Consider the following 72,089-nt stretch of genomic DNA (forward strand, 5'->3'; position numbering starts at 1 on the left):
TTGCCTTAGTCACGATATTTATAATGCATGATTATAATGAAAAAGTATTATTCTTGTTTGAATATTATGATTATGTACATTATTATTTGAATATCTTATGTAAAAGATTATGTGTCATGCTACATATGTAATATGAATCTCGTACTCGTGAGAACCATCTAGTTTGGAGAAATGCTATAAGGTTGTTAAACTGCACCTGCCAAAACTCAATAAAGTTTCTGTTAAAAAAAAAAAGTATCTGGTATAAACCAAAATAGAGCGTCTTTGTGATTAACTTTAATCTTTTTAAGTTGCAATGTGATAACTGTATAATTGTATTGTGGTTATGTAGTAACACGTTTTATTTTTAACTGCCTCACTATGGAGAACTTACAGAATCTGGCATGGGTCTGGCCCTCCGTGACCTACACTGGACACTCCTGTATAACCTCACGCTAACATTTACGTTCCAGTATCGTTGGATGGATTGAGTATGCAGTGAACCTCAGACACCAAAATAAATACATAATTTGAACCCATTTTGACCTATGTTGGACATGTGAGACCTTCGGGTATAAGAGCACCTAATGAAACCCTAAACATTACATTACATAGGACTCTAGCTTTAGTCGTCCATCGAATAAAACTCCCCCAAATGGAGGTTGGTGAAGGTGGAAAAGAAGTAAGGCAAGTTCTGCCACTCACCGCTGCCTGCCCCAGAGACCCTTCCCCTTTGGATGGAAAGCCTCCTCTGGAGTTTGTGACATCTGGCTAGTTGTGTGAAATGTGCCATTTTGGCGCAGATGCTCGCGGCAGGCCTCGTCGTGCTCCTGTTTGTAAAGGGTTGCTTAGCACCGCAGGCCCGAGGGCGGGAGGTGGTAGGAGAGCAAGACAGGAATAGTCCACCATTGTTAGGGCACATTACTTGAGTTTGAGAGGCTAAATTACTGTCGGCTTTGACATTTTAATGGCCAAATTAAATTGCAGCCGCCATAGAGATGAAATGTCAGTCACCTCATTAGAAACCAACAGGTTCAAATAAACACAAATGTAAAATGGAAATTAGCCGCAGCTATTAACGAATGCTGAGTGCAGTGGGGATTCGCTCAGTGGAGTCCGGGATGAATTGTGTCTCACCCTATAAAGTGACAAATTTAGCATGAGCAAAAGTTGTCTCAGCCACGTGACCCAGATCACTCACTATAGTCAGTCAATTGACGGTTGCCTATCCTTACAGGAGGGAGTCGCGCCGCTTTCTGCTGTGAATGAGAGTGAAGGACCCTGGAGTCCTCTACTGAACAAGAGGAAGCAATGAGAGCAGGAGAGATCGGCTGTGTCACACCGAGTCCGATCAAGTGAGGGGTCAAGCGAGTGACTAACATCACTTTCCATGAAAGGAGAGGGTAGTGGCTTAGTGAGTCAGGTCAACCATGTGACAAAGAGCATTGTTCCTTGAAGGAGTTCATAATGTGAAATAGTTAACTTTGAGGGAGGTGTCAATCATGTGCCAAAGATCACTTTTCATGAGAAAGGTCTGTACTGTGATTTAGTGGGGACCAGCAGCTTCCCCAACAATAAAGTTAAACAAAAATCAGGATTAAACAAAGCAGGCTTTGACAAAGCAAAAGGGCTGGGCGCCAACAACAGACCTATTAACGTTGTCAAAGTTTGTAAGAGGAGGGATGCGCGACGATGAGATGGCTTAGCCTCGCAGCACAGGCCAGAATCTGCAGAGAGAGCAACAGCTCTAATATGCAGTGGTACACCACAGCTCATCAGTTACTGTGTACACAGGGATCCATCATTGGTAAATTTAGAAACACTTATTCATCACTTGCAGAGATGCCAATTATGTAACCTCTATAGGAACCATGGACAGGACGAGATACATGGTGTACGTCCATGGACTCCCAAGTGAGGTCATATTGTGCTATAAGGGCACTGTGACTAGGGTGCATAGATATACATTGTGTGGTTGAAAACACAGGTCTAATTTTTGGGTAAATACAATTATATAATGTAATATTTTATGTCAGAAAGATCTCCACATATAGCCTATGAAAGAGCAACTAGCTTTGACAATGTCTTTTCGCCGTGTTGTACAGCAGCGTGGCTGTTGTGCCGCAATGGCTAACAGTAAAAGAAAAAGCTCTATAATGCCGGAACTGGACACTAAAAAAAAAGTGCTCTGACATGGCCAGCGCTGGCTGCGTCATAGTGCTTTCTTTTTTTTTCTTATGGCAGGTGGGGGGCAACACAGACAACGGGAGAGTGAGGTGGCAGAGAAGAGGTAACAATGACAATGGGAGGGTGGGAGGTTACAGGGAAAAGGCAACACAGACAGCAGGAGGGTGAGGGACAGGAAGGAATAAGCAACACAGCCAATTGGAGGGTGCGAGGGAAGAAGCAACACAGTCAACTGGTGGATGGGAGTGTGTCACCGGGAAGAAGCAACACAGACAATGAAGAGGGTGTGTGGTGGGAGGGAAGAAGCAACACCAACAGTAGGTGGTGGAGAATCGGAGGGTAGAAGCAACAAGGATGACTGCGCTAGCTAGAAATGAAAATAGTACCTCAATCACTGTGCCAGCAGCAGAAGGACTCTAATCAAGATGACGCAATCAGTACTTGGTCAATGCTCCAGATGAAAGAAAAGAAAGTGAAGGTGGTATGTGCTGCCCAATTAGGAGACAACAAATGAAAGTGACAATCAAACCCACAAATGGTAAGCAATGAGTGAGCTCCAAGCCCCTTTCAGAAAACAATATCCCTTGCATGCGAGAGCACGCACTGTCACAGGAGAGACCAATGAAGGCATCAACAAAGTCCATAGGCCTTGCCTTCACAAGCTGGTGTGATGGTTTGTATTTTTTATTGCACGCATGTGATGCAAAAAGAAAAAGAAAAAAAGAAAATATGTTGTCACCTAAACGTGGCCTAATTATGCTTGCAATACAAATTTTAGATTAGAAAAACATTCATTGAGCCATGTGTTTTACTAGTGATGTTTTTTTCCAAAATGATAAACCTTTTAGCTGTGCCATGTATTTTATTATTATTATTCGTGAGAGACAAGAATATTTCTCCAATCACCTAGTCAATTACACAAACTGGTGCAGCTAAAATGTTACACTTGTTACAATGTCACCTAAACACTTTAGAACATACACTTTAAAATGGAATAAAAATTGTACTTAAAGTCAATAATAAAACATCAGTGAGAACACACTTTACCTTGAAGAGAAAGGAACTATTTTTAAGTGGAGGTGAACTGTGTGCACAGGCTTTGTCACTCCAATAGAAAGAAACCAATGGGTAAAGTCGGCTGATCTACTGCCCCATGCTTTATGTTCTGGTAGGGAAGCATAATGTGAGTTACAATTTAATAGACCAATTTAGGAATCTCGTTGATCAAAGGCTCCTCTGTGTATGTGATTTATATATGATGTTGCGGGAAAATCAGAGGTCTGGTAAGACAGCTAAAGCTCTCTCAAAGGCCAGACCTACAAAAGGTAGTGAACATCTGCCGACACCCTGGTGTATTAGGAGGGAAACAGGAGTCAATCATGTTGCACATAATATCACTATGCGGAAGAGTCTTTCCTTTAACCCCTTCGATGCTCATGACGGAACGGTTCCGTCATGAGCATCGGTTGGGCTGTGCTCATGACGGAACCGTTCCGTCATGAGGACAGCCCCCGGGGGAAGCGCTGGCGCTCCCCCCCTTGTGCCTCGATCTTGCCCCCCTTTACGGGGGTGGCAGCGGAAGAGCTTCCGCTGCCACCCCCGACCCCCCCCGAGCCCCCCCACGCTTTCTGATGACGTCAGCGCGCACAGCGCGCGCCGGCGTCATCAGGAAGCGTTGGACGCGCTGGAATCCATTTCTTCCAGCGCGTCCGAGGGGAGCAGAGGTAGGTGTTTGGCGTCTGGTGGGGGCCGCGGCGGTGAAATCTCTAGTATTGAGGCATCGGGGGAGAGGAAAGAGTATTTCCTCTCCCCCGATGTCTCAATACAGGGCATTCCTGCTCCACGATCGCGCACAGCGTCGCGATCGTGGAGTAGGGATGCCCCACTAGACACCAGGGATTTTGTATTTGGAGTTTGGGAAGCGACCCCTTAGGCAAGGGTCGCTTCCTTGGGCACGAAACTTTGGCAAAGTCTTTTCTGCCCCCCCTGGGGGCAGATCGGCCCGCTTTCTGCGCGTTTCTGCCCCCAGGGGGGGCAGAAAAGCCCACTAGTCACCAGGGATGTTGTTTTTACTATGTAGGAAGCGACCCCTTGGGCAAGGGTCGCTTCCTTGGGGGCAAATTTTGTGGAAGTCTTTTCTGCCCCCCCTGGGGGCAGATCGGTCCGCTTTCTGCGCGTTTCTGCCCCCAGGGGGGGCAGAAAAGCCCACTAGACACCAGGGATATTGTTTATGCTATGTAGGAAGCGACCCCTTAGGCAAGGGTCGCTTCCTTGGGGGGCCAAATAATTTGAAGACTTTTCTGCCCCCCCTGGGGGCAGATCGGTCTTCTTTCTGCCCGTTTCTCCCCCTAGGGGGGGCAGAAAAGCCCACTAGACACCAGGGATGTCTATTTCGTTATGTAGGAAGCGACCCCTTGGGCAAGGGTCGCTTCCTAGGGTGGTAAAGTGATTAGGAGACTTTTCTGCCCCCCCTGGGGGCAGATCGGTCGTCTTTCTGCCCGTTTCTGCCCCCAGGGGGGGCAGAAAAGCCCACTAGACACCAGGGATGTCTTTTTCTTTATGTAGGAAGCGACCCCTTGGGCAAGGGTCGCTTCCTTTGCGGCCTAATTTTTTAGAATACTTTTCTGCCCCCCCCTGGGGGCAGATTGGTCGTCTTTCTGTCCGTTTCTGCTCTTTGGGGGGGGGCAGAAAAGCCCACTAGACACCAGGGATATAAATATTATTGTAGGAAGCGACCCCTTGGGCAAGGGTCGCTTCCTTGGGCCCCTAAATGTTTTGAAGACTTTTCTGCCCCCTCTGTGGGCAGATCGGTTTTATTTTTTTGCCGTTTCTGCTCCCATTGGAGGCAGAAAAGCCCACTAGACACCAGGGAATTAGTTCAATTAGAAATAGAAGTGACCCCTCGCTTCCAGGGTGCAATTTGTTATATGTATTTGGCTCACCTGCCCCGGGACTGAATAGCCTTTTTTTTCCTGCTGTTTTCTGCCTGACCTGGCACACAAACCGATTGACCATTTGGGTAGTGACATGGCATGTTATAATGTTTATTGTTATATGTTTTGTGATTTCCAATTGTAATGTTTTTTTTGTTTACTTTTTTGTTCTAGGTGAAGGCTTTTCTTCTGTTCACGGTGACGTTTTGGTTCTGGTGGTTTTGCTGTTTGTGTAGTTTGGTAAGAGACTGTTTTTTTGTACAATGCAAATGTGTTTGATTTCTCTGCCTGTTTTTTTTTGCAAATGGTGTAATAATAGCAGTATGTTTGGTTTTTGAGTTTCAAAAACTTTTTGCATTGGTGCATGATGTGTATTTTGTTGTCTTGTGAGTAATTTGTTTTTTTTTCTTCTTTCTAGTTTGATATCGTTGGTCTTTGCTGTGTCACTGCAGAGTTTGTTTCTGGTGAGTGTAGCTGTCTCTTTTGATTTTGGATTGTATAGTTTTTGAGTACATTGATCTTATTGATATAAGGTACACATTTCTTTACTTACTTGGTTTGCACATTGTTGGTTGTTGTTGACTTGTTTGTGCAGTCTTCCATCTTAGTAGGTATAATGGCTAGCCGCAGGATGACTGCTCAGCAGGTTGTTGGTTTGCTGTTTGAGTCTTCCTCTGATATTGGGTCAGAGACTGACTCTGCTTCTGAGGGAGAGGGGGCAGGGGACGATTCTGGCAGTGAGTTTTCTCTCCGTATGGGGTCATCGGATGATGAAGATACTCTTAGCGCGGATGAAGTGCCTGTGTTAGAGGAGGAGACTGATGTGCCGATAGTGCGGCAAGAGGCATCTGGGCTGCAGCCTGCGGCTGCAAGGCTTCCCGTTGGTGTAGTGCGGCAAGAGACATCTGGGCTGCAGGCTGGGACTGCAAGGCTTCCCGTTGGTGTAGTGCGGCAAGAGGCATCTGGGCTGCAGGCTGGGGCTGCAAGCCTTTCCGTTGGTGTAGTGCGGCAAGAGACATCTGGGCTGCAGGCTGGGGCTGCAAGTCTTCCCGTTGAAAGTGATGACCTCTGGGTTGCCCCTGGCATGGTGCAGCCGGAATTTCCTGAGTTTACTGGTGTTCCAGGGTCTAGAGTGAATACCGAGAACTTTTTGCCTGTAAATTTTTTTCAGTTGTTTATGGACGATGTGTTTTTGGCAGAGATTGTTGAGCAGACTAATTTGTATGCCGAACAGTTTTTGAGGGACAACAGTGCCAGTCTTAAGCCACACTCTAGAGCTACCCGGTGGACTCCCACAAATGTTGAAGAGATGAAGAAGTTCTTGGGTTTAACTTTTTTGATGGGCTTGCTAAGGAAGCCATCATTGGCTTCATATTGGTCTAGCAGTCCCTTGATGGCAACGTCTATTTTTCCGGCAGTCATGAGTCGTGACAGGTATTTGCTTCTGCTTCGGATGATGCACTTTGTAGATAATGGTTTAGCGTTGCCACGAGATCACCCTGATTGTGACCGTCTTTTTAAGATTAGGCCTGTCCTTGATCACTTTGTTGATCGATTTTCTGAGATTTATGCCCCTGGTAGAGAAATTGCAGTGGATGAGTCTTTGGTGTTGTTCAAGGGCCGCTTGGTTTTTAGGCAATACATTCCTAGTAAGAGGGCACGCTATGGAATAAAGCTGTATATGCTGTGTGACAGTAGGACTGGATATGTCTCTAATTTCAGGGTGTACACCGGTAAGGAATCTAGGTTTAACCTCCCTGGTTGTCCGTCCACTTTTGGAGTGACTGAGAAAATTGTTTGGGAACTTGGAAGAGGATTTTTTAACAAAGGCCACCATTTATATGTAGATAACTTCTACACTGGTGTACGGTTGTTCAGGGAATTGGCCAAAGTTGACACTTTTGCTTGTGGCACAGTCCGCTGTAACCGTAAAGGTTTTCCGAAAGAACTTGTTTGTCAAAAGCTTGTGCGGGGACAGTGCAGTGCGTTGCGTTGCCAGGAGCTTCTTGCTGTGAAGTTTACAGACAGGAGAGATGTCTACATGCTGACTTCCATCCATGATGAAAGCACTGCACCTGTGACTGTTTGGGGTCAGGTCGCTGAAGCGCGCAAACCTGTATGTGTTTTAGACTATAATAGGTTCATGGGTGGTGTTGACAGAGTAGATCAGAGGTTGGAACCTTACACTGCTCTTCGTAAGGCTTACATTTGGTACAAGAAGTTGGCTATCAATCTTTTCCACTTGGCAATGTTTAATGCTTTTGTTGTGTTCCAGGATTCTTGCCCTGAGTCAAAGATGACTTTTGTTAAGTTTCAGGAGTCTGTAATAGGCAGCCTTGTTGTAGTGGAACAGGCAAGTGTTCCTAGAGTTGGACTGGTGGAGGATGTTGCTAGATTGAAAGAACGCCACTTTCCAGATCACATTCCTCCCACACCCGCAAAAGATTTTCCCAGTAGGAGATGTAGAGTCTGTTGGCGAAGAGGTTTGCGGAAGGAGAGTCGTATGTACTGCCCCGATTGTCCCTCTCATCCTGCACTGTGTCTCTCTGCTTGTTTTAGAGCGTACCACACGCGAAAAAATTTTTGGGAGGATTCTTGAGTGGTAAAGTGAACTGGCTGGTCTGTATTCTTTGGATAATTTGATTCTGTTTCAATGTTGGTGTTAGTGCAATGTATTTAGTTGCTGATTTTCTGTTAGAAGATTTGTATCTATTTGCAATTTGTTTGTGTTTTTATTTTTTTCTAAAAAAATCCAAAATGTGATGGCGGTGTGTGTAGGCTTGCGCTTGGCTGTTGGTGTGTGTGGACTGGCACTTGGTTGGTGGTGTGCGTGGAATGGTGCTTGGCTGACGGTGTGCGTGGACTGGCGGTGTGCATGGACTGGCGGTGTGCGTGGACTGGTGCGTGGCTGGTGGTGTGCGTGGAATGGTGCTTGGCTGGCGGTGTGCGTGGCTGGTGGTGTGCGTGGAATGGTGCTTGGCTGGCGGTGTGCGTGGAATGGTGCTTGGCTGGTGGTGTGCGTGGAATGGTGCTTGGCTGGCGCTGTGCGTGGACTGGTACTTGGCTGGCAGTGTGTGTGGACTGGTGGTGTGTGCGGACTGGTGTTTGGCTGGTGGTGTCCGTGGACTGGAGCTTGGCTGGTGGTGTCCGTGGACTGGAGCTTGTCTGGTGGTGTGTGTGGACTGGAGCTTGGCTGGCGGTGTGCGTGGAATGGTGCTTGTCTGGTGGTGTCCGTGGACTGGAGCTTGGCTGGCGGTGTAGGTGGATTGGCGATTGGCTGCCGGTGTGCCTGGACTGGCGATTGGATGGCGGTGTGCCTGGACTGGCGCTTGGCTAGCGGTGTGCGTGGACTGGCGTTTGGCTAGCGGTGTGTGTCGACCGGTGCTTGGCTGGCTGTGTGTGAGTAGTGACTTTCTGCTGGTCACTACACACACTGCTAGCTGAGTGCCACTCCACGCAATCCTTCAGCCTGTGTAGTTGCTGTGTCTGGATTGTGGGCGTGTGAAAGTGATGGGCCCTTGAATGGCGCTGTGTGCCGGTGTGAGTTTTGTTATGTGATGGGCCCGCGGCTGGCGGTGTGAATGGTTTTGTATGTCTCACACGTATGAAAGGTGTATGAATGGCCTGTAAAGAGGTTGGTGCCTTGTCGTGGCTTTACAGCTCACGAGCTGTGAGTCAATGGTTCAGTTTCTTGCCCTTTCAATTATTACCAGTGCATTTCATTTTTTGTGAAATCACTTGGTAATACAATTTTATCTACTGAACCATCAGTCACCCTCGTGCCAAATCCAACCAGTATGTGCGTGTGCTTGCGGGTTAGATGACTGTGCAGTAATATTTGTCTTTCTGAAGCAGGGTGTACCTTGTCCCTTTTTGGTGATTTTTGTACTGTGTTGCTTTTGTACCTGGTGGTGCGAATGGTCTTGTTTGTATCACGTATGAAAGGTGTGTGAATGGCCTGTAAAGCGGTTGGTGCCTTGACGTGGCTTTACAGCTCACGAGCTGCAAGTCATTGGTTTGGTTTTTTGTGAATTTAATTATTGACAGTGCATTTCATTTTTGTGAAATCTCTTGTTAATAAAATTTAATACACTGAACCATGACTTGCCCTCGTGCCAAATCCAACCAGTATGTGTGTGTGTTTGAGGAATAGATGGTTGTGCAGGAATCTTTGTTTTTTGTTTCTCTGCCAAGGTACACTTTCCATGTAAGAATAACCCACCAACTGTAGATATTGTCGAAAACCTTTGGGAGTTCATGGTGATGTCTCTCTAGTGATTTGAAAAATATTTTTTATCCCCATTGTCCTGTAAACCTCAAATTGTCTGCCACATTTTCTTTGCAGTATTATTCCTAAATTCTCACGCTGTAGTAACAATTGGTAATCTGGTTATGCAAGGGGGGTTACTTTTGTTTTTTGCCCAGGGCTCGGCGGCCATCTAGGGAAACCTTTCCAACCCACGCATTTCTGAAAAGTAGACACTCGGCGGCTTCCAGGGAGGTATGGCTTGCGTGGATCCCCCAACGTTTCCTTACCTAGAATCCCCTGCAAACCTCAATTTTTGCCCAAAAAATCACTTTTTTCACACATTTTGGGGTGGGAAAGTAGTGGCATCACCGGGCTCACACAAATTTACCACCACCCAGCGTTCCCCCAGGTCTCCCGGTAAAAATGGTGCCTCAGTTGTGTGGGAGGCCCAAGTACCCGCGGCAGGCAAGGGCCCCAAAGGTAGTGAGGCCACCTCAAGATGGCCTATCGCCAAACCACCTGGTTTTGCAAGGGGGGTCACTTTGGTTTTTGGCCCGGTGCGCGGCGGCCATCTAGGGAAACCTACCAAACCCAGGCATTTTTGAAAACTAGACACCCGGCGGCTTCCAGGGAGGTATGGCTTGCGTGGATCCCCCAACGTTTCCTTACCCAGAATCCCCTGCAAACCTCAATTTTTGCTCAAAAAATCACTTTTTTCACACATTTTGGGGTGGGAAAGTAGTGGCATCACCGGGCTCACACAAATTTACCACCACCCAGCGTTCCCCCAGGTCTCCCGGTAAAAATGGTGCCTCACTTGTGTGGGAGGCCCAAGTACCCGCGGCAGGCAAGGGCCCCAAAGGTAGTGAGGTCACCTCAAGATGGCCTATCGCCAAACCACCTGGTTTTGCAAGGGGGGTCACTTTGGTTTTTGGCCCGGTGCGCGGCGGCCATCTAGGGAAACCTACCAAACCCAGGCATTTTTGAAAACTAGACACCCGGCGGCTTCCAGGGAGGTATGGCTTGCGTGGATCCCCCAACGTTTCCTTACCCAGAATCCCCTGCAAACCTCAATTTTTGCTCAAAAAATCACTTTTTTCACACATTTTGGGGTGGGAAAGTAGTGGCATCACCGGGCTCACACAAATTTACCACCACCCAGCGTTCCCCCAGGTCTCCCGGTAAAAATGGTGCCTCACTTGTGTGGGAGGCCCAAGTACCCGCGGCAGGCAAGGGCCCCAAAGGTAGTGAGGCCACCTCAAGATGGCCTATCGCCAAACCACCTGGTTTTGCAAGGGGGGTCACTTTGGTTTTTGGCCCGGTGCGCGGCGGCCATCTAGGGAAACCTACCAAACCCAGGCATTTTTGAAAACTAGACACCCGGCGGCTTCCAGGGAGGTATGGCTTGCGTGGATCCCCCAACGTTTCCTTACCCAGAATCCCCTGCAAACCTCAATTTTTGCTCAAAAAATCACTTTTTTCACACATTTTGGGGTGGGAAAGTAGTGGCATCACCGGGCTCACACAAATTTACCACCACCCAGCGTTCCCCCAGGTCTCCCGGTAAAAATGGTGCCTCACTTGTGTGGGAGGCCCAAGTACCCGCGGCAGGCAAGGGCCCCAAAGGTAGTGAGGCCACCTCAAGATGGCCTATCGCCAAACCACCTGGTTTTGCAAGGGGGGTCACTTTGGTTTTTGGCCCGGTGCGCGGCGGCCATCTAGGGAAACCTACCAAACCCAGGCATTTTTGAAAACTAGACACCCGGCGGCTTCCAGGGAGGTATGGCTTGCGTGGATCCCCCAACGTTTCCCTACCCAGAATCCCCTGCAAACCTCAATTTTTGCTCAAAAAATCACTTTTTTCACACATTTTGGGGTGGGAAAGTAGTGGCATCACCGGGCTCACACAAATTTACCACCACCCAGCGTTCCCCCATGTCTCCCGGTAAAAATGGTGCCTCACTTGTGTGGGAGGCCCAAGTACCCGCGGCAGGCAAGGGCCCCAAAGGTAGTGAGGCCACCTCAAGATGGCCTATCGCCAAACCACCTGGTTTTGCAAGGGGGGTCACTTTGGTTTTTGGCCCGGTGCGCGGCGGCCATCTAGGGAAACCTACCAAACCCAGGCATTTTTGAAAACTAGACACCCGGCGGCTTCCAGGGAGGTATGGCTTGCGTGGATCCCCCAACGTTTCCTTACCCAGAACCCCCTGCAAACCTCAATTTTTGCTCAAAAAATCACTTTTTTCACACATTTTGGGGTGGGAAAGTAGTGGCATCACCGGGCTCACACAAATTTACCACCACCCAGCGTTCCCCCAGGTCTCCCGGTAAAAATGGTGCCTCACTTGTGTGGGAGGCCCAAGTACCCGCGGCAGGCAAGGGCCCCAAAGGTAGTGAGGCCACCTCAAGATGGCCTATCGCCAAACCACCTGGTTTTGCAAGGGGGGTCACTTTGGTTTTTGGCCCGGTGCGCGGCGGCCATCTAGGGAAACCTACCAAACCCAGGCATTTTTGAAAACTAGACACCCGGCGGCTTCCAGGGAGGTATGGCTTGCGTGGATCCCCCAACGTTTCCTTACCCAGAATCCCCTGCAAACCTCAATTTTTGCTCAAAAAATCACTTTTTTCACACATTTTGGGGTGGGAAAGTAGTGGCATCACCGGGCTCACACAAATTTACCACCACCCAGCGTTCCCCCAGGTCTCCCGGTAAAAATGGTGCCTCACTTGTGTGGGAAGCCCAAGTACCCGCGGCAGGCAAGGGCCCCAAAGGTAGTGAGGCCACCTCAAGATGGCCTATCGCCAAACCACCTGGTTTTGCAAGGGGGGTCACTTTGGTTTTTGGCCCGGTGCGCGGCGGCCATCTAGGGAAACCTACCAAACCCAGGCATTTTTGAAAACTAGACACCCGGCGGCTTCCAGGGAGGTATGGCTTGCGTGGATCCCCCAACGTTTCCCTACCCAGAATCCCCTGCAAACCTCAATTTTTGCTCAAAAAATCACTTTTTTCACACATTTTGGGGTGGGAAAGTAGTGGCATCACCGGGCTCACACAAATTTACCACCACCCAGCGTTCCCCCAGGTCTCCCGGTAAAAATGGTGCCTCACTTGTGTGGGAGGCCCAAGTACCCGCGGCAGGCAAGGGCCCCAAAGGTAGTGAGGCCACCTCAAGATGGCCTATCGCCAAACCACCTGGTTTTGCAAGGGGGGTCACTTTGGTTTTTGGCCCGGTGCGCGGCGGCCATCTAGGGAAACCTACCAAACCCAGGCATTTTTGAAAACTAGACACCCGGCGGCTTCCAGGGAGGTATGGCTTGCGTGGATCCCCCAACGTTTCCTTACCCAGAATCCCCTGCAAACCTCAATTTTTGCTCAAAAAATCACTTTTTTCACACATTTTGGGGTGGGAAAGTAGTGGCATCACCGGGCTCACACAAATTTACCACCACCCAGCGTTCCCCCAGGTCTCCCGGTAAAAATGGTGCCTCACTTGTGTGGGAGGCCCAAGTACCCGCGGCAGGCAAGGGCCCCAAAGGTAGTGAGGCCACCTCAAGATGGCCTATCGCCAAACCACCTGGTTTTGCAAGGGGGGTCACTTTGGTTTTTGGCCCGGTGCGCGGCGGCCATCTAGGGAAACCTACCAAACCCAGGCATTTTTGAAAACTAGACACCCGGCGGCTTCCAGGGAGGTATGGCTTGCGTGGATCCCCCAACGTTTCCCTACCCAGAATCCCCTGCAAACCTCAATTTTTGCTCAAAAAATCACTTTTTTCACACATTTTGGGGTGGGAAAGTAGTGGCATCACCGGGCTCACACAAATTTACCACCACCCAGCGTTCCCCCAGGTCTCCCGGTAAAAATGGTGCCTCACTTGTGTGGGAGGCCCAAGTACCCGCGGCAGGCAAGGGCCCCAAAGGTAGTGAGGCCACCTCAAGATGGCCTATCGCCAAACCACCTGGTTTTGCAAGGGGGGTCACTTTGGTTTTTGGCCCGGTGCGCGGCGGCCATCTAGGGAAACCTACCAAACCCAGGCATTTTTGAAAACTAGACACCCGGCGGCTTCCAGGGAGGTATGGCTTGCGTGGATCCCCCAACGTTTCCCTACCCAGAATCCCCTGCAAACCTCAATTTTTGCTCAAAAAATCACTTTTTTCACACATTTTGGGGTGGGAAAGTAGTGGCATCACCGGGCTCACACAAATTTACCACCACCCAGCGTTCCCCCAGGTCTCCCGGTAAAAATGGTGCCTCACTTGTGTGGGAGGCCCAAGTACCCGCGGCAGGCAAGGGCCCCAAAGGTAGTGAGGCCACCTCAAGATGGCCTATCGCCAAACCACCTGGTTTTGCAAGGGGGGTCACTTTGGTTTTTGGCCCGGTGCGCGGCGGCCATCTAGGGAAACCTACCAAACCCAGGCATTTTTGAAAACTAGACACCCGGCGGCTTCCAGGGAGGTATGGCTTGCGTGGATCCCCCAACGTTTCCTTACCCAGAATCCCCTGCAAACCTCAATTTTTGCTCAAAAAATCACTTTTTTCACACATTTTGGGGTGGGAAAGTAGTGGCATCACCGGGCTCACACAAATTTACCACCACCCAGCGTTCCCCCAGGTCTCCCGGTAAAAATGGTGCCTCACTTGTGTGGGAGGCCCAAGTACCCGCGGCAGGCAAGGGCCCCAAACGTAGTGAGGCAACATCAACATTGCCTATCCCAAATGTCGCCTCACTACGTTTGTTGTCCTTGCCTGCCGCGGGTACTTGGGCCTCCCATACAAGTGAGGCACCATTTTTACCGGGAGACCTGGGGGAACGCTGGGTGGTGGTAAATTTGTGTGAGCCCGGTGATGCCACTACTTTCCCACCCCAAAATGTGTGAAAAAAGTGAGTTTTTGAGCAAAAATTGAGGTTTGCAGGGGATTCTGGGTAAGGAAACGTTGGGGGATCCACGCAAGCCATACCTCCCTGGAAGCCGCCGGGTGTCTAGTTTTCAAAAATGCCTGGGTTTGGTAGGTTTCCCTAGATGGCCGCCGCGCACCGGGCAAAAAACCAAAGTGACCCCCCTTGCAAAACCAGGTGGTTTGGCGATAGGCCATCTTGAGGTGGCCTCACTACCTTTGGGGCCCTTGCCTGCCGCGGGTACTTGGGCCTCCCACACAAGTGAGGCACCATTTTTACCGGGAGACCTGGGGGAACGCTGGGTGGTGGTAAATTTGTGTGAGCCCGGTGATGCCACTACTTTCCCACCCCAAAATGTGTGAAAAAAGTGATTTTTTGAGCAAAAATTGAGGTTTGCAGGGGATTCTGGGTAAGGAAACGTTGGGGGATCCACGCAAGCCATACCTCCCTGGAAGCCGCCGGGTGTCTAGTTTTCAAAAATGCCTGGGTTTGGTAGGTTTCCCTAGATGGCCGCCGCGCACCGGGCCAAAAACCAAAGTGACCCCCCTTGCAAAACCAGGTGGTTTGGCGATAGGCGATCTTGAGGTGACCTCACTACCTTTGGGGCCCTTGCCTGCCGCGGGTACTTGGGCCTCCCACACAAGTGAGGCACCATTTTTACCGGGAGACCTGGGGGAACGCTGGGTGGTGGTAAATTTGTGTGAGCCCGGTGATGCCACTACTTTCCCACCCCAAAATGTGTGAAAAAAGTGATTTTTTGGGCAAAAATTGAGGTTTGCAGGGGATTCTGGGTAAGGAAACGTTGGGGGATCCACGCAAGCCATACCTCCCTGGAAACCGCCGGGTGTCTAGTTTTCAGAAATGTATAGGTTTGCTAGGTTTCCCTAGGTGCCGGCAGGGCTAGGGTACAAAATCTACAGCTAGTCACTTTGCCAAAAAAAGGGTCATTTTTCACTCCAAAACCACGTTGCGTTTTGCGCTGTTTCCTGTCGCGGGCACTAGGCCGACCCGCACAAGTGAGGTACCATTTTTCTCGTAGGACTTTGGGGAACGCGGGGTGGGTGGAAATTTGTGGATCCACGCAGATTCCAGAACTTTCCATCACAGAAATGTGGGGAAAATGTGTTTTTTTTGTCAATTTTTTACGTTTGCAAGGGATTCTGGGTAACAGACCATGGTGGGAGGCAGTCAAGTCACCCCATCCTGGATTCCCCTGGGTGTCTAGTTTTCAGAAATGTATAGGTTTGCTAGGTTTCCCTAGGTGCCGGCAGGGCTAGGGTACAAAATCTACAGCTAGTCACTTTGCCAAAAAAAGGGTCATTTTTCACTCCAAAACCACGTTGCGTTTTGCGCCGTTGCGTTTTGCGCCGTTTCCTGTCGCGGGCACTAGGCCGACCCGCACAAGTGAGGTACCATTTTTCTCGTAGGACTTTGGGGAACGCGGGGTGGGTGGAAATTTGTGGATCCACGCAGATTCCAGAACTTTCCATCACAGAAATGTGGGGAAAATGTGTTTTTTTTGTCAATTTTTTACGTTTGCAAGGGATTCTGGGTAACAGACCATGGTGGGAGGCAGTCAAGTCACCCCATCCTGGATTCCCCTGGGTGTCTAGTTTTCAAAAATGTATAGGTTTGCTAGGTTTCCCTAGGTGCCGGCAGGGCTAGGGTACAAAATCTACAGCTAGTCACTTTGCCAAAAAAAGGGTCATTTTTCACTCCAAAACCACGTTGCGTTTTGCGCCGTTTCCTGTCGCGGGCACTAGGCCGACCCGCACAAGTGAGGTACCATTTTTCTCGTAGGACTTTGGGGAACGCGGGGTGGGTGGAAATTTGTGGATCCACGCAGATTCCAGAACTTTCCATCACAGAAATGTGGGGAAAATGTGGTTTTTTTTTCAATTTTTTACGTTTGCAAGGGATTCTGGGTAACAGACCATGGTGGGAGGCAGTCAAGTCACCCCATCCTGGATTCCCCTGGGTGTCTAGTTTTCAGAAATGTATAGGTTTGCTAGGTTTCCCTAGGTGCCGGCAGGGCTAGGGTACAAAATCTACAGCTAGTCACTTTGCCAAAAAAAGGGTCATTTTTCACTCCAAAACCACGTTGCGTTTTGCGCCGTTTCCTGTCGCGGGCACTAGGCCAACCCGCACAAGTGAGGTACCATTTTTCTCGTAGGACTTTGGGGAACGCGGGGTGGGTGGAAATTTGTGGATCCACGCAGATTCCAGAACTTTCCATCACAGAAATGTGGGGAAAATGTGTTTTTTTTTTCAATTTTTTACTTTTGCAAGGGATTCTGGGTAACAGACCATGGTGGGAGGCAGTCAAGTCACCCCATCCTGGATTCCCCTGGGTGTCTAGTTTTCAGAAATGTATAGGTTTGCTAGGTTTCCCTAGGTGCCGGCAGGGCTAGGGTACAAAATCTACAGCTAGTCACTTTGCCAAAAAAAGGGTCATTTTTCACTCCAAAACCACGTTGCGTTTTGCGCCGTTTCCTGTCGCGGGCACTAGGCCGACCCGCACAAGTGAGGTACCATTTTTCTCGTAGGACTTTGGGGAACGCGGGGTGGGTGGAAATTTGTGGATCCACGCAGATTCCAGAACTTTCCATCACAGAAATGTGGGGAAAATGTGGGTTTTTTTTCAATTTTTTACGTTTGCAAGGGATTCTGGGTAACAGACCATGGTGGGAGGCAGTCAAGTCACCCCATCCTGGATTCCCCTGGGTGTCTAGTTTTCAGAAATGTATAGGTTTGCTAGGTTTCCCTAGGTGCCGGCAGGGCTAGGGTACAAAATCTACAGCTAGTCACTTTGCCAAAAAAAGGGTCATTTTTCACTCCAAAACCACGTTGCGTTTTGCGCCGTTTCCTGTCGCGGGCACTAGGCCGACCCGCACAAGTGAGGTACCATTTTTCTCGTAGGACTTTGGGGAACGCGGGGTGGGTGGAAATTTGTGGATCCACGCAGATTCCAGAACTTTCCATCACAGAAATGTGGGGAAAATGTGTTTTTTTTGTCAATTTTTTACGTTTGCAAGGGATTCTGGGTAACAGACCATGGTGGGAGGCAGTCAAGTCACCCCATCCTGGATTCCCCTGGGTGTCTAGTTTTCAGAAATGTATAGGTTTGCTAGGTTTCCCTAGGTGCCGGCAGGGCTAGGGTACAAAATCTACAGCTAGTCACTTTGCCAAAAAAAGGGTCATTTTTCACTCCAAAACCACGTTGCGTTTTGCGCCGTTTCCTGTCGCGGGCACTAGGCCAACCCGCACAAGTGAGGTACCATTTTTCTCGTAGGACTTTGGGGAACGCGGGGTGGGTGGAAATTTGTGGATCCACGCAGATTCCAGAACTTTCCATCACAGAAATGTGGGGAAAATGTGGTTTTTTTTTCAATTTTTTACGTTTGCAAGGGATTCTGGGTAACAGACCATGGTGGGAGGCAGTCAAGTCACCCCATCCTGGATTCCCCTGGGTGTCTAGTTTTCAGAAATGTATAGGTTTGCTAGGTTTCCCTAGGTGCCGGCAGGGCTAGGGTACAAAATCTACAGCTAGTCACTTTGCCAAAAAAAGGGTCATTTTTCACTCCAAAACCACGTTGCGTTTTGCGCCGTTTCCTGTCGCGGGCACTAGGCCGACCCGCACAAGTCAGGTACCATTTTTCTCGTAGGACTTTGGGGAACGCGGGGTGGGTGGAAATTTGTGGATCCACGCAGATTCCAGAACTTTCCATCACAGAAATGTGGGGAAAATGTGGTTTTTTTTTCAATATTTTACTTTTGCAAGGGATTCTGGGTAACAGACCATGGTGGGAGGCAGTCAAGTCACCCCATCCTGGATTCCCCTGGGTGTCTAGTTTTCAGAAATGTATAGGTTTGCTAGGTTTCCCTAGGTGCCGGCAGGGCTAGGGTACAAAATCTACAGCTAGTCACTTTGCCAAAAAAAGGGTCATTTTTCACTCCAAAACCACGTTGCGTTTTGCGCCGTTTCCTGTCGCGGGCACTAGGCCGACCCGCACAAGTGAGGTACCATTTTTCTCGTAGGACTTTGGGGAACGCGGGGTGGGTGGAAATTTGTGGATCCACGCAGATTCCAGAACTTTCCATCACAGAAATGTGGGGAAAATGTGGGTTTTTTTTCAATTTTTTACGTTTGCAAGGGATTCTGGGTAACAGACCATGGTGGGAGGCAGTCAAGTCACCCCATCCTGGATTCCCCTGGGTGTCTAGTTTTCAGAAATGTATAGGTTTGCTAGGTTTCCCTAGGTGCCGGCAGGGCTAGGGTACAAAATCTACAGCTAGTCACTTTGCCAAAAAAAGGGTCATTTTTCACTCCAAAACCACGTTGCGTTTTGCGCCGTTTCCTGTCGCGGGCACTAGGCCGACCCGCACAAGTGAGGTACCATTTTTCTCGTAGGACTTTGGGGAACGCGGGGTGGGTGGAAATTTGTGGATCCACGCAGATTCCAGAACTTTCCATCACAGAAATGTGGGGAAAATGTGTTTTTTTTGTCAATTTTTTACGTTTGCAAGGGATTCTGGGTAACAGACCATGGTGGGAGGCAGTCAAGTCACCCCATCCTGGATTCCCCTGGGTGTCTAGTTTTCAGAAATGTATAGGTTTGCTAGGTTTCCCTAGGTGCCGGCAGGGCTAGGGTACAAAATCTACAGCTAGTCACTTTGCCAAAAAAAGGGTCATTTTTCACTCCAAAACCACGTTGCGTTTTGCGCCGTTTCCTGTCGCGGGCACTAGGCCGACCCGCACAAGTGAGGTACCATTTTTTTCGTAGGACTTTGGGGAACGCGGGGTGGGTGGAAATTTGTGGATCCACGCAGATTCCAGAACTTTCCATCACAGAAATGTGGGGAAAATGTGGGTTTTTTTTCAATTTTTTACGTTTGCAAGGGATTCTGGGTAACAGACCATGGTGGGAGGCAGTCAAGTCACCCCATCCTGGATTCCCCTGGGTGTCTAGTTTTCAGAAATGTATAGGTTTGCTAGGTTTCCCTAGGTGCCGGCAGGGCTAGGGTACAAAATCTACAGCTAGTCACTTTGCCAAAAAAAGGGTCATTTTTCACTCCAAAACCACGTTGCGTTTTGCGCCGTTTCCTGTCGCGGGCACTAGGCCGACCCGCACAAGTTAGGTACCATTTTTCTCGTAGGACTTTGGGGAACGCGGGGTGGGTGGAAATTTGTGGATCCACGCAGATTCCAGAACTTTCCATCACAGAAATGTGGGGAAAATGTGTTTTTTTTGTCAATTGTTTACGTTTGCTAGGGATTCTGGGTAACAGACCATGGTGGGAGGCAGTCAAGTCACCCCATCCTGGATTCCCCTGGGTGTCTAGTTTTCAGAAATGTATAGGTTTGCTAGGTTTCCCTAGGTGCCGGCAGGGCTAGGGTACAAAATCTACAGCTAGTCACTTTGCCAAAAAAAGGGTCATTTTTCACTCCAAAACAACGTTGCGTTTTGCGCCGTTTCCTGTCGCGGGCACTAGGCCGACCCGCACAAGTGAGGTACCATTTTTCTCGTAAGACTTTGGGGAACGCGGGGTGGGTGGAAATTTGTGGATCCACGCAGATTCCAGAACTTTCCATCACAGAAATGTGGGGAAAATGTGTTTTTTTTGTCAATTTTTTACGTTTGCAAGGTATTCTGGGTAACAGACCATGGTGGGAGGCAGTCAAGTCACCCCATCCTGGATTCCCCTGGGTGTCTAGTTTTCAAAAATGTATAGGTTTGCTAGGTTTCCCTAGGTGCCGGCAGGGCTAGGGTTCAAAAACTACAGCTAGACTCTTTGCAAAAAAAGTGTAAATTTTCAGTGTGAAAATGTGGTGTGTTCACCTTAGGTTTTGAGACACTTCCTGTCGTGGGCACTATGCCTACCCACACAAGTGAGGTACCATTTTTCTCGGGAGACTTAGGGTAGTTCAAATTTGTAAAGCAACTGTTATTACCTGTTGATTTTTGATGCATTTCTCCCTTCCAAATGAAAGACATTGTGTAAAAAAAAAGTCATTTTGAAAAATGACCAATAATTGTCATGCAAATATGAGTATTCCCAATTTCGAAAATGTGCAAATATGCACTGTTTCTGAACTCTGTAATTTGTTCCCATTTCAGAAATACATAGGTGACTTTCATACCGATTTTTCCAAGTATACATTTTCCCACAATAATTGCTATATACCCGGACCAAAAAAAAAAAACATTACAAAATGCTGCTCATTTTTCTACTCTGGGTTCGTTGGGCTCTTGATGAACCTACAAGTCCTATATGTCCCCACAACCAGGAAGGTCTACCGGATGTAACGGTACATTGCTTTCAAAGAGATGTCATAATTCGAAGAAGTTACAGGTAAAAACGTTGACTCAAGAGGCTGCTTTTTTCAACAAATTTTTAATTTCTCCTATATTTGCCTGTAAATTTCTATAAAGAAACCTTGATGGATCTACGCAAATGACCCCTTGCTGAATTCAGAATTTTGTCTACTTTTCAAAAATGTATAGCTTTCCAGGATCCATTATTGTTTTGTTACCCTTTTCTACCGTTAACTGGAAGGAGGTTGAAAGCACAAAAAATAGCAAAAATAGGGTATGTCCCAGAAAAATGCCAAAACTGTGTAAAAAATGTTGGTTTTCTAACAAAAGTCTGTCATTCCCTAAAAGCTGGAGAAATTGTGATTTCAGCCCCACAAACCCTTTTTTGATACCATTTGCAGAGAAAAACCCAGAAGCTTTCATTTGCAGCCCGTTTTTCACATTTTTCACAAAAAAAAAAAAAAATTGCTGTATTTTGACTAATTTCTGTGACCCCTCTAGGAGAATCCACAAACCCTGGGTACCTTTAGAATCCCCAAGATGTTGGAAGAAAAGGACGCAAATTTGGCGTGGATACCTAATGTGGTCAAAAAGTTACAGGGGCCTAAGCGCGCACTACCTCAAATAGCCCAAAAAGGGCTTAGCACAGGAGGGGAAAAGGCCTAGCAGCGAAGGGGTTAATACAACCACAGTCCAAGAACGGCCAGGGCAGTAGCAGCTAATTGTATACATAGCACGGCGAGGTGGGTCAGTGATGTTCCACAAATGACTTTATCAATCCAAACATATTAATTACTTCATGAGACCGCTGTGCTCAAAACCGAAGAGGTTCAAATGAGTACAAACAGATCTATAAATAAATGTCAAGACTGTCATGAATTCTCGTAGCATCAAGTGAGGGTCAATGTTTGCTTTTTGGTGTTATGGTAAAGTTTGCAAAAAGAAGCTATCACTTTCACCAACAAGTGGCCTTCTTGAAACTGCTGGTGCACATTAAGTGGCCTCTATGGCATTATCAAGATTCACAAACTAACACTTAACAAGCATTGGCATAGCCAATAGGTCTCGCCTTTGGGACCTTATAAGTGTTTAGCCATGCAACAGTTGCATAACTAAACACTTATAAGGTCCCAAAAGCGATACCTATTGGCTATGCCAATGCTTGTTTTAACTGCTGCAATCTATTGAAGCCTCACGGAGAACAGAGAACATCAAAGCGGCCCTGCGGCCGCGAAAGTGATCGCGATCAAACATCAAAGCGGTCGCGCAGCTGCGAAAGTGAAAGTAGTCGCGGTAAAGCGCGACGCGCGTGAACGCGCACATGCACTGTAGCTCTAGGCTGGCCTGGTAGCACTTTTTGGAGCCCTCACAAAATGTCTCGCCGGACCAGCGCATGCGCTGGGCCAGGCGAGACCTAAAAAGGAAAGAGAGAAAATGGTCTCCCATGTCCCATATTTTGAGTGCCCCAATTAATTCCGATATGCAGGAGCTACCCGGGCAGGTAAGAGTGGTGAGGTGGGGTGGGGTGGGATTGGGGGGGGAGAAATACTCGACAGACGACGACGAGGGAAAATTAATTATTTATTGAATTTTCCCTTGTTGTCGCCTGTCGAGTACCCTCACACCAACCCCACCGCTCTTACCTGCATAGTCCACTCCTGCCGATATGTACAGTATATGTTGCTACACATATCAGAAATATGAGAATTTGTATTTACCACGTGCGGTAAATACCTCAGCATTGTCGCAGGTGAGACATAACAAGCATCAACAAAGCCAATAGGCCTTGCCTTGACAAGCTGGTGTGATGGTTTGTATATTTTATATACCGCAGCATATTCAGGGGCATTATAATCAATACATTAAAGATTACGTCACTGTAACAGACTGTGGCCATCCCTCACAAATGTAATTACATATGCAGTGCAGTACGACATTCATCAACACCTATGGGACTGACGTGAAGTAACTGCACACCAGGGTGATTCTCCAGGTGTGGAATGTCACCTTGTAAGGAAATTGGTTGGTTGCACTTAGTGAACGAAGATGTTTAGCGGGATATGATTTGTAAATAAAGTTTTGACTTTTATGGAACCCTTTCTTCACACACGACCACATTTGCTGTTAGAACATGTGCCGCGCGAGTACTTTCAGTCAAAAGACTTATTCCCCTCTTGAATTGAAACTGCATGAGCGGTTATCAACCCCCGCTGCTTGACGCTGGCACCACAGAACAAATTATTATTTTCAGAAAAATATGGGCAGGCGCCGAGTGTCGAGTTAATGGAGAGATAGTTGCGACCATGCCAGACCTTCACAAATAGAACAAATCACTGCTTCGGGTTTCAGGTTTGCAAAGATTGTTGATAAATGCAATGCTGTAAAAAAACAAAAAAACAGGGCAAGTCTGTATTCCAAATAGAACCTCTGTAAAATAGTTTTATAAAATCAAAAATGGATGTTACTCAGCGGGCCACTGCACACTTCATGTAAATTACACTATTGGGTCATGTATAATTGACACTGAAGTCTTTGATAATCCATGTATTAATTCAACGTTTTGACCGCCGGGCTTCAGTCGGCGGCCACCGTCAGGAGCATCAGGCAAGATTGTTCGAAATAAGTAGGGCTAATAAGGGCCCCTACCGGTCATCATTCAAAAAGCCTACAAAGGTATGGAGCAAAAGGATAAAACAGGCCATGAAAACGGCCCCAGTTAAAAGCTACTGGCCGTGACCATTTGCTGCTCCGACCTGCTGTGTGAGTGTGGCATCCTGGAGTAGGAAATCCATAACAGAGCTGCGCCCTCCCAGAGAGCCGCTTGTGAGCATGGCCGCATGCGGCACGCGCGGCCAATGCAGTTTGATGGTGGTTGGGTGAGGGAGTGTAGGGGAATGTGGGCACTGTGGCAGAAAGGGGCTCCTGGCCATCCTCTTGTGCTGAGGGGTCGGAGGGCCCACTGGTTGGGAAACTATGTCTCTAGGGTGGGGGCTCAGAGCAGGGGGGGGCTGGCTAATGAGCAGTAACTGTTCACTCAATTCACCGAGTGTTCCTTCACAACTGTGGGGGCTGTTTTCCATGCCACAATGGTCTTCCCATGGTGTCTTGCATCTTGTGAAGCACCTAAGGGTGAAAGAATTTGCAATATTTTGAGTCTGTGGACTTTGCAACTTAGCAAGTCCCTCATGTGCATCCTTCTCTTCACTGATACCACGTGTGCCTCTCTGTGCTACTTCACTGGCACCACAGGTGGCTACCTCCGTTCTCTGAAGCTATTTTTGACCCTTCGTGTGCTTCTTCACTTGTACTGCAGGTGATAACTGCATTCACTAATACTGTGTGTGACTCTCTGTGTGCTTCTTCACTTGTACCACAGGTGATACCTGCATTCACTGATACTGTGTGGGACTATATGTGTGCTTCTTCACTTGTACCACAGGTCATACCTGCATTCACTGATACTGTGTGGGACTCTATGTGTGCTTCACTTGTACCACAGGTGATACCTGCATTCACCGATACTATGTGTGACTCTCTGTGTGCTTCTTCAGTTCACCACTGGTGGATACCTGCATTCACTGATACTATGTGCGACTCTCTGTGTGCTTCTTCACTTGTACCACAGGTGATACCTGCATTCACTGATACTATGTGCGACTCTCTGTGTGCTTCTTCACTTGTACCACAGGTGATACCTGCATTCACTGATACTATGTGCGACTCTCCGTGTGCTTCTTCACTTGTACCACAGGTGATACCTGCATTCACTGATACTATGTGCGACTCTGTGTGCTTCTTCATTTGTACCACAGGTGATACCTGTATTCACTGAAACTATGTGTGACTCTTCATGCGCTTCTTCACTTGTACCACAGGTGATACCTGCATTTACTGATACTATGTGCGACTTTATGTGTGCTTCTTCACAGATACCTGCATCCACTGATACTATATGTGCCTCTATGTGTGCTTCTTCACTTGTACCGCAGGTGATACCTGCATTCACTGAAACTATGTGTGACTCTCCGTGTGCTTCTTCACTTGTACCCCAGGAGATACCTGCATTCACTGATACTATTTGTGACTCTATGTGGGCTTCTTCATTTGTACCACAGGTGATACCTGTATTCACTGAAACTATGTGCGACTCTTCATGCGCTTCTTCACTTGTACCACAGGTGATACCTGCATTTACTGATACTATGTGCGACTTTATGTGTGCTTCTTCACGGATACCTGCATCCACTGATACTATGTGTGCCTCTATGTGTGCTTCTTCACTTGTACCGCAGATGATACCTGCATTCACTGATACTATTTGTGACTCTATGTGTGCTTCTTTACTTGTACCACTGCTGATACCTGCATTCACTGATACTATTTGTGACTCTCTGTGTGTTTCTTCACTTGTACCACAGGTGATACCTACTTTCATTGATACTATTTGTGACTCTATGTGTGCTTCTTTACTTGTACCACTGCTGCTACCTGCATTCACTGATACTATGTGTGACTCTCTGTGTGCTTCTTCACTTGCACCACAGGTGAATACCTGCATTCACTGATACTATGTGCAACTTTATGTGTGCTTCTTCACGGATACCTGCATCCACTGATACTATGGGTGCCTCTATGTGTGCGTCTTCAATTGCACCACAGGTGATACCTGCATTCACTGATACTATGCGTGACTCTCCGTGTGCTTCTTTACTTGTACCACTGCTGATACCTGCATTCACTGATACTATGTGTGACTCTCTGTGTGCTTCTTCACTTGTACCACAGGTGATACCTGCTTTCATTGATACTATTTTTGACTCTATGTGTGCTTCTTTACTTGTACCACTGCTGATACCTGCATTCACTGATACTATGTGTGCCTCTATGTGTGCTTCTTCAATTGCACCACAGGTGGATACCTGCATTCACTGATACTATGTGTGCCTCTTCACTTATCACAGGTGATACCTGCATTCACTGATACTATGTGATACTCTGTGTGCCTCTTCACTTATCACAGGTGATACCTGCATTCACTGATACTATGTGATACTCTCTGTGTGCTTCTTCATTTGTACCACAGGTGATACCTGTATTCACTGATACTATGTGTGACTATGTGTGCTTCTTCACTTGTACCACAGGTGATACCTGCATTCACTGATACTATGTGTGACTCTATGTGTGCTTCTTCACTTGTACCACAGGTCATACCTGCATTCACTGATACTAGGTGTGACTCTATGTGTGCCTATTCACTTGTACCACAGGTGATATCTGCATTCACTGATACTATGTGTGACTCTCTGTGTGCTACTTCACATGTACCACAGGTGGATATCTGTATTCAATGATATTATGTGTGACTCTCTGTGTGCTTCTTCATTTGTACTACGGGTGATACCTGCATTCACTGATACTATTTGTGACTCTATGTGTGCTTCTTCACTTGTACCGCAGGTGATACCTGCATTCACTGATACTATGTGAAACTCTCTGTGTGCTTCTTCATTTGTACCACAGGTGATACCTGTATTCACTGATACTATGTGTGCCTCTCTGTGTGCTTCTTTACTTGTACCACAGGTGATACCTGCATTCACTGATACTATGTGTGACTCTATGTATGTTTCTTCACTTGTACCACATGTCATACCTGCATTCACTGATACTATGTGTGACTCTATGTGTGCCTATTCACTTGTACCACATGTGGATATCTGTATTCACTGATATTATCTGTGACTCTCTGTGGGCTTCTTCATTTGTACCACAGGTGATACCTGTATTCACTGAAACTATGTGTGACTCTTCATGCGCTTCTTCACTTGTACCACAGGTGATACCTGCATTTACTGATACTATGTGCGACTTTATGTGTGCTTCTTCACGGATACCTGCATCCACTGATACTATGTGTGCCTCTATGTGTGCTTCTTCACTTGTACCGCAGGTGATACCTGCATTCACTGAAACTATGTGTGACTCTCCGTGTGCTTCTTCACTTATACCACAGGAGATACCTGCATTCACTGATACTATTTGTGACTCTATGTGTGCTTCTTTACTTGTACCACTGCTGATACCTGCATTCACTGATACTATGTGTGCCTCTATGTGTGCTTCTTCAATTGCACCACAGGTGGATACCTGAATTCACTGATACTATGTGTGCCTCTTCACTTATCACAGGTGATACCTGCATTCACTGATACTATGTGATACTCTCTGTGTGCTTCTTCATTTGTACTACAGGTGATACCTGTATTAACTGATACTATGTGTGACTATGTGTGCTTCTTCACTTGTACCACAGGTGATACCTGCATTCACTGATACTATGTGTGACTCTATGTGTGCTTCTTTACTTGTACCACTGCTGATACCTGCATTCACTGATGCTATGTGTGCCTCTATGTGTGCTTCTTCAATTGCACCACAGGTGGATACCTGAATTCACTGATACTATGTGTGCCTCTTCACTTATCACAGGTGATACCTGCATTCACTGATACTATGTGATACTCTCTGTGTGCTTCTTCATTTGTACCACAGGTGATACCTGTATTAACTGATACTATGTGTGACTATGTGTGCTTCTTCACATGTACCACAGGTGGATATCTGTATTCAATGATATTATGTGCGACTCTCTGTGTGCTTCTTCATTTGTACTACGGGTGATACCTGCATTCACTGATACTATGTGTGACTATGTGTGCTTCTTCACTTGTACCACAGGTGATACCTGCATTCACTGATACTATGTGTGACTCTATGTGTGCTTCTTCACTTGTACCACAGGTCATACCTGCATTCACTGATACTAGGTGTGACTCTATGTGTGCCTATTCACTTGTACCACAGGTGATACCTGCATTCACTGATACTATGTGTGACTCTATGTGTGCTTCTTCACTTGTACCACAGGTCATACCTGCATTCACTGATACTAGGTGTGACTCTATGTGTGCCTATTCACTTGTACCACAGGTGATATCTGCATTCACTGATACTATGTGTGACTCTCTGTGTGCTACTTCACATGTACCACAGGTGGATATCTGTATTCAATGATATTATGTGTGACTCTCTGTGTGCTTCTTCATTTGTACTACGGGTGATACCTGCATTCACTGATACTATTTGTGACTCTATGTGTGCTTCTTCACTTGTACCGCAGGTGATACCTGCATTCACTGATACTATGTGAAACTCTCTGTGTGCTTCTTCATTTGTACCACAGGTGATACCTGTATTCACTGATACTATGTGTGCCTCTCTGTGTGCTTCTTTACTTGTACCACAGGTGATACCTGCATTCACTGATACTATGTGTGACTCTATGTATGTTTCTTCACTTGTACCACATGTCATACCTGCATTCACTGATACTATGTGTGACTCTATGTGTGCCTATTCACTTGTACCACATGTGGATATCTGTATTCACTGATATTATCTGTGACTCTCTGTGGGCTTCTTCATTTGTACCACAGGTGATACCTGTATTCACTGAAACTATGTGTGACTCTTCATGCGCTTCTTCACTTGTACCACAGGTGATACCTGCATTTACTGATACTATGTGCGACTTTATGTGTGCTTCTTCACGGATACCTGCATCCACTGATACTATGTGTGCCTCTATGTGTGCTTCTTCACTTGTACCGCAGGTGATACCTGCATTCACTGAAACTATGTGTGACTCTCCGTGTGCTTCTTCACTTATACCACAGGAGATACCTGCATTCACTGATACTATTTGTGACTCTATGTGTGCTTCTTTACTTGTACCACTGCTGATACCTGCATTCACTGATACTATGTGTGCCTCTATGTGTGCTTCTTCAATTGCACCACAGGTGGATACCTGAATTCACTGATACTATGTGTGCCTCTTCACTTATCACAGGTGATACCTGCATTCACTGATACTATGTGATACTCTCTGTGTGCTTCTTCATTTGTACTACAGGTGATACCTGTATTAACTGATACTATGTGTGACTATGTGTGCTTCTTCACTTGTACCACAGGTGATACCTGCATTCACTGATACTATGTGTGACTCTATGTGTGCTTCTTTACTTGTACCACTGCTGATACCTGCATTCACTGATGCTATGTGTGCCTCTATGTGTGCTTCTTCAATTGCACCACAGGTGGATACCTGAATTCACTGATACTATGTGTGCCTCTTCACTTATCACAGGTGATACCTGCATTCACTGATACTATGTGATACTCTCTGTGTGCTTCTTCATTTGTACCACAGGTGATACCTGTATTAACTGATACTATGTGTGACTATGTGTGCTTCTTCACATGTACCACAGGTGGATATCTGTATTCAATGATATTATGTGCGACTCTCTGTGTGCTTCTTCATTTGTACTACGGGTGATACCTGCATTCACTGATACTATGTGTGACTATGTGTGCTTCTTCACTTGTACCACAGGTGATACCTGCATTCACTGATACTATGTGTGACTCTATGTGTGCTTCTTCACTTGTACCACAGGTCATACCTGCATTCACTGATACTAGGTGTGACTCTATGTGTGCCTATTCACTTGTACCACAGGTGATACCTGCATTCACTGATACTATGTGTGACTCTATGTGTGCTTCTTCACTTGTACCACAGGTCATACCTGCATTCACTGATACTAGGTGTGACTCTATGTGTGCCTATTCACTTGTACCACAGGTGATATCTGCATTCACTGATACTATGTGTGACTCTCTGTGTGCTACTTCACATGTACCACAGGTGGATATCTGTATTCAATGATATTATGTGTGACTCTCTGTGTGCTTCTTCATTTGTACTACGGGTGATACCTGCATTCACTGATACTATTTGTGACTCTATGTGTGCTTCTTCACCTGTACCGCAGGTGATACCTGCATTCACTGATACTATGTGAAACTCTCTGTGTGCTTCTTCATTTGTACCACAGGTGATACCTGTATTCACTGATACTATGTGTGCCTCTCTGTGTGCTTCTTTACTTGTACCACAGGTGATACCTGCATTCACTGATACTATGTGTGACTCTATGTATGTTTCTTCACTTGTACCACATGTCATACCTGCATTCACTGATACTATGTGTGACTCTATGTGTGCCTATTCACTTGTACCACATGTGGATATCTGTATTCACTGATATTATCTGTGACTCTCTGTGGGCTTCTTCATTTGTACCACAGGTGATACCTGTATTCACTGAAACTATGTGTGACTTTATGTGTGCTTCTTCACGGATACCTGCATCCACTGATACTATGTGTGCCTCTATGTGTGCTTCTTCACTTGTACCGCAGGTGATACCTGCATTCACTGAAACTATGTGTGACTCTCCGTGTGCTTCTTCACTTATACCACAGGAGATACCTGCATTCACTGATACTATTTGTGACTCTATGTGTGCTTCTTTACTTGTACCACTGCTGATACCTGCATTCACTGATACTATGTGTGCCTCTATGTGTGCTTCTTCAATTGCACCACAGGTGGATACCTGAATTCACTGATACTATGTGTGCCTCTTCACTTATCACAGGTGATACCTGCATTCACTGATACTATGTGATACTCTCTGTGTGCTTCTTCATTTGTACCACAGGTGATACCTGTATTAACTGATACTATGTGTGACTATGTGTGCTTCTTCACTTGTACCACAGGTGATACCTGCATTCACTGATACTATGTGTGACTCTATGTGTGCTTCTTTACTTGTACCACTGCTGATACCTGCATTCACTGATGCTATGTGTGCCTCTATGTGTGCTTCTTCAATTGCACCACAGGTGGATACCTGAATTCACTGATACTATGTGTGCCTCTTCACTTATCACAGGTGATACCTGCATTCACTGATACTATGTGATACTCTCTGTGTGCTTCTTCATTTGTACCACAGGTGATACCTGTATTAACTGATACTATGTGTGACTATGTGTGCTTCTTCACATGTACCACAGGTGGATATCTGTATTCAATGATATTATGTGCGACTCTCTGTGTGCTTCTTCATTTGTACTACGGGTGATACCTGCATTCACTGATACTATGTGTGACTATGTGTGCTTCTTCACTTGTACCACAGGTGATACCTGCATTCACTGATACTATGTGTGACTCTATGTGTGCTTCTTCACTTGTACCACAGGTCATACCTGCATTCACTGATACTAGGTGTGACTCTATGTGTGCCTATTCACTTGTACCACAGGTGATATCTGCATTCACTGATACTATGTGTGACTCTCTGTGTGCTACTTCACATGTACCACAGGTGGATATCTGTATTCAATGATATTATGTGTGACTCTCTGTGTGCTTCTTCATTTGTACTACGGGTGATACCTGCATTCACTGATACTATGTGTGACTCTATGTGTGCCTATTCACTTGTACCACAGGTGGATATCTGTATTCACTGATATTATTTGTGACTCTCTGTGTGCTTCTTCACCTGTACCACAGGTGATACCTGCATTCACTGATACTATGTGTGACTCTCTGTGTGCTTCTTCAATGGCACCACAGGTGGATACCTGCATTCACTGAAACTATGTGTGTACTTCACTGACAAGATGCATGCCCAGCTCCTCACTCACATCATGTCTTTCTCTCTTATTTGACTGATACTGTGTCTCTTCCTCTCTTGTGCATCAGTTATGCTATGTGTCGATTCTTCTCTTCACCGATACTAAGTGTAACTCTCTTTCGTACTTGATTAATACAGAGTGGGGAACCATCTCTTTAATGGTATAATTCATCAATCCCTCTTTTATTCCACTGACATTGCAGGCAGCTCCTTCTCAGAGTGCCTGGCCTGGTCCTGTGAACAGTCTTTCTAATATTTGTCAGTGGATCTCTTTTGCAAGTACATGATGTTCTGTGTGTATCTGGCTCGGCAATGAGAACATGTGCTGATCTCTTCTGCACTGCCATGACTGTGTGTCAATCCAGGTTTTACTTCTTTTACACTGATTGAGGATTTCTCTTAAATGCTATGGGCACTGGGTGCAGTTCCAGATGTTGATTCACACTCTTCATTTGTACTGTGTGCAGATCCCAGCCTCTGAGGATACTATATAGCAGGGGTCACACCCTTTTCTGTAATATAAGCTACTTATGTTCAATGATTATCATCCTGAGCTGCTATTATTATTGTTGTAATAATGAGCATATAAAACAAGATTACATTTGTGTCCACCCAATGCAAGATTACTAGCAGTGATCACCTCAGTGCCTCAAACAGGGATGCCATCAGTGATGTACTGCATGGGTGCATGGCTACAATGCCCCGGTACTAATATAGTGATATGAGTAATACTTCTCCACGTCTCTGCATGATATAACGCTCAAATATTGGTTTAAATGCATTTTATAAAGTCAACCATTTTTTCTCCAAAAATCAGCTTATGAGTTATTAACCCCTTCTGTGCCCGCCCCTTTCCCCGCCCTGTGCCGGCCGTTGAATTAGCGGGCGGGGTCTATGACGAGCTGGACTCGTCATGGGCACAGCGCCACCGCGGCCCATGACGAGTCCAGCTCGTCATGGGCACTGAAGGGGTTAAATTACACACATTTTCATCTCGAAAACATGCTTTTTAATTTTGGTAGACATATGTTAATTCATAGTGACATAGATTTCTAACCTAGTAAACTGGGCTCCACGCAGGAGAGCTACTTACAGGTAGCTGAAGAGCCACTAGCAGCTCTCGAGCTACTCGTTGGAGAAGTCTGTTATATAGGGACCATTCTGTGCCCTGATACTGTGCATACATCCCACTGCAATTGTGCACAGATCGCCTTCTTCACTCATTCTTGGTGTGGATCCCTTTCTTCAAACATACAAGCGAATCTTGCGGTTCCACTCTGCGATGCTAATTTTAGATCCTGTTCTTCCCTGATTGCAGATCCCGTACTTCGCTGACATGGATTGCAGATCCAGTACTTCACGGATATGGATTGCACATCCCCTACTTCACTGATACGGATTGCCGATCCCGTACTTCACTGATACTGATTGAAGATCCCGTACTTCACTGATATGGATTGCAGATCTCATACTTCACTGATTCGGATTGCAGATCCCGTACTTCACTGATTATAATTGCAGATCCGGTACTTTACTGATATGGATTGCAGATCTTGTACTTCACTGATATGGATTGCAGATCCCGTACTTCACTGATACTGATTGTAGATCACGTACTTCACTGATTCTGATTGCAGATCCCGTACTTTATTGATATGAATTGCAGATCCTGTACTTCACTAATATGGATTGCAGATCCCATACTTCACTGTTTCCGATTGCAGATCCCGTACTTCACTGATACGGATTGCTGATCCCGTACTTCACTGATATGGATTGCAGATCCCGTACTTCACCGATATGGATTGCAGATCCCGTACTTCACTGATACGGATTGCTGATCCCGTACTTCACCGATATGGATTGCAGATCCCGTACTTCACCGATATGGATTGCAGATCCCGTACTTCACGGATATGGATTGCAGATCCCGTAAGTCACTGATTCTGATGCAGATCCTATACTTCACTGATATGGATTGCAGATCCCGTAAGTCACTGATTCTGATGCGGATCCCATACTTCACTGATATGAATTGCAGATCCCGTACTTCACTGATTCTGATTGGAGATCCCATACTTCACTGATATGGATTGCAGATCCTGTAAGTCACTGATTCTGATGCAGATCCCATACTTCACTGATATGGATTGCAGATCCCGTACTTCACTGAAGCTGATTGCAGATCCCATACTTCACTGATATGGATTGCAGATCCTGTACTTCACTGACGCTGAGCCCGGGTCTTTCTATACTCGAAGCTGGAAGTGTATTACACCCATCAATGTCTCGTTGTGTGTATCTGTCCCTCCTAGAGAGACAATGTGTCAAAATTGAAACTGTGCATGGGTCCGAATTTTCACTGATGCGGTTGAGAAGCATACTCTGCACTGATGCGGTTAGGTGATCCTTTTCAACACTTATGTACACTGTGGCCAGATCCCTCTCTTTGGTATTACTGTGCACGGATCGGGCTCCTTACTGATAATCTGTGCAGATAACATTTTGTGGATCCTATTTTCTCTGCCCTTTGAATCCCTCTCTCAATTTTCCAATCCTGTGTGTCTATCAATTTCTTTCTCCTGGGCACTGACTCTGGGGAGGCCCAGATGCTGCTCTTTTGTCCAGCCACCCAAGCCCTGCAAGCAGCTGTGGCCATCCTCACACTGCAAGCAGTTACTCCCCCTCCCTCCAATTCCCCCTCCCAGGGCCGAGATGCACATAGACAGCGTGGCACAAAGCTGTGTGTGATAAGTGAATTTGATGATCAATGTAATGGGAGTGAGGCCCAGAGCTTTTTTCTTCTTCTGTCAAATATGGTAATCGTCACATCCCCAGCCTGCAAAACAATCAGTGTTGTGGCCTAGATTCCTGCAGCAGCATGCTGCGCGCATAGCAACAAGTCTTGAAACAAAGCCTGGAGCGGTGCAGAGCAAGGAGGGTGCGAGTGGGACAAGGATGGAGGGAGCGGAGCTTGAAAAGGATGGAAGGAAGGGATCAGTCTAGGAAAAGAAAAGACTGTACTGGGGGGAGTGAAAGATGGAGCGCAGAAGAATAAAGAGGGGCATGGAAGGGGAAAAGAAAAAGGAAGTTGCGAGAATGCTTATGGAAAGGAAAGGGAGAAAAGAAAGAGGGGCAGCTGGGCAAAGTACACAAACTAACAGCAGAAGGAGAAATGGAAGAGGGACTAGGGAGCAGGATGCAGAGGAGAAGAATAAAAACTATGGACACAGGAAAGGTAAGGAAAGATATAGTAAAAGGAGAAGATTACCGTCTATTTAAAGTGTATTGGAAAAAGTGAGGGATTACGAGTGCATGGAAATAGTGAGGGTGGGGGCGAGAGAGAGAGATGGGGAGGGAGGAAGAAAAAAAGAGCAGGGGCAAGTCCAGTAGAGACTGAGTGGTTGTAGCCCACAGCTACATAAGGAAAAGAGGCACTGCCCCTTTAATTCGAGGACGGCAGGGATGGCCAGTGACTCCTTTAAGGGCGTGAACTGTTCAACAGTGTGCACAATCATATGGCTCTTCGCACGAGTAATCACTATGTGCTCTTGAATGCGGTTCTAATGCAGATTCACAGAGTATTGAAAGACTGCTGCTGCATGCAGGTGCGGCTCCTCCGTAATGGCGGAGGAGTGGCGCCCCACAGCCCTCGCCAGCAGACGGTAAATAGAATGTCAATAACACAGTTATTGTCATTATATTTATATGTGTGCTTTGCCGGCTGTCCTTAGCCGGCCAAACACACATGCTCAGTTGTTTCTCCAACCCAGCACAGGCTCCAATGCACCGTCTGAGCGGCAAAAGAGGCCGCTCAGACCAATCCTGGCTGTTCTCTCATGTGAGTGCAGCTTCTTGATTGGCTGTGGAGCCTGTACCCTAGGGGCTCATCTCCTTTCGGCCCGACAGCGAGGTGAAAAGCAGCGAGGCAGCCGTCTGCGTAGCGGCAGTTGAGTCTTTTTTTATTTTGACCCCCCCCATCCTTTCCCCAAACCCCTGCCCTCCTCCCGTGGCCGCCCTACCACTCAAGATAGTCGGCGGCGGCTATTGGCTGCATGTACTCTAGCACTGAAAATGCTCAACAGGCGTCCTATTTGCAACTCAAAACAGCCTGTAGGACAATATACCTACTACCATTTAGCCTTTCACTAATTTATTTGAGCCTTACAGAAATGTGAATGCCTAAGTAGGCAAAAACATCACAGTTATGTTAGTTTATAGATGGGTTTTAGAGGGCTGATGGAGGCGCTTTTGTTTTGCTTTAACTCCATGTAATCAAGCATTGGAAAAGCCAAAAGATCTGGCTCACATTTTGAGTCTTGGAGAAAATATTTTTCAAAAGCCTTCTGCAGTGAAAAATAAAATAGAAAAGGGTTGATTTCCGGAAATGATGCGTCTATGAGATAAATTATTGAATGTGAGGATTCGGCGCACTTTTCACATGGAAAATAGTCCCTCATGCATTACAATTTAAGCAGTGCATAGGAGGTAAAATAGTAAACTGAATAGACAAGAGCATTAGGTGAGAGGGTAATGCTTCTTTGGGGCAGTGCCAGAGCCTACTCCATGTATCTGGTTAAGAAATGATAAAAAATTGGTCTTGCAGAGATAGCTGAGCTGTCAAGCGAGACTAAAAAATGAAATAAACAAAAGAATCACGCTTTCATGTTGGAGAGAATGACTTGGTATTTTGTAAGGATAAAATATGATTTCATACCACGTTTGTTCAAAATGTTTTGATAAAACTTTTTTTAATTACATTTTTATTACCTATTCTAACATAGTCAATCAATCAAAATACTTTATTGCGGCATACAAGCCATAAATGTTTTCACATTCTCAGCTCACTTATAAAAATCCCTTATTTATAATACGTTTGCTTGATTGATTACAAAAAATTTGCAGTTATGAGTTTAAATAAATATTTTAAAACCAGTTGTCTGGGGAATTAAGATGCATTACTAGATAAATGGTGCATATTTGCAAGAGTGGTACAGTGACATTACCAATTTGTTCAGATAAAAAGCTCCCTTCAAATCTTTGGTTTGTGTTCCAAGAGGTGACCTCTCTACTAATTTAGAATGACCAGATTAAAACAGTAGTGCATAATGCTCATTAGAAAGCTCTCAGTCGTGCCCAAGTTATTTTGCTTATAGTGGGTGCAGGGTTACAACAGAGAAGCAATAAAAAATGTGAGGGGGTTGTGTGTGCAGGAATTACCTGTCCCCCATCATAGTCTCCCTTCTTGGGCCCTAACATAGTATTCATCCCTGCTAAGTGACTCTTTTGCTGTATGACGTTCAGCGAAAGAGACTGGAAGGAATGGTGAGAAATGAAAGAAGGTTTATACAACAAGGGATACTAGTGAAAAGGGAGATAAGGATAAAGTATAGAAAGGGCTAGAGGAAGGAAACAGGGTAACCGAGTGGAAAGGAAAAGAATAAAGGGTATCAAAAAACATGCAGAGAAAGTAAAAAGGAAGAAAATATTTAAGGAAGAAGGGAAAAGTAGAGAGAAAGAGGGAAAATGAGCTATGCGGAGAGGAGGAGATCAAGAAAGAAAGAGCAAATGTGTAGTCAAATAGAAAAGTTAATAAGTGGATGGAGAGGCAGAAAGGAATAAGGGGAGGACGACAGATTACAACAAATTTTCAGTAAAGGGGTGCAAGACAGGAAAACAAAAGTGACCAGGAAAGACTAGTTCCATAGCACCCAGCGGTTGGGCAGTCAGTCATTTGTAGTTCATATAGGCTGCAAATAATTTCCTTCTACTCTTTGACACTCTTACATTCACATAAGACAAAACAGCTATGGGTCATGTCCATCACCCAGTACTGTACCAGTCCACGGCAATAAAAACCCATCACCAACCGAACAGGCATGGAATATCTGAAGAGATCTTCCACATGACGCTGGTCAATGGAGGATTTTAATTTAGTCCACCACTGCAGGTCCCAACTAGCTGTATACTATGACTGCTTCTGACATCTCATAATGGCAATCAGATATGGGATGGTAATTGCAAAGTCCATCCTAGCTGATCTCTGATCCCTGTGCCTGTCCAACTTATGCCTGCTCAGGACCACAGACTTTAAACAAGATATGCCAGAATTGGCAACCCAGTGGAGTAATCAGCTGAGTGGACTATAAAAATAAGATATACCATGAAGGGACCTGCAGAGTTGCTTAAAGCTGCCAGCTTCCTGGAAAACATAAATTGTGTGCCTGCCCATCACACTTCATCATACATCACACTACTAAGTGCTACATCCCATAACAAGATAACTACTCCTTGTTGGTTATCACACACAACTTGGAAACACTTCCCACACAGGATCAAAACAAAGACAACATCCTATCAAACACACACCCTACACAGTGTAGGTGCTACCCATATAGAGATAGACAAATGCTTCAATGCCTCACATAGGGGTGGTAAGCGCTATACAGATATTGTGAACCAATACAATACAGAGAGGTGGCACAGATATGAGCATGGTCCTGGCATGGACTCTTCACGTGCACTGCTGACAGCTGCTCGGAGGTCAAAGTCATGTGGTCACCAATCCTCACGCCCCAGTGCAGTCAAACTGAGGAGAGGTATAGAGGACTGCACAGAGATTTGCCTCACGGCGAGGAAGGGAAGACCAGGGGAAGAAGAGTAGGATTAGAGTACTTTGATGTCTTTCCTGGACTCAAATATTGCCCACACACATCGGTAACAGCCTCCTCACTGTTTGGGTCTGGGCTGGGCATATGAGAAGCGCTTGGTTGGCGTGCTCAAGTATGTATAGGCTGAGAGATCTTCAGCCATCCTGCATACATGTCAGACCTACAAAAGTGACAGACAGTTTTCTTTTAGGTACATACATGAATTGCTGTGGCAGAGAATGGAGACCGGTACTTTGACACACTCAGAAATTTTGGAGTTTCTAGTGAATACGGCATGTGATAACCAAGGTTTATCAACCATCATCTATGAAAATGGTGCTGTAAATCTGACTGGCCTGATTTAAAAAAATGTAGGGGAAGAGCATACCCAAACCCTTGTGAACAAGGCTTGTTAGCTCATTGATTTCAATATTGGACGGGCACTAAATCGTTTCCAGGGATACGCTTTCCTCCTGATCTAGCCCTGCACACATTTTTGCATGTCAGAATCTCGTTGTCAAAATATCTTCTGACGTAAATATTGCACCCTAAGTATTATTTACAAAAATACTGTCCCACTGGGTGTAGATATCCTATTAGTAACTCAAATGGACGATACTTTAGTAAACGACATGTAGGACAGAATATTTTTTTTTAGAATGATAAATTCGTGCCATACCCTGGGCACTCTACCAATAGTGAATGATTAGGGATTGAGGAGAGGAGATGTACAATGACATAGCGTAAAATGATGGGTCCCCACTACAGAATGTAGAGAGGGGTCCCTAAGTTGTCCATGTCTCAGATATTCATTGGCCTTGGGATGAAAGGGGGAGCCTGTAGGGTGGTCGTGGGGGCTTAAGGGTTGTGGACCCCAGGCGCCACAGGGGCTGCAAGGGCCTGTGTTATGCTTCCGGGGATGCAGGAGCTTCAGCAAAACATTTCTGGCGACTTTCTACTGGGATCTGGGCACAGTTTACACTTAAGGGTCCCCTCATACCTAAAACGTTTGAAGATCCAACCTCACAAACACCTTCTCTGAGCACCCATTCTATCACCAATTTTTTTGAGAGCTAAGCGTTTATCATTTCGATAAAAATTGTTTGAATAAATTGTATGCTGTTTGCCCTGTTTACCTTTACTATATATTTTTATCTATTCTCGATGTACCGCATGTTATTGTTGTTCTTACTCTGTAAAGCGGTCTGATACAGTCGGATCTAGTTCGCGCTATATAAACTCACAAACTAATAAATTAATTTTTATATAGGACAAATTGATATTAACGTTTTTGATTTGTAGAGCCGGCTCCTTGATTTGTGCGAGGTCCCCGTATTAAAATTCAAACCGAGAACTACTGCCCTGTGCTCAGATCCACTGTCAGGCAGGGAGGGTGGCTGTCAGCTCACAGGGGTCTATTAACCAGCGTTTTCAATAACCCTCAATACACAGCACTGCAATCGTTTTTTTCACCTCAAATAACATCCTATAATACCATTTCAAGGTCTGTCACACTGACATAATATTTAATCTTTCTGAGGAATAAGAGATAACTGCAGCCATTAGCGGTGCTCGGAGAGACCAGCTAAAGTGGAGGAAAGAAATGGAAACTAAATCCTTGTGAGCGAAGAAAAGGCGGCAAGAACTGAGAGGAGAAGAAAAAAAGGCAGCGAGTGCGGCCCTGGGAATTAGCTCACCTCAGCTCAGTAGAGGAGAGGATGGTGTTGCGGGAGAGGTGAACAGCAGGGCCAAGGAAAAGCTATTGTGAAACACAATGGCGTTCCTCCAGCAAAAGAGCAAGCCAGGTAGGCGACAGGCGGGAGTCACTGATAGGGGGGCATTGAAGTAAGGACATTCATTAGAATGAGTTGAGACTGCAGTCGATTGCTCATAGGGTATTTTGTCAACATTTTGAGACCTGGTGATTGGAAGGAAAAACATAAGCAACTTAAGGAGATGGACGTGGTTAAGTAAGACACTGTTGTTGAGTGTGTCATTGAGAGATAAGGCAGAGATCATGCTTAATAATGGTGATAGGCTGTCCACCCCCCAAACACTCTTAAATCCAGTACATGATGTGTAGAGGAGCTTGTTCAGCACTGTGATTGGTTCTGGATGCCAACCACTGGGTGTTCAATAGGTTGCTGCGCTGAAACCTATCTTGTAGCTGCTCGGCTGCTCTTTTTTCCCTGATCCAAGTGGCATAGGGAATGTTGGAGATGCATGGGGAATGTGCCCTCGAGTCTGTATCCCAAAAAGGTTTTTTCAAAGAGCGGTAACACCAGAGTGCTATCTTAATGTTTGAAAAACTAAACTGAGGTGGGTAAGTAAATGATTAAACTGCCAAAGGGCGAAGACAAGAAAGATTACAGTAATCCCTTTGGGCCAGCAGCTTTCTGGCCATGTTTCACTTCTAGGCTTAGCCTGGGCAGTTGGGTTGGAAAAGTAAAAAGTCAGACCAGCAGATTTTGTTGAGGGACAGTTGCTAAATGTCAAAGCCTGAAATCAAGATGGGGCAGGAGAGGTTCTTTCGGGATGAGTGTGCCTGCAGAGTTGAACCAAGAGGCCTGCAAAGTCAAGGACCTTTAGGATTATGGACATTCCCTGGTGAAAAGAGAGCTCATAAGGCTGTTACATGAGGTGCTCTCACAGTTCAGAGTTGTTGACAGACAAGGTAGAATTATATATTCAGCTTATACTTGAAGGCCACATAAGTAAAGGACTATTGAAAAGGAGGCTAGTTCTCAGTAAGTCAGTATCCTCAAAGCAGGCGGGCTGGGAAGTTTTTGTCAAATTCCAGGAAGTGTCATCCATTCCAGTCTTTCAGAGGCACGAGTCTGAGGGGAACGCGCTAAACGTGAAAATAAGATGGCAATGAAATGATTCCCTCCCTTGCCATTTTATTTTTCACTAAGGAGCGCCGCAGCAGCCAGCCTGTCCGAGCCAGGAAAAAAGGGGGCGTGTCCTCTGCTGCCAATAGCAGAGGGCTGGAGGAGTGAGCGACTAGGCACTCCAAAGTGTGCATGTCAGTTTGGCTGGCCATGTTAGGCTAGCCAAACAGACATGCACACTTTTATTTCTCCAACCCAGCTGTGTTGCACAGCTGGGTTGGAGAAAAGCCACAGACTCCCTGTGCCCGAGTGAGCATCAGGTCAGTCGAGTCAAGCCAATCCAGGTGCTTCTCTCATTCTAGCATGAAAACAGCGTCTGGATTGGGTGGAGAGCCTGTGCTAAGGTCCATGGACTGCTGGGAGGTTGGATGAGAGCTGGAGATGAGCGACAAGGTAGCATTAGCACAGGTAAGTCTATTATTTATGTGTATTCCTCTAACCAACTCCCAACCCCCATTCCCTCGGGCTGTACTTCCACTTTAGATTGGCGGTGTCCGGCCCTGGATCTAAAACTCCTCAACATTCGGTCATAGCTGAATATTCATTCAAATATACCATCAGAGGCATATGTGCAAAAGTGACAGCCATAGAATAGCGTTAGCTCTGCTTCTTCATACGCACTGTGTGGCTGCCTTGCTTGGAGGCTGCTTGTCCGGTCTGACCTGCAGCAGTAGTCAGCCAACCATCTGTGACATAGGAGGTCTGGGGGCAGACCCAAGAAAGGGGGAGGACAAGATGAGTCTGGCCAGGGGGGCGATGGAGAGGACGTTGAAGGCAAAGCTGCCTGCAAAGGCAAAGCAAGGTTGCCATAGTAGACAGCGTAGCAGGCGGGGTGGAAGGGGTGCGGACCGCCCCGGGCAACATGAGTTTTGGGGGTGGCGGTTCGCCCCACTCTTACCCGCGGCCATCGCGGGGCACCATGGCAGGGATCGCCAGCACCCCTCCGTGCTCGCTGGCCGCGGACGGACAAAACAGGGACCGCCACGGCCGGCCACAGGTCTTGCTTCGCCACTGGTCATAGACCCCGATGACAGTGAGGAAGTCGTAGTCAGCTTTAGTTAGCAGCAATGACGTAAGCGGCAGGTGCACTGGGCATCTCACACCGCTGGCCCCGGTGCCATTGCACCTGCAGCACCACTGACAGATGATGGATCTCAGCTGTCGCTGTTCTGGGCAATAGGAAAAGACACATGACAAACGTCTGCCAGCCATTTCTCTTTAGAGTGTCGCCGCCAGGCACCAGAGGCCTCAGCCCTGCATTCTATGATTGTGGGCCGCAGCACGCTTTGGGAGAGGCCAATCTGGCGAAAGCGATTTTTGTCCCCATTTCATTTGTTGATGCGGGTAAACCCAGGGAATCACTGCCAGCCGTGACAAAAGGGGATTCGATTCAAGGAACGCGAACCTGCTGTGGCAGAGCCCTGGATCACACGCAGGATAATGTCTACCTCATGGGAGCGGAAAGGAAACATTTATCACGGCCCTTAGAGGAGAAACATCTCGAGAGCTATTCTGAATTCACCCCTTGGCAGACAGTCACCATCCCTCGTGATCAACGCCGCCCCCCCCCCCCCCCCCCCCCCCAGAGCCCTTGGTAGAATATAATCATCCCCCCCGCCCCCATCATTCACACTGCACCTCCACTGCATCAATGCGCGTCAATGGGAGAATTATGACAAGTGGTGGCTTTTCTATTAAACACAGAGGGTGCGCTTTTTTCTCACATTATTTTCACTCCTCCTAACACTTTGTTTATTATTAAGACTTGTGGGACAAACAAAGAATAGCTTTCTTTTGACGGTGCCGTTCAAAGGAACCTCTCTGGTAAAATAACCATCTTTTCAGTGCATCCTTCCTGGCGACAATCCCTCACAGAGAGATAGAAGGAGCGATCAACCTATCAAAACACACAGATTCCTGAGCGTGGCTCTCATTGGTAAATCGGGTACCTCTTGGTGACGTCGTCACTCGTAAAACTGTGCTTCAACAGGACCTTCCCTTCTCGTGGCCATAATTGTAGGGTGGGTACGACGAGAATTGCTTTTCATCTAAGACCCACGCAAGGACAATGGCTGTTAGTCTTCAGACAGCGTCATGGTAAATATAGCACAACAGTCAGTCATGTTGAACTCTTAAAAACTCTTGGGAGCAGCAGACGTACTCACGTATGCCACTGACAACTACCAGGGGTCAAAGGTTGATTTCAGAATACAATATACTACACTCCAACCATCTGGACTCCAACTTCCAGCAGGTGGAAGCAACAGTCTAATGTGCTCGTGGAAATCCTAAGATGGCACCTGACCTGGAACAGTGATGGAAACACACAAAAGGTGATGGGAGGCTGCTTCCAATAAGTAAAACCACTGACAATAGCTAGGGGTAGCACGTCAACCCATTATTCTTTTGCTCACCATGCCACCTCAGTGTGGACCCAGCCATATGTAAATGGACTTGACCCTGTGCCTCCTGGGAACAGTCCAGCCCGCACTGCTTAGTCAGGTCCTCCCTGAACACAAGGAAATCAGGACGGGTATCGCCTAGCTATGGGCTCATCAGACGAGTAAAGCTTGGTTCCAGTGACACAGTGAGCATGGGACCCACGTCTGGCTCATACCCAATGCCACTCAGGGCAGTACATTAAACACAAAAATTCTAACCACTGGCAATAGCTCGAAGTAGCCCTCCAAACCATTGGCCTTTTGCTCACCGTGCCACCTCAGGTTGGACCCAGTCATATCCAACCAGTCTTGATCCTGTTCCTCATGGGACCGGTCCTAGGTTGCTTGTGTTCCGGTCCAAGAAAGACCTGTCTTGGCAGTTCGGGCTGGGCTGTTCCCATGAGGAGAAGGGGCAAGACTGATTTGCATATGGCTGGGTCAACGGCCAGAGCATATATCTGAAGTTCACAGCCAACTATAATAGGACAGAAATCAACTGCCTTGACCTTTTAGTAAGACTCAGAGAGGGTACCCTATATAGGACATTGTAAGACACCTACAGATACTAATTAATTGTTATGCTACAAGAGTCCCCACCCAGGGTCCCTAATGGACAATCTGCCCTTTGTACAATTTTTGTGATTACGCAGAAGTTGTTATCTAAAGCAGGACTACTTTAGGGAAGCTGAGTTCCTAAATGGGAGACAGAGGGGCTAACCCCAAAACATCATTAGCAGAACCTATTAGGGAGCGTCTATTAACCAAGATGCAGAGAAGGCTCAGAGAGTAGACTAGTGATGGTGAGCACATTTTCTTTAGTCTCTAATGATGTCAAAAAGATTATCAGGAAACAACAGCCACTATTACAAGACTTATGCACCAAAGCACCATTGTTTTATTTTAAGAGTTCACACAAGGAAAGAAGTATCGAAAGTGATCTTAGGGCACTTTGGGGTCTACCCAACATACAGGGTGACTAATGGCTGTGGAGGTTGCATTGCCTGCAAATTTACCATGGACACCAAAATGTTGGTCACCGACAGGAAGACATACACTGAAATAATTCTCGAATTATAATACATGGAATGTTGTATTCACAATTAAGATTCTTTGCAATAGACTCTATGTTGGACAGACATCCCAGCTTGCAAGATCAGGTGCAAAGTTGAAGGTGCACCATTGGTCCGACACTTCACGGAAGAAGGGCATATAGAAAATGAGATTTAATGGCACGTGGTGGAAGTTGTGACACTGGATTACAGAGGTGAACATATTTCCACAGTGCCGGAGCAGAGAGAATGTTAATGGGCAGAATTGTTTGAAAGCATAACTAAGGGACATAATGATGAATCCGATCTGCATTGACTTCGCGGTGCAGTTCTAGACAGCATCATTCAAGTCTGTACAAAGATCACAAAAGGGCACGATTACTTCAAAAATTTAGGTGGTCCTGGTACACAGAATGACCAACGTACGGAAAGTGTGGTATAATGTGTATCTATGTACAAACTTCTGAAGTCATGGCTGTCTGCAATATATTCTCAATTATTACATTGTCTTTTTTGGCTGATTTATGTCGTTTGAAGTAATACTATGAAGGGAGAAATAGTCTTTCCTTGTTGTGGTGTAGCCTTGCATGTTTCTATTGATTAATATGGTTGGTGATATCTATTAGCACCCTAACTATTGATATGGGTTTTGAATGTTGGTTGGCTTACCACTGGTTCTCACATTAAAATTGCCAATATGATTAGTACTATAGTGGCCTTCTAACAGGGAAGTGCAGATGGGGTCATAGGGATTGGCAGTAAATTCCCTTATGGTGAGAGTAAAGGATTTCTCTTCCATATTAAAAAAACTATTGAGTATTTCTCTTACCTACACTTCCGAAAGGAATAGAGGAATGGTAATCTTTTTATAATCACTGGACGGATTTATGCATGGAGGTAGGCATTCAACCTTTACTGAACAAGGGCGAAAGAGTGTTCGGTTTGCAGTGGTAGAACTAGAAACACTCCCAATATTGTAAATCGCAAGTGATGGTCTAACTGTTTGGACACTTCAGGAGATATACGTGGCAGCATTTACCTCATGTCTTCACCTCTTTGATGGAGGCAGTGTAGTGTGGACTCAAGGAGAAGTTGATTGATTAGGGAAGTGTTTCGATCTGGAGTTTTGAATGTGCAACTCATTGAGATTCACCCAGGAATTGGCATTAAATGCTCATGACACAGAGTTGACTGAGGGGTGCTCTTCTAAGTGCAGTATGAACTTGGACTGTGGTTTGCAAATCAGCTGACTGGACAGCGAATAGGGTGTGGCGACCTGGGAGAAGTTTGGGTCTTAGTGTTCATGTGATGTAAGTATTGGGTAATTCTCAGTCCAATTTACATAGTGTTCTCAGGAGGTGCCTTTGGTGGACATGGAATGCGAACTGTGGCATTTAGTATGTGATGTGGGCCAGTATCAGGCACCAGGTATTTTTACTAGCATTACTTAGAATTATAATGTTTGAATGGGGTCCTGATACACATGCATTTTTTTCCTTATATGTGATTATTGGGTAGTACGGCTGGAGAAGCATTTACTTGGTATGTACGCTAATATTGTTTAATGTGAGCAGAATGTGACAGTAATGGGGTCTCATGTACTACTAGAGAATTGTACACCAGATTTACACATGGTACGGCTCTCCTCCACTCGTGACAGGATTCAGAAATGGATGGTTAACCACCATTTCAAACTCGACCCAATAGAAACTGAATTTGTACTAATCTCAACTAAGAAATCCAACTTCCCTATCCAAGAGTGACTTTAATCCTTCTCATGCCTGAATTGCAAGCTGGCCATAGTGGAGAATGTCAAATTCATAGACAATCATCTTGGCCTTCATAGGTAAATCTCAGGCATGGCCAAAGGTGCAAAACTCCATCTAAGACTGCTTTGGGGCATCAGGCAGTTCATTCTTGAGCAAGACTTGAAATATGTAGTCCAAGTGTTGTGTTTTTCCAGACAGTGTTATAGAAACTCACTCATCTCTGGTCTCCCTAAAGTGCATCTAGCTCCTCTTAGGACAGTACTCCACGCAGCTGTCTGCTTTGTGACAGTGAATAAGAAATCCAACACCATCTCTCCCATTCTTCATACTCAACAACGGCTCCCCATTGATTCCACAGCCAAATTTAAGATTGTATGCATAAACCATAAAGTCCTCCACAACACCACCACCTCCTAATTGATTGGAATACAGAGTCTTCTGAGCTCAACTGGGATCAAGAAACACCAGATCCCTCCTCGTCGAACCTCCAACATTCAAGCAAGAAAATTAATGAGACACGCATTCTCTAGTGGTGCAACAAGGCTCCGGAACGCCCTCTCAGCAGACATTCACACAACAAATGTTCCATTCACGGTTGAATAGGAACTCAGTATCCTCTTGCAACATCTGCTCTCGGGCAAGATATTTCTCACCACTCCTGCTCATCCCCGGCGATTAGGCAGTGTTTTTTTTTCTAGTTTTGACTCCTTGACGGTTGAGGCAGTGTCAGATCTGTTAAGGTCCACCAAATCAGGCTCTGTCTCCGACCCCTGTCCGCTGTCCGTCTTGCATCCAGTGGTAGATAAGATCAGCTCTATCCTTACGCCTTTGATCAATCAAGTATTGATGTCCTGGAATTATCCCACTGCATGGAAGACGGCCAGTGTTAGACCAATTCTGAAGAAGGCCTCGCTTGATCCTGCTGAGCTCAAAAGCTATCGTCCCAATTTCGGGCCTGCCTTTTGCTGCCAAGATTGTAGAAAAGCATATGAACACTTTGCTTGCTGGTTTTTTAGACCGAAATGGTCTAGTTGACCCAGCTCAGCATGGCTTTCGTCACAATCATTCCACGGAATCTGCTCTTATTGCGGCTGCAGAGGGAATCCGTATGGCAGTCGACGGAGGTGGGAGAGCTATTTTAGTTCTCCTTGATCTGTCGGCTGCCTTTGATACGGTTAACCATACGGTTTTAGTGCAGCGACTAAAGGAGGCAGGCATCAGCAACCAAGCTTTAGCTCTTCTCTCCTCCTTTCTGCAGGACAGACAGCAATCCCTCAGTTGGGACGGCTTGAAATCGGATAATTTCAAGCTGACCTGTGGCGTTCCGCAGGGTTCGGCTCTATCCCCTACCCTGTTTAATCTCTATGTGAGACCCCTGGCGGATGTGGTAAGGAAGCTTGGTTTTTCTTATGTTTCATATGCGGATGACTCGCAATTGGTCATCTCGCTGGTAGACTCCCCGGAGCTCACCGCTCTGCGGTTTCATTTGTGTCTTAAAGACATTATGGCCTGGATGTCAGCGAGTTTTTTGAAAATCAACACGGAGAAGACTGAAGTCATGGAATTTGGGGCTGGGCCTCCGATCTGGAACAACTCTTGGTGGCCTGCGGAGGCAGGACTCTGTCCTCTTCCTGTGCCAAAGGTGAGAAATCTTGGTGTCATATTTGACACCAAGTTGAACGTGTGTGCACAGGTTAATAGCTTAACTTCAGCGTGTTTTCTCCTGCTCAAGTCTCTCCGCAAGATTTTTCCTTTCATTCCGCCAGTTCTTCAGAAGATGGTCATGGCCGCTCTTTTTATTTCAAGACTGGACTACTGTAATGCTATGTTTCTGGGCATGGACAAGTTTCAGCTTAGTAAACTCCAATCTCTGCAGAACACCGCGGTCCGTGTATTGTTGCAAATTCCAAGGGGCCACTCCATTTCCTCTGCTAGGCGTTCGCTGCACTGGCTCCCGATTCAACAAAGAGTTGAGTTTAAGGCACTCTGTCTGGTCCACAAGGCATTTTATGGGGGTGGCTCCATTTTCTGCCACAATCTGTTTAAGCCCTATGTCCCCCGTCGTGAGCTGCGTTCGGCCAATCTTGGCCTTATGTGTATTACCAGATTTAGGCGTTCCAGATGGGGTGGTCGGGCTTTTTCTATCTGTGCCGCACAATTATGGAACCAGCTTCCTGTTTCTCTTCGCCTGGAGCCGGACCTTCTTTCCTTTAGGAAGGCATTGAAGTCCATGCTGTTCTAATGCTCCCTAGGTTTCCTGTTGCCTGCTTGCTTTTCTCCTTCTCACACTTCAGCGCCAAGACGCCGTTGGCATTAGAGCGCTATACAAGCCTTTTTATACTTTATACTTTTATACTTTATTTCAGAGATAATTTGGTCAAAGTGGGGATCAGTGCTCGTATTTTGTCCTCTAATGACTTAACCCCTTCCATGCTGCGCAAATTCCGCCGCTGTGCTGACGGTTTCTTGCGCGGGCGTGGTCATGACGGAACGGTTCCGTCATGAGCACAGCTCAACCGTGGCTCATGACGGAACCGTTCCGTCATGAGCACCGAAGGGGTTAACAGGCCTATCCTGTCTCAACTGTTTCTTCTCTCAGCTCTGTTGGTACACTGTAAATGTGTCATTATGACTGTTAACTAACCCTTTGTTCCTTCACTTTCTTGATGCTGATTAGTTGTTTCACAATATTTGTTAACCAGAATGTAAAGCTCTCCCATCTGCCTTTGGGCCAAGTCCATCTAATATGAAATCACTGATGAATAAGGTTTAGGGACCCTGTCGTTTGATTTACGTTTGAGTTTTTTCGTACAGTCATAAAAGACACCACCCCACAGCTTCATCTCCCCAACACAATGTTGCTTTAGGGTCCAGGAGCGGGGCAGTAGGGAGTTGGGTGTTATGTGATGTTTACCCATTTGCCCCGAAAAATTCTTGAAACTGAATTAATAAGGGCGTTTGTTTAGTGATATAACAATTTCAATATGGCAAAATCATTGTCAGTAGAACAATAACTTTTACAAACAGAAGGGTCTAATCTTATGCTACATAATGGTAGGACGCATGCCAGAAAAGAAAACAATAAAAGTCCCATCCACCTACTATTAGCATCATATTATTAAAAGAAATATTATTTTGTTTTTCTATTGAGCTTCATTCCCCACTACTTTTATTTCTAAGCCCTGTGAATAGCAGATGGTACTATCACTGGTACTGAATTTACTGACTTCAGAAGGATGGAGTGCTAAATCTACTTGTCAGGGTTTCAAGCTCATTTCTTTTTAGATAAGGCATTACCATCCTCCCGGCATTATTTGTGGGAAGATAGCGATTCTCTGTAATACATCTATCAAGAGAGAGGGAGAGGAGGGAATGGTAGGGCTTGTTCGTCTACCCAAGGCTTGCTCAGTAAACAACGAGAATGAGCTAAGGGTGAACTTGAACAGACAAATAAGTATATGGTCATTAAAGTAGTCTCCCTTACAGAAAACCCATTAGGTTTTTAAAAGATCTCACCCACCAAACTATTTGGTGGCATGCTTCATCATTGGGTTCCTACCTAGGGGGCTGAGTGCCTCCTAGGTGTGCTTCGATGCCCGATTACAGCGGAGCAGGTTTTTTTGAAGTGAGAAGGTCAATAAAGGTAGTGTGATTCTTAAAAACTACCTCTACAATGCTAAAAAAGATGGTGTAACCCAGATTATTTATTATGCAGTTCCTGGGGTAGAGTTATTGGCTGTCTTCAGGACCAGTATAGCTCAGATGAATTAGTACCCAGAGCTTGTGTGGCTTAAGCACACTTGCTAAGGTGTGCATAGGTGCGGGACTGGTTGCGAAACATACGATTTCCACCGTCAATTAAAACATTTCTGAACGAGAAAAGGAGACACATAAAACTGAAAAGCATCAATGGGCAATTGGTAGTGGTGAAAAAGGTCAATGCATGCACCCCCAGCCCAGTGCCATCTATCTGCAGACGTATGCGGCTATGTGAGCTGTGATCGTATTGTCAAGCATGCAGAACATATTTGAATATAGAGGACGTCTACTGTGGATCCTATGACATCCTTATTGGTGTTGTGTTTCCCTTAAATGTAGGGTAAGCACGGGCCAATTGGTCATATTTTCATACGGAAGCTCTTAACGCACTGGTTGTGCTCCCAAAAGTCTCACTTACCCGATGAATGGGTATCGTATTGTTTTGTGTACACACAAGAATGTATAGTCATTTGCGTCTATCAGGTAGAAAAACAAAGGTTGATGTATGATCAAAACCCTGAGGGGTCACGGGAAACATCAGTCAAAAATTTATGTGAGTAATTATGGATTTCACGTACTTAAGTTACGAGAATTGTTCGTAACATTGATCCCAGTGGGAGGCGTTGTCTGTTGTAAAACTCTGTCACAAGGAGAAAGTAAGTGCAAAGAAAAATTATTTGCAGTACATTCAGAATGGTAAAGGGGAGTATGATTGGTAAACCAAGCAGTTGCTTCTTTGTACTCTCTGCATCAAGGTCAGCTGCCTGCCTGGTTACCTGAGGTTTGTCTCTTCTTTTTTGTACTAAGCTATCATTCTTAAATATGCTCATTTAGTTTAGGCCTCAAAGCCTTTTTCTATCGACTCTTGCTCACTGTATTAAAACATTTTATCTGGCACTAGCAACCTAATTAGAATTTGCTGACTTCAGACCTATGTGTCATTCAGTTCACTAACCCCATGTTAGGTCATTGACTGTAATACAATGAGACTTGCTGTGTCTGTTATAATAAATAATGATTTAGACATTTATGAATGCTTCATCAGAATAGTGTTGCCAGCTTGCCTCTGCATCTCTGACAAGTCGTTGTCTTCATATTGAAACTTACATCACATTATCTAGCTTAGGTAAGAAGTTTCTCATGAGAACTTTCCTCCCTGTAACAACATTTGAAACAGTGTTATACTAATGTACTGGTGGGAATGTTTACCATGGGAATTGAGCGAAGAGACATCTGAAGTTGATGACACCATTGGATGAGCGGATCCCATTGGCAGGATGAGATGAAGCCAAACAGAGTATTGATACAGTGTTTTATGGATTTATAATAATGAGTGTTTCTAGCTAGTTAGGAGGAGTCGTAGAAGAATTGCTGTGGAGTTCGACCGAGAGAGAGACTCGAGACCCAGACCCATCTTCCCTGCCTTGTGACTCTTCTGGAGAGTTGATCTTTTGCTTTGTTACGAACAGCTACCACTAAAGGTGACTATTTTATCCAATGGCTATACTCCGATCAATGGTACTGCAGAGATCATTCTCTTCTTGACTGTTGCTACTGCAGCTGTGGGAAACTCGGCTGAGATTCCAGAACAACTCTTTTTGGGAAGTTCTTTGTTTATTCTCACTCTTGTAACTTTCCGAAAAAAGGCTGTTTATGGGTTCTATTTAGAATAGGTCCTTTAACTACCTTAATAATGCTTTCCTTTACGGAACACTGTGTTTTGATTTATCAGTCTTTTATTGATATTTCTGTACCAACTGACATGAATAAAGATGACAAAATCAATACTAATAAAGGCCATGAAACTTCACCAACCTCTCGTCATTGACTGCACATTTAAAATGCTATTGTTGATGATATATGCATAGTTCATCTTTTGTTCTAGCTCCATTCATACCACGGTGGCAAAGGTCCATTGACCTTTCTCAAGAGCCATCAGGATTTACCAGGGACGAAATCTGCAAGTAGGGTGTTTTCATTTTGAACCCATACTTGGCTAATCCTCAGGCTCCAGCAACTAGGAATATTATCTCATTGATGACCATTATATGGACCATGACCACGAACCCGACCATGACATCGATCTTGAACGTGACATCAACCATGAACATTACATCAACATGTGATTACCTCTTTTTATCACTCTCCCTCAAACTCTTGTGGCTTGTCAAGTTCAATGCAATCGTCAGGTTGATATAAGGGTTAGTACTTGTAGGGCCGTCCAGGTTGTTACAGGCATCTATAGGAATATGTAAATGAATCATCCGCAGTGCCTGCAGAAAGCAGCAGCCTTTCTGCTCTGCTTTCATAAATGAGCAGAATACACACCTTCCGTCCTTCATAACTTGCTCTGACTTCCATTAGTCATCAGATCGCACTGTCGAGTCTTGCGCGCCTTCAGTCTCTGTTGGTATCCACGAGTAACTCCGAGATGTGGTGACCAATCACAATGAGAAGGAAGATTCTACAAAGCCAGCCAATCACAGATCTTCATCATACCTCTGCATTTGGATGGAGACACTGTAGGAGGCGATGAACACTTTACATTGTAACTCAGATTGCTCAAGGGCATTCTGGATTCTGCCTCGAAACCAAAAACATGTTTCTCAAATTGGTTTAAATTGATACTAAGGATCCCTAGGAGAGCTGCACACTGTGCTGGCTCCCTGGGGCCCACTTTATACTTTCCACCACTCCTCTCTCTCCTTCTCTCCCATGGTTTTTGTTGCAAATGTGCAAGATGCCACAGGATAGCTCCCAGGGGCGCAAAGACCCGTTCCTTAGCAGAACGAGTCGCCATGTTCTGGGGTCTCTGCAGGACTCAAACGCTCATGTCTTTCCAATTAAGCCTGCCTCGCGGGGAACGCAGTCACTTCCCATGCACTGCCACTTACTGCATCCTAATTGTGCCCAAACAAATACATTAATTAAACATCAGATGTGTTCAATGGAAGAAAGAACCAAATGAAAGAAGTGGCATAAGTTAAGCAAAAGGCTGGGAGAATTAGCGAACTACTCTCCAGAGAATGGAAGTCAAATGGGTTTTTATGTTGAACGCTTAAAATACTCCCCTACTTTTCTATATGGCGTCCACACTTAGCAGAGAGGTCCTGTTATAAAAGTGACTCAGAGCTACAGGCTCAAGGTTGATACGATGAGGATGCCGACTTTCATAACAGGAAGAACAGATTTTGGGGGTCACCTGCTGGCATGCAGCACAATATGAAAAACACAGGAAAGATTTTGGAACACCTTGCATGCTCCCATTTTGAGCAGGACTGCAGGAGCCATACCAGGAGGATTCTGGGAGTAAGGGAGTTTACTGGGGCACACACCGGATTTATTTATGAAAGAAAATCCCAAATTAAGTGCAGTTGCGGGATTCATATAGTGATGAACACATTTATGTGGTAGTCAATTATCTAACTTAACTCATCGCTCTTCAGTCACTAGAGAAGGAGTTCTTTGAAGAACAGTTGTTCAGAGTTTTTACAGAGCTGGATCTACGACAAATTTACAGGATATCCACGGATGATAAAAAAATATATATATACAATTAATGTAAACGAGGATCTTTTGTAAGGTGATGTTGTATATCTTCCCTCCTCCCTTTCATTGGTACACCAATATAGGCGGACATCCCTTGGAGTATAAAAAGAAAAGGGACTGGTATCTCGCACCGCTCCGCGTGGGCTTTACACATCTGTTGGAGAAATTTTTGCAGGACAACAGAGTTGCCAAATATTGTTCATGATTTGTGAATGGGTATCATGTTCTCAGGTCCTACTAAAATGAGGACATGCACACTCTAATATATAAATGAGGGTTTGTTGTACGTTACCCTATTATAGAATTTATGGATCAGAATTGTCATGATTCTAAAACAAATAATTGAATAAGTGAATAAAACAGAGGAACATTATAAGTAAACAACTCAAAGATTATCGGTAGTTATCAAAATCCCTATTATACATTCATGCTCAGATTTGCCAAACGACATAAAACGTCCCTCTTCTTCTTGGTAGAGATAAGGTTTCTGTGGCTGCCTAGCAACGATGGCATGTCAACGGATTTCTGAGTGTGCCTGCTGGGTGAAAGCACTTAGGGACCTGTTGGCATGGCAAGTGCCCATTGTCAGGGAGTTTGCACAGACGTGTTAGTGACTCTATGGTAGGGATGCTTAATGTTATGGTTATGCACAATTTGCCAAGGTGTACCCCATGAGAACAAATTGTATTTGCCATAAAATATTGTTAAGATAATGGACACAAATCAAACAATGTTAAGATCTGTTGTTAGTAAGGGTAGTTAGTGAGGCACTATAACCCAAGTAGTAAGGCAATATGCCCTACCTTATGGATCAGCATGGTTTGCGTGATGTAATTAATGGTGTAATGCATAAAGTATCTCCTCAGAGAGTGACAACCACACCAGAGTAGTCCCAGAATCCCTGTCATGCAACTGGCTCCCATGGATCACAACTGTAGCAGCGCTGCTCCCGACTCTGCCTACAACAAATCCCTACATCCATCATAAGTCTGGCTACAAATATATTTACCAGATTTCAAGCAAGCTTAACCTACAGCATACAATATAAAATACAAAGAGTGTCTTTGAGTCTGGTGGCAACAGCAAATGGTTTATTTAGGTGAGCCCCCTTCAGTAATTCACTCAATAGGACGGTAAACACGTGTTGGTATCTTATCAGTGCATTCTTTGGATGTATACATTAGGACCACTTCTCTTTGGTAACAAACGAGACATGAAGGAGTCTCTCTGAGTCATTGCACCGAAGAAGCTGCTTCTCCTCCCTTCAGTGTTCTGTATCCCCATGATGATGTCCATTAAACATGGTCCTCCAGTGCTCACTGTAAGAACATGGGTCAAGGAGAGCTGTGCCAATCGCGACAGGCTGCCTATCTCCCCTCCTGTTGTTTTGAAGCACTCATTAATGGGGGGAAAGGGTGGCAACCTCAGAATGGGATTTCCATGTGATAATGGTAATAAAAAGTCCATTCTAAGATGGCTGACATTTTACAAATATCTCATAGGAGTTCATCCTTTATAGTTCCCGTTTTGTTTTTATGCCTTTCCTTTCACTGTATTCCTGTCTGAATCATGGCAGGGAAGTGTGCGGCACAGGCTTTCCACAACAGGCATAGCACCACAGAGCAGATGAGTATTCTACCTGCTCCCCAGTGACAGTGGCCGCACAGAGACCTGGAGCTGCCTGTGGCAAACTGTAGATCACAGCTCAAAGAAGGATGCAGGAGAGCCGAGTAGTTGCCAGATTAAGATACTTTATTGCATAAGAAGATCCCATCCATCCTGCAGTCAGAGGTTCAAAGTAGTACCTGACCTTTATTTAAGTCATAATACAGCCTGTCTGCTGAGCATGGCACCCAGGTGACATCATGGTGTTACAAGCTGAAGCAGACCCATCGTTCCTAGGTTACACAACAGAGGCTGCATAATCAATTTACCTCACACCTCCTCTCTTTACAAAAAATAAATAAAAGTACATGGAGATTTGCTTTTCTTTTAGCTCACACTTGCCACAGATTTAGGACGGACTATTTCAGGTGAATGGGGGTTTCCCAAGGCTGAACTTGTGGACACTCTCTTGCGCAAGAGTTCTCCCACATCCCAGGAAGAACTTGTGAAGTTTTTGGGGATGGTTGAATTTTACACTAAGTGCATTATGGATTTTGCTAACCTTGATACCAACAAGAGAAGTCACCTAAAGAAGGATGTTGAGTTTTCCTCTGTGAGAGGAAATTTTTGCTACTAAAGGAGCGTCGGGGGAGCCCCAAAGTAAAAAAAATGTTGTTCCTAAGAGGCGTTCGACTGTCACAACTGACAACAGCCTCAAAGGGTTGGGGCTGTCTTGCAACAGAAGATGAACATGGTACTAACACCATCATGTTCATCTCGTGAGGATTAAAAGACACAAAATCTATATACTTTGTAATTGAGAGGGCCTAGCTGTCTACTAGGCTGCGAGGAAACTTAAAAAATGTTTGTGGGGTTCACAATTTATGGTGACAACCGACCATAAACCCCTGATTGAAGTTTTCTAAAAAGGGAATTAATTTGATTTTGGGCCGAATCACAAAGTGGGTCATTGCCTTACAATAATTTGACTTTGCCATTGAAAACATGCCAGGGGTAAGAAACATGGTTGCTGACACCCTTTCTAGACTAGTCCCCATTGGGGGTGAAGAACATGATCTTGAAGGGGAATTGGATGACGGTTCAGAAAATGTCTGTGCTGTCAGTGTCATTACAGAGGAAAATTGGCATGAGGAGTTGACCAAGGAAGAGATAACCTAGGAAGTGATGGACTTTGTGCGACAGGAGTGGAGGTGCAGGAGACACGGTTCTGAGGGTTGTGGAGACTACTGGTGTGTCAAGGATGAATTGTCCTCCAACAGGGACTTACTGTTCAGGGGAACAAGACTGATACCGCCTCTTAGCCTTAGGGAGGAGATGATCAATCTTATCCATGAGGCTTATCAGGGAACGTCCAAGTGTAAGGAGAGGATGCACAGTTCGTGTTGGTGGCCTGGCGTGGATGAACATGTGGAAAGAGCGATGTGTGATTGTTCCATGTGTGCTTTGAGTGATAAGTCCAAGCAAACTAGAGTTCAACCTATGGTTATCAGAGAGCTTCCTGCTAAGCTCTAGGAAGAGATTGCACAGGATATTGTAGGTCTTAGCCATGGCCATGGATGCCAGACTTTTCTCATTGTTGTGCTGGACTTCTACTCAAGCTGGCCAGAACTTTTCTTCACCAGCTCCATAGAGAGCAAGGATGTCATTAAGGCCTTTAAGGAACTCATGACCAGGGAAGGGTTTCCGCATTCAGCGCTGACAGATAATGGGTTGCAACTCACTTCTAAAGAGAGGGTTAGGTTTCTGAGTGACAAAGGTATAAAGCATAAAAAGTGTTCATCGTACCATCCTGAAACAAATTGAATAATAAGAGGCTGAACAGGGTCTTTAAGGAGAACATATCTCTGATTAAGTCCAATGCACAGGTTGGGGAAAATGAGATGGTGAGGATGGTTGAAATGTACAGTATCACCTCCCATTGCACGACTGGGAAGACATCTTTTGAACTTTTTCCAAGGTAGGCTTCCCAAAACTTTTGTGGAACCTTCCTAGGTCAATGGTTATGAGTCTGAATTCGGAAAGATGGATGGCTGTAAGAAATGGCGAAACTGTGAGTAGGAGAAGGTGAGATTGAGGAAGAGAGACTTTGATCCTAGGAAAGCTGTAAAGAAAACAGAAGTGCAGGTGGGTGATTTAGTTATGGTCAGACGTCCTGGGAAAGGGGATTCTGGTCCTAAGTTTGCAAAACCCATTTAGGTCATTAAGACGTTTACTAATGTGGTTAAGGCTCAAGATCATCGTATATGGAACCTGATAGGGTTACTCTATACAAAAGGCATGTTGATGGAAGTAAAATGGACAATTAAATAGCAGTTTGCTATCGAACCCCACAAGGCTCCTTCATTGACCATTGTGCTATAGTGTGAGTGTCATTACATTAGATTGCCGAACACCACAATGATCAGTGTGTGTTTCACTGTAATTATAGGAGAACACGGCAGGAGAATCATTGTGTGTGTCACTGTGAAACAATACAGGACACATGTGCAACTGCCTAAAAGTAAAAAGTGGGCATGTTACTGAAGATATATGCAGGACACAGCAGGAGTATCAGTGGCCATGTCACTGTATACCAATTCAGAACATGCATGGAATTGCCCAAAAGTGAAAACTGAGCATATCACTGAAGATATATGCAGGATACACCAGGGGTATCAGTGTGAGTGTCACTGTGAAAACGAGCGCTTGTGGAAAATGCATTCTATGGCACCCATTAGAGAATGGTGAAGCACCAACCTCTTAAAGAGGGAGAATAATAAACTTTTCTTTTAAACGGTTTAAAGAGAGTCTCAGCCTCACAAGCCCTACTAATTACAGGGGCACCCAGCCCATACGCCATCCAGGGTAAGCAGCAGTCACTCTACACGCTGCTTTAAACACCTGTAAACACTCATGAGTCTAGCGGTCGCCTTCAGCAAATGCAACAAATGAGTAGTAAAGAGCCAATACAAAAAAAACACTGCACTTCAGGGTGTTGCTCAAGCATAAGGGACATCAGTCGAAGAAGAGCGATGTGAAGACTAGAAGGCACAGGTAGACTCTGATAACACATCACTCAGGGAGCCCTAACGGGATAGATACAAACTATAACTTTTACAGGAGTAGATCTCATCCGCAGTCCTGGATGGTAAGATCCAAGTCCTCATGGGGTGTAGCTGGTAGTGAAGCGTGAAAAGGTTCACTGCTGTTGGGATCTTCTTACATCCTGCCGACTACGCCAGAGTGGCAAATTGAAGATCACAGCTCAAAGAAGGAGAGCTGAGATGTTGCCAGATTAAGATACTTTATTCCATAATAAGGTCCCATAATAAGGTCCCATCCATCCTGCAGTCAGTGGCTCAAAGGAGTAACTGGCCTTTCTTTAAGTCATAACACAGTCTATCAGCTGAGGATGACACCCAGGTGACATCATGGTGTTCCAAGAACAAGCAGACCCATCGTTGCAAGGTTACACAACAGAGGCTGCATGTTCCCGTTACCACATTGCCCCTCTCACAAAATCCCACAGCAGCTTGGGCCCTTTACCAGCAGATGCAGGGAATGGCTGCATCTGTGTAGGGAGGTCACACAGAGGTGACATCTGGTACTTTATGCTGTGAGCAGGTACCTCACTCAGGTTCTAGGGCAGTGTGGCTCAGAAATGGAAAACTGTGAGGTGGTGTCCATGAACATCAATTCACCAAAATGTTAGGCGCAGTGGAAGTGACATCACATGCCCTTTGACTTTCAATTTTACTCACACACAGATGCTTACACATACGCACACATTAACAACTACACACACTTTCTCACGTCACCACACACTCATAAGCAAACATGCATACAACTACATTTAAAACCATGTTTTTTACTTACCTTCGCTGCCAGGGAAGGTCCCATTCCAGATAATTGTTTTCCATTTTTTTTACACTAATGGTTAATAATGAAATATTATCCCCTGTTAGTGTAAAAAAATAAATAAGAGAATACAAAGAGAGTGGCGGCCCAACTGATGTCCACAGGAACGGGCCAGCACTGTGTTCTTGGCATCGATTACGTCACCTCTGAGGCCAGGGGTCGCAGAGGCAGTGCCAGGGGTCACAGTGGCAGTGCCAAGGGTCGCAACTGCGATCTCTGGCGACCACTAATGATGTCAAAGGTGGTGGCTTGGCCATTGCCCTTATGGTCATGTAGCTACTGCTAGTACATGATGCACCCTTGGCATGTTCTTCAGGTGCAGGTCTGAATGGAGGGTCTGCGTGATGAGAGCTCACTCCTATGCATTTCATGACATAGTACTTGCTGCAGCCCAGCGTCCTGTTGCATCCAGTCCTGTTTTACAAAGACACAAGAGCACTTTGAGGTAAAGAGCAGCAGGCTTCCAGTAAAACTCAGCACTCAAATATGTTCATCGGAAGGCAATCACAGACCCTGCTGCAGCAGTTTCCTGAAAGGACTCTTGCGAGAAGTATGAAGAATGTTAAATGCCTTTTGATGAAGAAAGCATTTGGCGTTTAAACTACTTTAAGGAACAGAACCGTAGGGATAGATTTGTGTTAAGGATGTTGAAATTAAGACATTAAAAATAGGGCATCAAATCATGTTTGAAGTTGATCACACATGGGAATCACAGAGACAATGTAAAATAAACACAAATTTTATTTCGCACATTAGAACATGATTGTTCTGAAAGATTTTAGGTGTGTACATGCACATGTAGGCAGTTGGGTTGGCAAAATCCATGCCCTATGAGGCACAGAAACTGAAGCTTAAAATAAGGGGGAAATGTGGCCACTACATCTTTTAGGAGATGCAGGGCGATGGCAGTTTTGGCAAAGTAAAAGGGGCTGGAGGACGCCTCAGGTGTCGGAGTTTCAGTAGGGAGACGGAAGTGTCATGGCGGGGAGGGACACCTCATCTCTTAGTGTCAGTGCTGGACTTTGGAGACTCTAGGAAGTATTGCAATTTGAGAGGTCAAGGGACAGTGCTAATGCCAGAGTAAGGAGAACATTGAAAATTGACTCATTTGTGATGTTAGTTCTCCTACTTTTAGTGGCTGCAAAGTCCATCTTCTTCGCTGATATTTGTATGCAACATATACTACTATAGCCAATTTAGGGCACAAACGGGCATGAGCAGGGAATAGAAAGTGTGGTGGAGGAGTGAGGTTTTCTTTATTGATATTTTCTGTAATTGTTCTTAAATTGTTGGTCTGTGAGTGAAACACAGTCTCACTCAATTTACTTTACTGGTAGCAAACGACCCAATTAAAGGGCAATCCAACATTACCCTATTCACTCTCCTCATCACTAGTAGTAAGATTTCATGACACACCTCGGTGGAATCGGCTGCCAATCCTGTTCTGGTGAAGGGGAAACTTGGCCCCTCCGATCCCTCTTTGGTAGCAGCAGGCTCTCAATACATGATCTCATATACATGATGCTGCAGTTTTATGTGCATCTTAAATAGCAAGTTAGCAAATGCATTGCCAGTGCTGTCGCAATGGGAGGCCATTGACCAAAAGATGCAAAATAAAGTGCCTGATTTAGAGGTTGGCGGATGGGATACTCTGTTACAAACTTGGTGGACATTTTGTCGGCAGATTTTCAAGTGCATTATATCCTATGATACTTGTAATGCTGCGAACGGGATATACGGGACTTTTGTGATAGTGTCCAATCCGCTTAACTCTAAATCAGGCCCAGAGTTATGCTGGACATTATTCCCTTCGGCTACTTATTTAGAAGCTTGCTTCACACAATATATTGAGGGTAAAAACAAGCCTTAAGTAGGGTGTGTGGTGTCGAGCACTGGCAAACTGAATGGTTGCCTGCTTCTCACCCGGCACTGCAGCTTTCATTGGCTGTCTCAGAATAGCGAGAGCAGCTGCAGTTACCTGAATCTGAAGGACGTTTAAGGGACACATCCTGGTGGAAGCTTCTATTGATCCTTGTAGTGAGGATATCTGTTCCCTGGTGTCTGCCCCGGGGCCCTCAGATGCTGTCGGGAGGGTGGGTGGATGGTGCTTTTTGTGGCATCAATATTGGCATGGCTTGACTTGGTCTGGGTGTTTTTTAGTTGGGATCTTTCATTATACCCTAGTCCTTCTGGAATTGAGACAAGTGTTTCAAGTTCCGGTGTTAGGCACTAATAGTGAATGTTCAACATCTTGAGGGAGGCAATTGTTTCGGGTGGTAACTCACTCCTGTTAGAGGTGCTGTCGTGAGGGGGCTCTGTCTTCGCCCAGTTCTGTTCTTTATGGTATTTGCTTTGAAGGATTTGAATGATTTTGTGCCAATAGCCTGCTGTTACTGAAGCTTCTTTCTGTGGCTTGGCAAGCATAAGACTCTTTTAATGTTGGTCCACAGGTTGTCTTTTTACTTTGCCAGACTTATATTTCGATGAGGCATGTTAATTTGTTGATTGACTGAAATCTGCCATTAATGTATTTGTTCTCTTTATCCATACTTGCATCTATTCATTGCAGCTTTGTTTCTCTTCTGCACTCAATGGCTTTTGGTGACTAAGGGCAGAGGACTCGGCCTTTCAATGGTTGTGAAATGACTTGGAGTGCATAGGTTTACCTTGGATCGATAAGTTAATGGATCTGTAGTTACAAAATTACAGGTAGAAACACCTCTGTGTAAAACACGTTTCTATGCAGTGTATGTTTTAACCTGAATTCGGGTAAACTATACCGTTGTAATTGTGGTTAGTGCACAGTGGAATATCACCAGGTATTTGTGGCTTGAAAATTCCCCTTCACTTGAATTCCATTCGATCTAAGGCTTTTGTCAACATATTTACAAATGTTGCCAGCCCATGAGTGTTCTAGTATAAAGCGACATTAGAATGTTGTTCATATGCAATTACAGCTTGGCCACATGAAGTGTTATTGTGCACTGCTCTTACATTTGTGCCCACCCCCAATCGGCCATAAGCTCAACAAGCATTTGCAAGGCCAAGAGGTCTCACGTGTAACTGATATTCAGTGTTTCTGAGATAGAAAGGGGGGTTGTGTGTGTATGGGAAGGGGAGTGAAGGTGTGGGTATGTGTTTTTAATTATGGATTGGTGAATGTAAGAATGAGTTCATGGGTGGATAAATAAATGTTTCTTAGTCACGCATAATGGCACTCAGGCATCCATTTATTTATTCATTTATCCGTAATTGATTTATTCTTCAATCCACTCCTCGCTCTTCCACAACTCCACAGGCAATGCACCAATCAAACAATAGGCATTTTCATGTTTGAACCAGGCCAAATCTTGTTGTTGATGTTGCATCATTTCTTCCTTTCTGATCTCCTTTCCTGTTATATTTATCACTTCTCCCTTAACACCTCCTTTCCATGTATGATCAGCTCCTCCTCGCTTTGGTCCACACCTCGGCTCCCATTCTTTATGCTCTTCGCTCTCATCACTTTCATCTGTTCCACTTCCCCCCAATCCTCGTTGCTCTGAAATCCTACCTTTGTTCTCTTTAACTACTGTCCTCTCGCAGATGCTCCTCCCCTTTGCCCCTCGCTGTGCCGATCTATGTTTTTCCACGTCTGGTCTTCAAGTTGTCGCATGTCGTTGGAAATTAGACAGTTGAAAAACCATATGTGACAAAGACTTTGTGAGCTTTTAGACATTACATTTTACCTTAAGGGCCTTGCATCTGTTTGTTATATTTTCCCATAGAACTCTGTTTGTCCCTGGCCAGCTATGAACATCTCACCCTGATCACGCTTTGGGTTCTAGTAGCTGTTGTTTTAGGTTTACAACAGCAAACGCAAAATTGCAGGTAAGAGAAAACACAGAATCAGATTGGGAGAACTCACACCCGACACTGGCCAACTTGAGATTTATGTGTTTAAAATGATAATGTGTGTATCAGTTCAGGTTCTTTATATGAAATCAATCTTCCGGTTACATTAATACTATAATCATAGTATTAATACCATTATTCGGACGGCAGCATTTGTGGATATATATATATATATATATATATATATATATATATATATATATATATATATATATATATATATATAGATATATATTTTGGTTTATTTATTTATTTTTACATTTTGTTCCTGGCTTTTTCCAAACCCAAAACACTGTACTAAGTATATTTTGCACAATGGAAAGAAAGTTGCTAGAGCAATCACTTTAATAACAGAAAGAGATGAATAAACTTTAAGAATGAAAGAAGGGTCCGGTCTAAGACTCACATCATTCCCGAAGGATATCAAAAAACAGGAAGACAGCGCAACAGCTCAATCACTCTGCAGGCCAACCAGATAGTCACCAAACCGGCAACTTTGTAGGAAACAGATTTCAGAACTACAGAAATCAAAGGTCTGAAAGGATGGGACTGAAAACAAAACTCTTGAACCTAGACATCAGCATCCTGAAAGGACTCTTCAAATATACTAAAAGCTTTTGTTACAGAACACTAAACCTTCAAAGTAAATTGGGATCGATTGTAATGGGAACTCTTTCACAGATATTGGAAAACAGAAACAAACAAACATTATGCATCACACAACTAATGAGAGAAACACCATATGTAAAAAACAAAAGCCCAGTGCCTAGAATAAGACTGAAGAGTAAGCTACCTACAGTCCTCCACCAGATTGTGCAGAATGCCTTTATTGTGTAGGTTTAAACTTTCAACTTCCAAGCTGACAGAAAAAGTTTGAAATAGAAATAAGGATTGAAGAGGAGATGGGAATAATGCGAGGATGCAAAGGGGAAAGACAAATAGAAATTGTTGAAGAGGGAACCAAGACCAGCATGGCTATTAAGACACGGTCAGTATCATCTAAGCGGTATCTGCTTGACTTTTGCATAGGATCTATAGAAGCGAAGGACATGGAAATGGTAACCTTCTGGACCTCTTCATTAATAGCGCACCCATCCTCAGGCTCTCCTCTCTAAATATCAGAAGCAGAACCTGGCCAAAATATAGTTGCCCACTCATGGAGTCGTATATACTATATTGTGAACCCGAGATATAAAATCTACAAACTGTCGCACCACAGAAATAGGATATGATGTTTTTTATTAAAATTCTTATTTCACAAATGGAATTTACAATATTGCATCCAGGACTGCTTGAAGTTTTACAGTCTCCATCAATGAATGCAGTTCATACAATCCCAGACCTTAATAACACACATATTTAACATTTGAAATCAATAATTACACATAATTGAATTGAACATATATTAAAACAGTTACATAAAATAAACAATACAAGCAAATATAATTTTTGTCCTCTTGTCCTAAGACAATTGGTCAGCAATCACGTTGTCTGCTCGCTGATGTGCACTGCTGACAACATCGGAAGGCGAGTCTCTGACCAATGTCCGAGCTGAGCTGCCACAGAGTTCAATGGTTGAAATGGGTGCTCCCCTGGTGGTTGATATATGATATTGTCGCACTATTGTCTGATCACACCAGGATGCTTTGATGAAATATGTGTTGCTGAAAATGGTGTAAAGCTCTTAACACTACAGTGAGCTCCCCCTAGTTCGAGGACTTTTGACTCTCCATTCCAGACCATGCGGCTTGGCTTAAGTGGGAGCCGAAATTTGCCCCATCTTAGAGAGCTGGAATCCGTTATGAGAATAATCGGAGATTCTGGATGCCTCACAGTTCCCCTGTAAAGAGTCAACGGTACTGGCTCTTGCTAACAGTGAAGTTCTTCTCTGATTTCCAAGGTAAACAGAACACAAGTTTCCAATGACTGAGAAACTGGAGACCAAATCTTCTGAAGATGACAGAACAGAGAACACAGTTGCATTATTGTCCGTTCTACAGTGAAACACAGGCTGGCACGTGGTCCTGTGCCTCCATTCACTTCCTCGCTGGAGCCTCTTGAAAGGAAAGCAGGGTAGAGAGCAGGGTTCGAAAATAAACAGTTCTCACTTCAGGAAGGAAGGCTGACTGGATCCGACCTGAGCAAAGATGATGTCTTTTGATGGTCTAAGTTACCAATTTGGAAATTTTTTAAAGGACCCAGGATGGTTCAGAGTGGATTTCTCAGCAATTGAATCGGTTTAACCTCTGACCGAGAAAAGATCACAGAGTCATTGAGTTACTGGTACACAGGAATTCCTAAGGGGTTTAAGATAGGCCATAATCACAGACATCACTTTTGTAAATACTCTTGGGTCTGAATGAAGATTGAAAATTAGAACTTTGACGGGCCAGTTCCTATTGAGAATTCAGAACCGCAGAAAACTCCAGTGGTGTATTAAAATAGGCATGTGGAAATAGGCATCCGTCAAGTCTATAGTGACCATAAAGTGGCCACATGTGCCTGGGCCCAGGCATAGTCACGAACATAGAAGCCTCAGCAAAGGATTTTCCTTGGAACCTGGAGAACCGTTCCCTTAACTGTTGCTTTCTTGAAGGTTACCTGAAGGATAACCTCTGTTTAGAAGACCCCTAAGGACTGGGTGTGTATCAAAGCTTCGAAATCATGGACATAAAAAGCTGAAATTCTTCAAATAGCATTCTGAGAGCTGTAGACGCATGAGCAGCATCGGTAGTCCATTTCTTTAGGAATTAGTTATGGTGAACTTACAAAGAAGCTGCACTTTCCAAAGCTGAAACTCTCACCACATCAAACAAGATGTCTGAGAAGAATTGGACTTGTCGTTCCATACTCTTATGTAATTCAGAACATTCCATCCAAACTTGATCTGTTTTAAACAATGCCTTGAAGTCTGAAATCAAAAACTGTAAGGTATAAGCCTCTTATATTCCTTCAAAAAAAGTGCCAAATTGTATCCTGCTCCTAGATTATCAATTGTGCAGTTGTAGAAGCAACAGTTGGCTCCACCCCTGAATGTGGGAACGTCAAACAAAATGTCTGGCATGGAACTTCAATGCAATGGAGAAATTGTTCCCCATTATTGACAAGATTCCTTTGCTTGAGAAAATATGGATACCATTTAAAACATATAAGAAGAGAGAAAATGTACATAGGAGGGGTACACCAGTATGCTAGGTTTTATATGGAGCTCAGCTATGTGCAATGTATCCTCCCTATCTGAAAGCGTGTGGTAACTTGATGTTATAACCTAATGGCCTGTCCCATTATATTGAGGTTTCTTGTTACTTTCACTGGCCACCAATATGAGAAACTAATGTCTGCTATTATCTTGTACCCGACATGAGGTGATTATGTCTTAAATACAAAGGATGCTCCTTACAGGATTTATATTTCAATGAAAATGGTGAACTGCCACCGACCTAAATGGAAATACATTTGTAAAAGTAGCCTGCCATAGACGATTTTCACGCCAAACTGGTGACCACCAAATCCACATGGCAACTTAAGGCCTGCTTACGATCTTGGCCTATGGGTTACTATGTCACAACAGGGATGGATATCCCGTCCGCCAAAATATAAATCCCATAATATCCTATGGGATTTAAATTTCGGCAGACGGGATATCTGTCACCATTGTGACGTAGTAACCTGTCCGCTGAGATCGTAATCAGGCTCTTTGTCTCTGAATCCTCCAGATGATAGCCAATGGACATACAATGAAGTACATGGATTTCCTGTACAACTATATCAAATGTTTGTTGATGAATCGGTACTTATAAATTGCAAATCTTCCAAAAATGTTGTAGTTGTGTCTCTACAGACCTTCCAGGTTTTTCGGAAGCAGGAAGGCCCATACTTTCCCATAAGTACATTAGCAGCTCTCGAAGCATATGCCTAAAATGTACTTCCCCTTCTGATCTGATGGATGCAAAGTTTCCTCACTGTCATCAGGACCTTATAAAAATAACTTGTCACACTCTGTGAATTTCCTGCAGGCAGATTAAAATGTCTTCTTTTTACGTGAAGCGAATGTGTTCATAGTAATACTTCTTATCCCATCCTCATCATCATCCCCTCAGCCATGCTTAGATCTCTTTAGGAAAGGGGATCTAGACAGCTAGAGATCTGAGGATGTTGGGTATACATGCCTCTTCTGCTCAGCATGTTTCCCCATACTGCCAAGTATTAATGAGCTGAGGACACAACAGCTAGCTGATCACAGGCCCCAGACAAATGTCCAGAAAAGTTTGAAAAGTATTTTCCACTGCTCATATTACATCCCTGTTCATACCAACACACTTACCTGTTGGGACATAATAAGTAATTAGCCCTTGGGGACCGTCAAATGCTCGCTCTTTGGGCAATGAAAGTCTCACTTGCGTGACAGTTTCCTCCTACTGGGCAGGGGCAGAGACAGCCTCTCGGTAACAGCCCCTATACCATAGAACTTGCTTATACCATCTCTTCAAGACAAATCCAACCTTATCTACTCAAATAACTCACCACATTTCACTCTACACTCAAGCTTACACTCCTGAAGCCAACCATCCAGTTGACTTGTGCATTAATCATTTCCCCTTCCAGAGCCCTACTCCTGGCACACTTTTAAGCAGCTGTCACAACTGCATGATCACTTTACAAATTACCTCTAAATCAAAAATATAGATGACTATGGCACACTGCAGGACCGGGAGTTATGCTCATTAAGTGTTGGACACTAGCAACTCCAACAGGTCCCCTGTTCCTCCATACCATTGTCTTTAGGCTGAAAGGGCCTCATCCATGGTATCGTTGCCAAAGCAGAGGTTGATTACAGTAAAAAGTGGAAGCCATTGTTAAGACACCTCGAGGAATGAATGCATCAGCTACAGGTGACCTATGTGTAACTTCAAATTCACACTTCCAAATCCAAATTAGAGCCATATACCTTCTAACACTGTCAATTATCTTCAGAAGCTTCCAAATAGATTGATAACAAAAACCTGCAGGTGTGCTTGGAGAAAAAAAATACTTTGTAGAGTGAACTGTATATTTGTTTTAAATACAACTATTACTAATACAGGTTGGTGGTGTTATGCTATGTGTAGTTGTAAAGCCCACTATCATTCATGAGGGTATCCTGGCTCTGAAAAGGTGTGTGTGCCTAGCCCTGCCTATGGTATGTTGGATAATTGGAAAGCCACATTTTCAGCTTCTTGTTGAATTCAAAAAGGGAGGAGGAGGAGCCTCTGATGTGGATCGAGAAGACAATCTAAATATTAGGAGCAATGTAAGAGAACCTAGATCTGTTCCTGTGTCTGCGTGGGATGCGTGTGAGTAGGAATCCTGAAGAGGGAGGGGGTCTGTATTAGTGGTGGAATCCGATGAGAATGTCAGGTGGGTGTGGCCGAAGCCGTGTAGTGCCTTGAATGAGCATCTGAGGAGTTTGAAATGAGCTTGTTTGTGCATTGGGGGCCAGTGGAGCTTCCTGGAGTGAGGGGTGATGTGAGTTTAGTGGGGAGGTTGAGGATGAGTCTGGTTGCTGAGTTCTGGAGGGTTTGTAATCTTTTAGTTAGTTGCTTGGTGATCCCGGCATTGAGGTCGTTCCTGTAGTTAAACTTGCTGGGAAATCGTGGTGGTTTTTGTGGTCTTGCTTAGGGGTAATTTGAAGACTTTCCTCAGCATCTTCAGGGTGTGAAGGCAGGATGCAGTAACTGTGTTGACTTGTGCAGTCATGTCCAGTTTGCCGTCAAAGATTATTCAGAGGTTCCTGGCAGGGGTGCTGGGGGTGGCCACAAGTTGGAGTCCCATGGAGAGGTGTGGCTCAACTGAATGGTTAATGACGGGCAGAGCTAGTCTAGTCTAGTCTAGCTAACATTTGAGTGGTATTAGAGGTGTAGTGATACACTTGCACTTCTCTTAATTTGCCTTTAAGCCAGTCTGTTCTTATTTTTCCCTACTACCCCAGTGGGTGATAAATAGTGGGGGGCCACTCCCTCAGAAGTGCCGACGCATCTCTCGGAAGCTTTTCTGCTTCCCTTTTAAATGAGATGGCTTTGTAATCGGAGTAGATCGGCACTTGCGAGCCCTTCAAGTTCTGAAACTCCACAGGTGAGAAGGGGACGCGGAGAAGCCCATTCATCGAGCTAGGAGCAGGAACCAAAGGCCTGGTTCCCATACAAAATGCACTAAGAAAAGAGAATAAAGGTGCCTCACTCATTGCTTTGTCTGCCCTGGCCGACATCCATATAGCCCGAACTCGTTATTCCGAGCCCTCTATTTGTTTCATAAAAGCTTTTATGATTTATCCAAGAGTCATGAAGCTTACTTGGACAGATATAAATATCTTTCCTAAGAAATGTTCTCACAACTATCACAATTATATTGATTAAACGTTTAATAGTTTAAAAGTTCACAGTCTTCTCTGACTTGGTGGCTTAAATAACTGTATAATTAGAAATTATTTTTAATTCAATAATTGATATGGTGGAGAAGACCATGACATTATTGGTACAATGTGCTACGAAATTCTAAGAACATCTTTCAATGTCCGTGGTGTTGAACAATCGTAGACATACATAGAGCATAAAAAGAAACAGAAATGTATTAATAGATAAAAGTTGCACAAGAGTAAAAGGGATTTAACAAAGATGTTCCAGCAGGTGGATTAGAAGCTATAAAAGAAACAGGGATTGGCAAAACCAATAGGTCTGGCGCTGGCTGCCAACCTGTCATAGATGCCACAACCTATTCTCTGTGTTGTGGTCAACCAGTTCGGATTAATTGGTCCCCTTTATATTGGACATATATACATATATGCCACTGTCCATGGAACCATTATAGTTGATGGTAATGCCAGGGTACATGGCTGGCAACATATCACATTTGCTATCGTGCTAACAGCCCTGCGCTACCCTGCAAGGTTCAAGCTTCAAAACAAGCAAATAGAAAAAACTAAGGGAAGAATCGATTTTTTTATTGTAAGATAAAAAAAACTACTTTTCTTTTAGAAAATGTTGTCAGTGTAGTACCATTTACAGCCTTGCTGCGTGATGATTTCCCTAGAAGCATTTCATTTACAAAGCCTTATGAAATTGCTTTCTGTACACAATGGTTTTTCACGCCTGTTTACAAACACATTTTGATGAGAGTGGAGCTTGGGCAGCAACAACATATTCGGTTTTTTTTTCCACAAGCATTGCTTGAAAAAAAATATTTTTTTATAGCGTTAAGCTGAATGATCAGTTTGTTGGTGTTTGTCAGTTTCTGATTAGATAATGTCACAGGTTTTCTAGCAGGTATGAAGAACATGCCATCTTTACCCTACCGTAATATCTTATTACAATTGAGTTCTGACGTCACAGTGCCTACAGGATGTTGTAAGGATCCTCCTTGCCAAACAGAAAGTGCACTTCGAACACTTAGGTAAAATGATGACTTCATGTTCATACGAACTTTATTTGGTGTCGTCTGATATCTGAAGCCTACTGTGCTTGTGCTATGATGTTGCTGCCTGTGGTATGTGTGACGTAGGAAGAGTGTTGATTTCGGAGAGTTCTGCAGGACGTCAGTTGGTGTCTCAGTAGAAAATGGTCGGAGTGAGGGACGTCATAGCTCGTGGGGGGGTGTCTACCATGTGTATTGGAAATGTTCTGAAGTGGATTCTTATTGGTGCATAAGGGACTGTAACTTAAAAGCATAAAGGACCCCTGAGAAAAAAAAAAGACTGCACACCCTGCTACTCCTTTGACAGAATCAGAAAGCACTAGAACGCAGGTCAGCACCTGCAGCACTTTAGAAAGAGATTTCTGCAGACCTGTGAAACTGTTATGTAAGGAATTCTAGCAACTGTGTAACTTCACAGCGTGGAGATCCGGGCTGGGCAGTCTCTCGACCAGCCAGGACTGGCAATGGAGAATAATTGTACACTGCAGCGTTTTGGTTCATTTATGCCCCCAATCCCACTCACGTTGCTGCGGCGTGGACAGCGCCCGGTGTGGGGGTTTGCAAGTGGGCAGGCGTGAGATTGTTTTCAACCTCTAGAGGTATTTTTACAGAGGTTGTTCCATGACAGTTTAAAGAGCACATATAATGACAAGAGGTGTTCATTGTTTTTGGAGCTTGTTGGTACATGTATTGTGTGACTCTTTGACCTGCTAGCATGTACGGCATATGTTACTGATTGGTATGCCTCACAAGCAATGTGAGGATATGGGGTATATTATATGGTGTTGTTGTGAGACCTCACCGTGTAATGCACTACTAACCTTTCTAGGACCCGTAAAGATTTGCTTGTCAAGCCTTAGCTCAACCCTGCATAGCTGTGGCTTCAAGCAGTCAGGCAAGTGTAAAGCATTTAGACTGTACCAGAACAAGAAAGGAAGTGGACGCTCAAAAAAACGGACACCAATTTTTATTTTTATTCTATTTTTATGAATTTATGGACACAAAGACAAAAAAGATCCACTCCAGGGCTCTGGATCGAATGATTTTTCCAAGGAACATTAAATCATGACTTCACTTAACGGCAAACAAGAATTGCAAATTCAACGGATTTAACACTTGGAAACTGTTTCAAGAAAACTTTAGGCAAAGTGGAATGCGTTTACTTAGAGTTACTCTGGGTGACCAAATCCAGCAGGTCGCCAATCAGCAGGACCAGCAAGGTCTGAAGAAATAGTTATCCCAACATGAAAAGCAGCCTTCATTCCAGTGTCAGTGGTCCCTTGCCATTGACTTCTATGGAGTCGTACTGATGCCTGGGACACAGGATGCTGAAGTTGATAAAAGATGTTGAAGATGCTGTGCGGTCAACAGTGTTCTTCCTGGGGCCACTCCTTGGTCTGCGGTCCTAGTGGGGTGACTTTGGCCACAGGGGTAGGTGTCCCTGGAAGTCCTCTTTGGTCCAGCAAAAGTCCAGTCACCACTGGACTACTAGTCACTGGACACAACAGTTCAACATTTTCCTTCTTTTGGTGATAACTCGTCTTCTGGGTGATCAAATTGCACTCCGATGACTCTTCCAGGTCCAGCAAATTTGGGTACACATTTTGAGCAGTACTTCGTGGTTTCCCAGGCTGCACTGCAGTGAGGAACGATGATCCGGTGAGCTGGGCTACCAACTTGCCCAAGCGAGCTTATTCAGCTTTTTTGGCACTTTGATGCAAACATGAAGTCAGTCATCTGACTCTTGGAGCATCTGCTTCTGGCTCGGCTTGGTTGATTAATTTTCCATGAGCAAGATACAGCAAGTACAGTCCTTTCCTTGGATAGCCATAGGAGCAGCTGGTGCAGTCCAACTTCGGTGCAGCCTCTTCTTTGTCCATTCAAAGGTCAGCAGGGCAGTCCTTTTTCAGTTCTCTTCTCCAATGAAAC

At 45.0% G+C, this 72,089-nt stretch overlaps 1 protein-coding gene across 1 annotated transcript; it reads left to right on the top strand.

Moving 5' to 3' along the window:
- The first annotated feature begins 5,180 nt into the window (after positions 1–5,180).
- LOC146856784 (uncharacterized) lies at positions 5,181–55,539 on the top strand. The gene is made up of 4 exons (XM_085646992.1): positions 5,181–5,339; positions 5,518–7,165; positions 47,006–47,631; positions 55,294–55,539. The coding sequence occupies exons 2-4, from the start codon at positions 5,716–5,718 to the stop codon at positions 55,537–55,539; spliced, it is 2,322 nt and encodes a 773-aa protein (XP_085503118.1). The 5' UTR covers positions 5,181–5,339; positions 5,518–5,715.
- Positions 55,540–72,089: the final 16,550 nt, after the last annotated feature.

This window comes from Triturus cristatus, chromosome 3_2, assembly GCF_964204655.1.
Source record: "Triturus cristatus chromosome 3_2, aTriCri1.1, whole genome shotgun sequence".
In the NCBI taxonomy this organism is placed as follows: domain Eukaryota; kingdom Metazoa; phylum Chordata; class Amphibia; order Caudata; family Salamandridae; genus Triturus; species Triturus cristatus.

Bases quoted from the DNA above. Each gene is read 5' to 3' on its own strand.
- LOC146856784 (XM_085646992.1), top strand. From the start codon at position 5,716: ATGGCTAGCCGCAGGATGACTGCTCAGCAGGTTGTTGGTTTGCTGTTT. The intron at 7,166-47,005 runs GCACTGCACCTG...CTGGTTTTTTAG, and splicing joins GACTTCCATCCATGATGAAA to ACCGAAATGGTCTAGTTGAC. The intron at 47,632-55,293 runs GTGAGAAATCTT...CTTTTCTTTTAG, and splicing joins GTCCTCTTCCTGTGCCAAAG to CTCACACTTGCCACAGATTT.